At 45.5% G+C, this 72,089-nt stretch overlaps 2 protein-coding genes and 2 long non-coding RNA genes across 19 annotated transcripts; all 4 read left to right on the top strand.

The window, feature by feature from the left end:
* Positions 1 to 20,577: 20,577 nt before the first annotated feature.
* Positions 20,578 to 22,434, top strand: LOC119295725. Its single transcript, XM_037574189.1, has one exon. The coding sequence runs from the start codon at positions 21,174 to 21,176 to the stop codon at positions 21,903 to 21,905; it is 732 nt and encodes a 243-aa protein (XP_037430086.1). The 5' UTR covers positions 20,578 to 21,173; the 3' UTR covers positions 21,906 to 22,434.
* A 13,285-nt stretch (positions 22,435 to 35,719) lies between these two features.
* LOC119295723 (heat shock cognate 70 kDa protein 2) lies at positions 35,720 to 40,922 on the top strand. The gene is made up of 2 exons (XM_037574188.1): positions 35,720 to 36,041; positions 38,987 to 40,922. The coding sequence occupies exons 1-2, from the start codon at positions 35,828 to 35,830 to the stop codon at positions 40,717 to 40,719; spliced, it is 1,947 nt and encodes a 648-aa protein (XP_037430085.1). The 5' UTR covers positions 35,720 to 35,827; the 3' UTR covers positions 40,720 to 40,922.
* A 767-nt stretch (positions 40,923 to 41,689) lies between these two features.
* On the top strand, positions 41,690 to 47,288 carry LOC119295722. 14 transcript variants are annotated; one of them, XR_005144178.1, is made up of 10 exons: positions 41,690 to 42,113; positions 42,186 to 42,438; positions 42,568 to 42,740; positions 43,410 to 43,488; positions 43,613 to 43,776; positions 43,866 to 43,912; positions 44,339 to 44,373; positions 44,463 to 44,522; positions 44,619 to 44,777; positions 44,870 to 47,234. It is a non-coding gene; the product is annotated as an uncharacterized LOC119295722 (long non-coding RNA). The 14 variants fall into 14 exon arrangements; XR_005144171.1 differs by having other exon boundaries at positions 43,613 to 44,373; positions 44,463 to 44,539; positions 44,870 to 44,890; positions 46,240 to 47,288; XR_005144167.1 differs by having other exon boundaries at positions 41,690 to 41,897; positions 42,006 to 42,113; positions 43,613 to 44,373; positions 44,463 to 44,539; positions 44,870 to 47,235.
* A 4,152-nt stretch (positions 47,289 to 51,440) lies between these two features.
* Positions 51,441 to 56,513, top strand: LOC119295721. Of its 3 annotated transcripts, none has more exons than XR_005144164.1 (5): positions 51,441 to 52,254; positions 52,492 to 52,568; positions 52,654 to 52,740; positions 52,863 to 55,651; positions 56,309 to 56,513. It is a non-coding gene; the product is annotated as an uncharacterized LOC119295721 (long non-coding RNA). The 3 variants fall into 3 exon arrangements; XR_005144163.1 differs by having other exon boundaries at positions 55,747 to 56,513; XR_005144162.1 differs by having other exon boundaries at positions 51,442 to 52,254; positions 52,863 to 56,513.
* Positions 56,514 to 72,089: the final 15,576 nt, after the last annotated feature.

Genomic DNA, 72,089 nt, shown 5'->3' with positions numbered 1-72,089 from the left:
GCAAGCCTTATTGAGGTCTTTGAAGTTGATGCATAAGCGCCAGGATTTGTCCTTCTTTGGTACCATTGCCAGATTTGCCAGCCAATCCGGATGCTTGATATCTCTGATGAATCCGGCCTCAAGTAGCTTGGCTAGCTCTTCTCCCATGGCTTGCCGTTTGGGCTCTGAGAAGCGCCTAAGAGTCTGTTTGACAGGCTTGTATCCTTTCAGTATATTGAGGCTGTGTTCGGCCAGTCTGCGTGGGATGCCCGGCATGTCTGAAGGATGCCAGGCGAAAATGTCCCAATTCTCGCCTAGGAAGTCTCGTAGTGCGGCGTCCATTGTGGGGCTCAACTGTGTCCCGATGGAAGCTGTCTTCCTGGGGTCCGTTAGATGGACCTGGAATTTGACTATCTTGTCTGGGGGTTTAAATGAGGCGGACTTGGGTCGTTTGTCGAGTATCACGTCGTCCCTGTCCATGGTGGCGCGCAGCATTGTTAGTTCTTCGGCTGCTAGAGCTTCGGATAATGCTTCCAGGGCTAGTGATGCAGTTTTATTTTCGGCGTGAAGTGCGACGTCCGGATCACTGGCTAGAGTGATGATACCATTGGGTCCGGGCATTTTAAGCTTCATGTACCCATAATGGGGTATAGCTTGAAAGCTTGTGAATGCATCCCGCCCTAAAAGGGCGTCGTATCCGCTGCTGAAAGGAGCCACTTGGAATGTGATTTCTTCGGACCTGTAATTCTCTGGAGTGCCGAATACTACATCGAGTGTGATTTTTCCCGCACACCGTGCCTCCCGACTAGGGATGATTCCCCTGAAGGTTGTGCCGCTTTGCTCAATGCGACTTTTATCAATTTCCATCTTGTTGAGTGTTTCTTCATAGATCAAGTTTAATCAGCTTCCGCCGTCCATGAGTACTTTAGTGAGCCGAAAGCCGTCCACGATTGGGCTAAGGACCAAAGCGGCTGGTGCCCGGACTGTCTGGAATTGAGGTTCATCACTGGCACTGAAAGTTATAGCAGTGTCATTCCACGGATTTATTTTTGCCACGTGGTAGATTTCAGCGAAATTTTGATGAGCTCGCTTGCGCCTATTATTTGAGGCGAAAGTCTTGAAGACTGTCAATACCGCATTGTTGTCTTGGGCGGGATGTTGTTCTGCTTTGTGGGTTACAAGAAGATCGTTGCGGCTTTTTGCTACCTGCTGGAGTATCCAACATGCTCTAAGGCTATGCGTTGGTGTAGTGTCCGGTGTGCGGTGGAGTTTACATGGCACATTGAGCCATTCTTCCAATACGGTTCCACGCCCTGGGGTGGGCTTTGGTTTCTTGGGAATTGGATCGGTTAACTTACGAGAGTTCGCCCGTTTAGCTCGGACAAAGGTTTTAGTGAGAGCCGGACTATCCCAAAATTCTGTTTGGGTTTTCCAGGCGCTTTCCATCGCACAGTACTTATGTACTATGGTTGCTAAGTCAGCAAAGTTTACTATGTCACGGCGACTTATAGCATTAAGGATCCGTTTGTTCGTGCAGTTTTTGCAGAAAAGTGAGATTGCGTCTTCCTCACGACAGTCCTTGACCTTGTTTAGCACAAGGAGGAATCTGGCCCAGTAGCGATGTACTATCTCTTGGGGCTCTTGTCTGATATGGGAGAGACGGTTTAAGTCTGGGTGGGTGGGCGTAGCTGAATCTGGATTCTGATCCGATCTAATGCCCACGGGCAGAGGAGCTTCACGGCTTGACAGCTCGGGATCCGGGGTGCTGCCTGATTTTTCCGGCCCGATACTCGACTCTAAGTCCGGGGTCTGGGTCATGTCCTCCCGCGAGCAGGTATCTGGCTTAGAGAGCTCGGTAATCCGGACATAATTCGTCCTCAAAATAGAGGGATAATCCATGTGTGGCTCCTCCACTACCGCTATCTCGTGGGTGACCGGTGGGGATTTAATATCCCTTTTGTCGGGTTTAAGCCCAATCAGATCATAGTCTGTAGCGACTCCCAAAGCGGCGATGCGATCTAAGAGCTCATTAAGGGAGGAGAGCTCCATCGGATTCATCTGTTCGGTGAGTTCCGAGTTGATGTGGAGGCTGTTTTTGATGACCCGAGAAGTCATCGTCGGCGCAGAAGCCGATCGGGCGGCCGTGACGAAGCCGCCTAGTCGGAGAGTTTGGCCTACCGCCAGTGCTCCCCCAGAGGTGATGTTGTCCTTGACAACGAGACGGGCCATCGAGCCTTGCAGCGACGACACAGAGGAACTCTCAATGAAAGCACCAATGTCGGTGTCAAAACCGGCGGATCTCGGGTAGGGGGGTCCCGATCTGTGCGTCTAAGGCTAATGGTAATAGGAGGCAAGGGACACGATGTTTTACCCAGGTTCGGGCCCTCTCGATGGAGGTAAAACCCTACTTCCTGCTTGATTGATATTGATGATATGAGTATTACAAGAGTTGATCTACCATGAGATCGTAGAGGCTAAACCCTAGGAGCTAGCCTATGATGATTATGATTGTCCCTATACAGACCAAACCCTCCGGTTTATATAGACACCCGGAGGGGGCTAGGGTTTACACAGAGTCGGTTACAAAGGAGGAGATCTAATATCCAGATCGCCAGGCTTGTCTTCCACGCAAAGGAGAGTCCCCTCCGGACATGGGACGAAGTCTTGAGTCTTGTATCTTCACGGTCCATCAGTCCGGCCAAAGTATATAGTCTGGCTGTCCGGATACCCCCTAATCCAGGACTCCCTCAGCACCACCTCAGATGATGATGACAACCCTCCCTCCACTGATGCATACACGGAGGACATGCACTACCGTGCCGCCGACCACAAGGGCAAGGGCCCAGCCAAGCGGTGAACTCCGGCCGTCTCCGCATTTTAGCTACTTTTATTTTCTTTGTATTAATCCAATGAAAAATGTCTTTTGGGTCCAATTGGTACTGTCCAAACTATGTCTTAGATTAAACATTCGATGCTAATTTAGGTTCTTTTGTTTGTGGATTGCATGGATTTTGTGCGAGCAATTTGGGGACTATGGTTGGGGCCAACGAAATATGGGCTATGTTTGATCACTGCCAATGGGCGTGTCCAGACGCCTTTGTGGGCGTATAGAGGCTCAAATTAGGCAATTCCAACTGTAGATACTATTATGAGACATACATATTTTTGGCTACTCATCAAGAGGCCGTGGAGGAGCTCTGACCACTGCAAATATCTTGTGAATGGGTAGGAAATCACAACAATACTAGCAAAGTACCTTTAAAGCCAAATGAAATAATATAAATCTTGCATAACAAAAGGCACATATAATCAGATCAATTATTGCTCAAAGTGATATAGGGAAAAACTCTAGGTGTCCTGATGTTCACAAATTGGAGGGTGGTTCAAGGGGAAACATGAAGAACATGGGGAAAATGTGGATAATTCAAAGGGGAAAACACTCTATTGGACAAGATTCACTCCAAGTACTCCTCAAATCACAAGCAATACAAAAGGTGCATCAAGATCCAAGAACAACAAGGGAAATAAAGATACAAGGTAGTTCATCCAAATCTCATGAAGATATGGGTCTTGAATCCATGGGTGGATCTTCCCTAAAAAGGGGTCTTGAATCCCTAAGGATCTTCTCCAATTGAGGTATTGAACTTCAATGGAGTGTCCCTCTCTCAAGAGAAACCCCAAGGGGAGATACATGAGCTAAGCTCTAGTATTTAGATCTAATCTTAGTTATCCCTGAATGGAGGAGGAATAAGGGTATATATAGGTCCAACACATGAAGGGGTGAGCAGGGCGAGATGGTAATACATGGGCAAAGCTAAAGAGTTGCACGCAGGCAGCCCCATGTGCACGGGGTAAGGCTAAATCCAATGCACGACCCGAAACGGATGCCCGTTTTGTCCAGATTTTGTCCGTTTGGGTCCAGCAACGGGGCGGCGTCCGACCGTTTTACTGGATGCGCCAACAGTGCACCCGACGCACGGACACATTTAGGTCGCACATCGTCCTGCTGCATATGCAAATTTTTGCATATGTAATTTTGTCAGGCATAGCTCATGCCAGTGGCCCATAGTTCATGCCAGCAACAAAGCCAGCAGTCGGCAAACATATGCCAGCCTATAGAATGATCAAGCCCCAAGTTTCACGCCGACAACAAAGCAAGTGGCCGGCACACTAGCCAGCCATCAAAATGAACAAGTTTTCTCGCCAGCAACAAAGCCAGCGGCCGGCACACTTGCCAGCCTTAAAAAACAACGACCATAGTCCACGGCCAAGGCTCCTAGTTCAGGCCGTCTTGGTCGAACATCTCCTTTTGCTGCTTCGTGAACCAAGTCTTTCTTTCCGGGGAGATGTTGGTCAAGTCGACGCTCATGATTGCTAGCGCCACCTCTTTTGCTTTGGTGTCGCCATTGGTGGCCTCGATAGGAGCTTCTTCAATTGGGCAGCCTCCTCCATGTCAAGCTTCCTCTTCTTGGCGGCCTCCTCCTTGTCAAGCTTCTTTCTTTGGAGCTTCAAGTATTTCTTAATTTGCTCTTCCTTTCCTTTGCTCCCCTTCCCCTCCCTCATTTCCTTTTGAGTCATCATGTCATGCAAAGTTGCTTGCAAGGGATGGATGCCACATCACGCTTCTCGTCGAGCTTCGAGTTGGTCTTGCCCCTCGGCCTCTTGAGAAAATCTCCATTCTTATTACACCTGGACATCCCTCGGGCCGAGCCGGCTTTGGGCCGGGCTTGACCAAGCCCGAAGCAAAAAACCAGGCCCGAGCCCTGCCCGGCCCGGCCCAAGCATCGGGCCTAAAAAATAGGCCCATGCTCGGCCCATCACTACAAAAGCATGTCGGGCCTCGGGTCGGGCCTCTCCTAAACAGTAGATATGATGGGCCCAGGCCCGGCCCGGCCTTCGGGCTCAAAACCCAGTCCCAAGCCTGGCCCATGGACAAGGTCGGGTCAGCTTGGGTCGGGCCGGGCTACCCATGGCTAGGGCTAATTCTCAGCCATGACCGCTGGCCCTTCTTTCTTCTTTAGAGCGGCATATTGATCTTTAAACTTGGGGCAATCTTTGATGAGCTACAAACAATGGGTGAGAGTGAATGGCTTGTTCTCATGCCGGGCCTTGAAGGCTTGCAAAGATTGGAATGCCTACACAATCAAAGAGAAGGCCACAAATGTAATAGAGAAGGACACAGGATGCAAAAAACATGATCATGGCATAGCAATGAAAATAGGAGAGGTCATACATACCAAGTCGCCCATGCCTAGGCCACTCACGGGACGGGCTTCGACACTCTCAAGCGCAACACAATACTTGTTGCACTCTTGTAGAATGAACCCCCATCTCTTTTGGACTGAGTTGATGCCTTGGGTGCTCGTAAACTTCCTCTACTCATGACAGGTTGTATGAACTCTCATCCAAAAGACGGATCCTTTTTGCTTGGCACCAGTCTTGGGATCTTGGCCTATCTCCATCCAACTCTCGCAAATCAAATTGTCCTCTTCTTTGTTGTATGATCCCGTGTGAATACTTTGCTTCCTCCTTTGTGCCTCGGCTCTTTGGGTGAGCTCATCGATAAACAATGGCTCCTCTGCAATGTCGACCTCTTCTTCCTCATCTTTGCAATACATGTCATCATCTTCATGCCATGAGTTGCCATGGTCGTCGGCCTCTTCTTCTTCATGGGCACCGAAGTGGTCGGCACCATCTTGGTCATGACCATCGTGGCTTTGGGTCTTGTCAGGATCGTAGTCATGACCTTGGCCATTGAAGTGGAAGGCCTTGCCACGGCCCTCGTAGATGACGTTCTCATGAACATGGTGTAGTCAGGGTCATTTCGTCGGGGGCACCCATCTCTTTTGGGAATGTCGAGAGGGTGCTCGCAAACTGTTGTAGAATCAACCCCCATCTCTTTTGGATTGAGTTGATGCCTCGGGTGCTCGCAAACTTCCTCTGCTCATGAAATCCTCGGGCGTCGGGATTGTCATTTCGTCAAACAGCTTCCAGGCACCGGGAAGGTTGGCCGTAGGAATTGAATAGGGTTGCTTACTTTGCATCCCGTCAGATGACTGGGCAGCGCCACTGAACCCAGGCATGACATTAAGGTCGATGACGGCTGGGATGGCGGGGGTGACCGGCGCGATCACGTTGCCGTCTGGTGGCATGGAGAACCGGGTCTGGCCATGCAGCCATGGCAGATGAAACCCGGCGTCTCAGGTGTTATGCAGGAGCTCGGCAACCGGTACTATGGAGGAAGAATGGCCGGCGAGCTTGTGCTCACCACGGCCATGGTGGCGGCGGAGAGAATGGCCAGCTTTGGTCGGCACAACCCTAACATGACGAGGACCTGCGGTGTCGCTACCTGCGTGGCCTTGGCGAGGATGGACTCGTTCTAGTCGACAGCGGCCTTATGCTGCACGGCTTCCTACATGGCCACGACCTCAGCGGGGAATTTGGCAGCGGATTTCTTCTCCACCTCCCTTGTCCGCCGGCCCCTCCTCTTGGCCGATTCTTGGTTGAACCACACGAGCTCCGCCGGCGTGGGCTGCAACCGCGATTTCTTCGAACCGTTCTTCTTCCTTGCGGCGCTCTCGGAGGCGGCCGGGGCACCGGGTTTCTTTGGGGGTGCCGGCCATGGAGGAGGGAGGGGAGGGACGGGAGGGTTTTTGGGAATGTGAGGGCGCAAGTCTCGCTCGTCCACTTGTTATCCGTTTCGACGCAAATGCAACCCAAATTTGGGCCGGGAATGGGTAAAAAACAGACAAAAAACGAACATTTGTCCGTTTGCTCCCGCGCGTTAGGCCACGTTTTGTGTCTGTCTACCCCAAAACGAACGCGGGTGAACCATTCGGGGTCATGCGTTGGAGTTGCCCTAAGTGGGACCCGTGCGCATGGGGTATCCAGAGAGCCGGCGACTTAGGCCTTGCGCACGAGCTTGTACCATGTGTACGGGGTATCCATAGGCTTCGGAACTCATCGCCTTCTCGTGGACACCCGTCGGTCCTTGTGGAACTTGGCCTTCTTCTCAACGGTTCCTTCTCAGCTTCCAAGCTTCCCTTTTGGATGGTGTAGTCATTCTTTTCCACATGAACTCCTCTCCATGTGTGAAGCTCCGATAAAACCTATGCATGCAGACGAGAGGAGTGTCAAGTAGTATACCATCATCGAAAGAGTCAAGTGAACATATGTAAAGAAGATGATTCACTTTATGTATGTGAAATACATATGGTACGTGTCACTTGCCAAATGGACTCTTCACATGATGACATGTGGCTCCCCAGGGCGACTCGGGCGGCGGTGCTGAGGGAGTCCTGGATTAGGGGGTCCTCAGACAGCCAGACTATATACTTTGGCCAGACTATTGGACTATGAAGATACAAGATTGAAGACTTCATCCCGTGTCCGGGTGGGACTCTCCTTTGCGTGGAAGGCAAGCTTGGCAATTCGGATATGTAGATCTCCTTCTCTGTAACCGACTCTGTGTAACCCTAGCCCCCTCCGGTGTCTATATAAACCGGAGGGTTTAGTCCGTAGGACAACAACAATCATAATCATAGGCTAGCTTCTAGGGTTTAGCCTCTATGATATCGTGGTAGATCAACTCTTGTAATACTCATATCATCAAGATCAATCAAGCGGGAAGTAGGATATTACCTTCATCGAGAGGGCCCGAACCTGGGTAAACATCGTGTCCCCCGCCTCCTGTTACCATTAGCCTTAGACGCATAGTTCGGAACCCCCTACCCGAGATCCGCTGGTTTTGACACTGACATTGGTGCTTTCGTTGAGAGTTCCACTATGCCGTCATGGTAAGGCTTGATGGCTCCTTCAATCATCTTCAACGATGCGATCCAGGGTGAGGTTTTTCTCCCCGGACAGATCTTCGTATTCGGCGGCTTCGTACTGCGGGCCAACTCGTTTGGCCATCTGGAGCAGATCGATAGCTACGCCCCTGGCCATCAGGTCGGGTTTGGAAGCTTGAAAAATACCGCCGACATCCGCGGAGACTTGATCTTTGATGGATTCGAGCCCATGTCAGGTGCACCGAACAGTCACGACGAGCATGACTTAGATCAGCCATCGAACAGTGTTCGAGAGATCACACCTGCAGCTGCCCCGGCCTTAGATCCGGAGCAGATCGTGCCATCCGAGGACGAGTGGATAGACCCCGCCACGAAGGTCGCACACTCATCGGCGCTAGAGCCGAACATAGTCTTCACCTCCAAAGAGGTCTGTGTCATCGGACCCTCGGACTCGTCTCCGACCATAGGTTCCGAACCGCGTGCGTCCGTGCCTATCGAATCTGATTGGGCACCGATCATGGAGTTTACCTCCACGGATATCTTTCAGCACTCGCCCTTGGGCGACGTGCTAAATTCATTAAAGTCTCTCTCCCTTCCAGGAGACTCTTGGCCGAACTATGTCCGGCTCGAGTGGGAAGCGGACGACGAAGAAATTCGTCCCCCACCCACCACCCACTTAATAGCCACTGTCAATGACTTAACTGACATGCTTGATTTTGACTCCGAAGACATCGACGGTATGGACGACGATGCTTGAGAGGAACAGGAACCACCGCTCACAGGGCGCTAGGCAACCACCTCATCATATGATATATGTATATATATGGTGGACACCCCCAAAGAAAGCAATGGCGATGAGGCAATGGAGGATAATCCCCATGAGAGGCAATCTAAGCACTGGCGTCATCGGTGCCACTCTAAGCCCCGCCATAGCAAAAATAGAGATACCAGCACAAGAGATCATAGCAATCCGGATGGTGCCGAAGACGAAAACAATCCCGCCTAGCCAAGCTTCGAGCGGGCCAAATGGGAGGATGGGCAAGCTAGCCCTAAGGAACAGGCAACAGATGGAGAATCAGAGGATGACAATTACATGCCCCTCTCCAAAGACGAAGTGAGCCTTGGCGATGAAGAATTCATCGTGCCTGAGGATCCCGTCAGGCAGGAGTGCTTCAAACGCCGGCTTATAGCCACTGCAAAAAGGCTAAAGCAAAAGCAGCAGCAGCTTCAAGCTGATCAAGATCTGCTAACTGATAGATGGACTGAGGTCCTGGCAGCCGAGGAATACGGACTCGAGCGCCCAACCAAAACTTACCCAAAGCACAGGTTGCTACCTCAACTCGAGGAGGAGGGATTAAAGCCTACACTACCAGCGCACGATGTGGCTGACCGGCCACCTCGTGGTCGAGACAAAGTGGCATATCAGCCAGAAGTCTAGCCCGCCCCCCAGCGCCAAGCAAGCAAAAACACAAAGGCCCGGGGCTCCACGCATGACCTGCGAGACAAATTGAAAAACAAAGCAGGACAGTCAAGATCGATCTACGGATCACGGGAGTGCGCCATAACACGTGACGATGACCGTCATGCTGGATATACTAAAAACAAGTCCGACCGGGCCGAATACAACAGACCAGACTCATTTGAACTGTGTCGTGATGTAGCTCGGCATAGAGGCACCGCACACCCTCTCTGCTTCACTAACGAAGTAATGGATCATGAATTCCTAGAAGGGTTTAAGCTTGTAAATATCGAGCCTTACGACGGGACTACAGACCCCGCGGTATGGATAGAAGATTTCTTTCTCCACATTCACATGGCCCGCGGGGATGATCTACATGCCATCAAGTACCTCCCACTAAAACTTAAGGGACCGACTCAGCATTGGCTGAACAGCTTGCCGGCAAACTCCATCGAAAGTTGGGAGAACCTGGCAGACGCATTCCTGGATAACTTCCAGGGCATGTATGTGCGACCACCGTATGCTGACGATTTAAGTCACATAACCCAACAGCCTGGAGAGTCCGCCAGGAAATTCTGGACTCGGTTCCTAACTAAAAAGAACCAAATTGTCGACTATCCGAATGCCGAAGCCCTAGCGGCCTTTAAGCATAATATCCGTGACGAGTGGCTTGCCCGACATCTCGGCCAAGAAAATCCGAAGTCCATGGTAGCCCTCACGACACTCATGACCCGCTTTTGTGCGGGCGAGGATAGCTGGTTGGCTCGTAGCAACAACACAGCAAGCAATCCTGGCACATCAGAGGCCAGGGATAGCAATGGCAAGCCCCGACGCAACAAACACAAGCATCACAAAAATGGGGATAACGCCGAAGACACGGCAGTCAATGCCGGATTCAGTGGCTCCAAGTCCGGTCAGCAGAAAAAGCCATTCCAAAAGAACAATTCGGGCCCGTCCAGTCTGGACCACATACTCGATCGTCCATGCCAAATTCATGGCACCCCAGGAACACCGGCCAATCATACCAACAGAGAATGCTAGGTCTTCAAACAAGTTGGCAGTTCAGGTGCCGCAAACAAGGAGAAAGGGTCTCAAAGCGATGACGGCGATGAGGAGCCCCGATCACCAAATAAAGGAGGGCAAAGGAGATTTCCACCGCAAATCAAAACGGTGAATATGATAAACACCGTCCACATCCCCCAACGGGAATGGACGTACACTTTTAGGGATGTCGACTTAATGGAGCCAGTCGCCCCACAATATAAACTATGGCCGATCACTTTCGCTCATATGGATCGTCCGGCCAATACCAATCAGGGCAATTCAGCCGCACTAGTCCTCACCCAATAATTGGCGGGTTCCACCTCACATGAGTCCCCATGGACGGAGGCAGCTGTCTAAACCTGCTGTATCAGGACACCGTGCGCAAGATGGGTATCGATCTTTCGATAATCAAGCCCACTCAAACCACCTTTAAAGGTATTATACTAGGTGTGGAGGCCCGTTGCACAGGCTCCATCGCTCTCGAGGTAGTCTTCGGATCACCGGACAATTACTGTACCGAAAAGTTAATCTTCGACATCGTCCCCTTTCGCAGTGATTATCAGGCACTGCTCGGATGAACCGCGTTCGCTCGATTCAACGCGGTGCCACATTATGCCTACCGTAAGCTCAAGATGTCCGGTCCGCACGCCGTTATCACGGTTAATGGCAAGGCTAAACTCCCCCTCGGCGCCGAAGAGTATACCGCCGCTCTAACAACAGAAGCAATGAGTGGCACCTTTCAATCGAACCTCAAGTCGACGGCCAAGCTCCTGGACATCTTCAAAGGAGTCTGAACTACTTCGTGGCAGGATAGCCTGGCTCGTCCGGAGCTCAACTAAACAGTCCGGCTAGGATAGGCCACATACCGCGGCTCAACCGCTCTGTGGCACACAAACATTTCTTGCATTTTCTTTGCAGGTTCACCTTCACGCAGGCCAGGACTGGCGACATGGAAACAGCTCGAACGCGCAAGGGAATCCTTAGATATTCCCCTCGATGACCATCCGACTACACTCCGGATCCGCAAATAGCTTCTTCCCGCCTGGTCTCAGCAGGTTCCGCAGTCATATTTCTTTTTATCACATTACCTGTACCCATATGCGTCGACATATTACTCAAATACAACATGTGGATTTATATGACGCTTATCTGCTATTGTTTCTTACTAACACCCTTCGTCAAAACGGCATCCATACATCGTGATATGCCTTAATATGCCAGGGGCTTCTTCGTACCCATAATAATGGCAATAAAGTCCGAACACCTTCGCGGACGTTCGGCACCCCGAACTTATAGCATTATATGCATCAGCTCCGAATCATGTCATGGGTCAATAGTTGGGTTTGCCCGGCTCCCATGTTTTGGTACCTTACATTCCGCTATATCGGCTAAGGTAGCACAGGGAGAACTACTGCGATTGTGTCCCGGTTCTTTCGGACGAGCACCTCAGTAGAGAAAAGCCGAAAACTGACTGTCATGATACGGCGAGAGCTGGTCAGCTGTTCGAGAGGTTGTAAAATCTTTAAGGATTTCTTCCGCATAATGCCATAACTAATGCAGCATGCGATGGATCGGCTTTTCTTCCGATTAGGTGCTTATAGAGCCCCTCGTGCGGCCTTCCGAACACCAGGGGCTGCGCCTACCTTCCTTTTGTCAAACTCCTATGGCTAAGCGAGAGTGATAAATCCCTATAGTCTGATTACCTTGTTCGTTGTGCTGAACACCTCCTTCAAGGACCCAACACTGGGGTAAAGAGTGCTCAGGTTTATCCCGAACACCCCTGTAGTTACTACGTGGGGGCAGAAGCTGACGACTGGCCAACTCTCGGGATTGATATATAAAACGGCCGCACAGGAGGAAAAACTTTCAAATAACAGGCAATAAATAATAGAAATGACCTTGTTCAACATTACAAAGGACAACATGACTGTATTCATGGAAATATAATGTCCTTGGTGCATTGCTCCGCCGCAAGGAGGGCTCCTTTTAGGACACTATCATAATATAATTCGGGCTTGCGGTGCTCCTTCCCCTCCGGCGGTCCCTCGGTCATCAGCTTTTCTGCATCCATCTTCCCCCAGTGCACCTTTGCGTGAGCAAAGGCCATTCACGCACCCTCCATACAGACCGACCGCTTGATGACTTCGAGTCGAGGGCAGGCACTCACAAGCCGCTTCACGAGCCCGAAGTAACTGCTTGGAATCGGCTCGGCGGGCCATAGCCAGATAATTAAATCCTTCATGGCTAGTTCGGTTGCCTTATGCAGTTCGATCAGCTGCTTCAGCTGATCGGTAAATGGCATTCGGCGCCAAATACTGCAACCAGAAGAGCTTCTCCGCACTACTCTTTTCCTCGGCTCGGTAGAATTGGGCGGCATCAGATATGCTGCGTGGCAGCTCTGCAAACACCCCTGGAGAAATCAGAATTCAAATTATCAACTTGATTTTCTCCTTTCAAATACCTGCTTTGTATAGAAAAAGCCTTACCAGCCGCAATCTTCCTCGCCTCCTGGATTTCCTTCAGGGCACCTTGGGCTTCCCCCCAGGCATCACTTGCGGCTTGGCGAGCTTGGGACAGTTCGGATTCTTTCCCTGATAAACTCTGCTCCAAGGTCTCGCATTTCTTCACGGCCTCCTAAAGCTCTTGCTCAGCTTCAATAACCATGGCCTCGTGCTTTTCGCGAAGAGCCTGCTCTGCGGCTGCCTTCTTCTCGGCTTCGGCCACAGCCTTCTTTAAGAGCCTCAATTTCGGCCGTCGCCCCTAGAGCACATCATAAAAATATTTTCATCATGCACACTTATTCATTTGTGCTAGATGAACAAGGTTTCTGCATACCTTGGTTATCCTCCAACTGCTTCTTCACTCGGCCAAGTTCTCCTTCCACCCGCTCCAAACTCTGCCTCTGTCCGGATACTTCCGCAATATGAGAGGCGCTAGTCGCTAAAGACGCCTGCTTATAAAAAGAAGAGAGATAGATGTCATCAAGTGAGTCTCCTGCGAACATATATTTGATCCACTGTCCGGTTCTTTCTTTCACCGAACAGTGTATCAAGGGCTGCTATCTATACTATGACACTCTTCGAAACCTCATAAAACATACCTCAAAGCCTCTTATAAGGCCGATACAGGATTCATTCAGTCCACTCTCAGCGGACTGAATCTTCTCAACCACCGCACCCATAAGGGCATGGTGTTCATCGACGATGGTGGCGCTTTTTAGCGCCGCCGATAAAGTATCCGGCACCTCTGGTTGGACAGAGGTTGCCGGTGGAACAGGCACACCCCCTCTAGCCAAGGGAGGCCCCCTACCTGATTCTGGAGCCGTATTGGTCTCCGAGATTGCGTCCGGCTGGGGGCCAAATTCAAGATCGCCCCCGCCGCCGACATCCATGGGAGCCTTCTCTCCCATATGTATGGCCCCTGAAGTTTGACCTCCTGGTGCCACCTTTACGATCTTTTCCCCCACTCCTTGGCCTGGGTCCTCCTGGGATGAAACCTCGTTGTCATTCACATGTTTGGGGGAAGGAGCCTTCGGGGGTGTCCCGCTCTCCATAGCATCCGAACCTAGCAAATCCTCCGACGAGGATTGTTCGATGCGGGACCTCGCTGGACTGCAAAAAAGTATGGTTCAGATTAAAATATTATGCCATGACGAGCCTGAACGCATAAGCGTGTTTGGATTTTATATACTCACGAGTTCACCAGGGGCTGGGCCCTGGGATCCCACTCCGGGATGCTATAGGCGGTGGCGGTGGACTCCTCTGGAAGAGGAGTTTTTCCCCTCTTAGGCGACTCGGCCTCCAAGGATGTGGAGGCCGCGTCCTTTTCTTTCTTCCCCCGCTGGGGATTCATCTTCCTCCTCCTCCTCGTCCTCCTTGGAGGAAGAACGGGCATTGGAGTCTTTGGATTTTGTGTCCGAGGCGCCGCGGCGATGGAGGCCGCCCTGGTCTTCTTGGCCTCCTTCTCGGCCTTCTTCTTCGGCGCCTTGTAAGGCGCCAGGGCCAACATCTTCGTCAGAAGTGGGCCGGCCGGTTCTTCTAGCAGTGGGGCCGGACAGTAGATCCGCCCCGCCTTCTTCATCCATCCCCTAGGATAGGAGAGTTGTGGAAAACACATTAAGCATTTTCCTCAGGATATGCGAATAAAACATACGAATTGCCAACATAACAATGACTTACCGAACTTGCAGGGCGGGACAGTTGGTACCCGCGGTCCTCGGCGGAGTCCGGCCATGATTTGTCGGACTTAAAGAGCACCTTCCAGATGTCCTTATGCGAGGAGCCAAAGAGCTCCAGTAGGGTCTGGTGCTTGGCCGGGTCGAATTCCCATAAATTGCAAGCCCGGTGTTGACAAGGGAGAATCCGACGAACTAACATCACTTGGACTACATTGACAAGTTTGATATTCTTGTCTTCCATATCCTTGACACGCGTTTGGAGCACCGACAGTTCGTCGGACGAAGACCAGTTCAGGCCCTTCTTGGGCCAGGACGTAAGCCGCAAGGGGGCTCCAGATTGGAATTCGGGAGCAGCGGCCCATTCCGTGTCGCGCGGCTTAGTGACGTAAAACCACTGCTGCTGCCACTCCTTGACGGAATCATTGAAAGTACTTGTTGGCCATGTGACGTTGGGCATCTTGCTGACCATGGCACCTCCGCACTCGGCATGCTCGCCACTCACTACCTTGGGCTTCACATTAAAAACCTTCAGCCATAAGCCGAAGTGTGGCGAGATGCGGAGAAAGGCCTCGGACACGATGATGAATGTCAAGATGTTGAGGAAGGAACTGTGGGATAGATCATGAAAAATCAATCCCGTAATAATACATGATGACGTGAATGAATGGGTGGAGGGGAAACCCTCTCGTGGGGTTCCGGAGTAGGGACGATCTGTCCCGTCGTTGGAAGACGGTTTGCGATTTTCTTGGCCAAATACCCGACCTCCCGAAGCTTTTTGATATCCTTCTCCCGGACGGTAGAGGCCATCCACTTGCCTCCTGCTCCGGATCCGAACATTTTCGGAAGACCTTTTTGGGCGAAGAAGACGAACGCTTGGGCGCTAGGGCTCGAGCGAGGGGGAATGGATGAGCAGAGGAAGAACAAGGCGTGGGCAAAAAAGGGAGTCCTTATCTCCTTATAAAGGCAGCAGGGATCCTGCGCCTCCCCACTTGCCCAGTAAACTCGCTTATTCCCCAAGCGTTGCGTTGGTGGCGCGGTTGGGTTATCCACACACGTATTGATGAGAATCCCGTGATAAGGGGACACGATCTCTGCTTCGACAGGACGTGCCAATAAAACCGCCTCGCGATATGTGCGGTGGCAGGTTGAGAAAAACGGTTCGCATAATGACCGGGCCGCAGCGTGATGTCACGCTATGAAAAGTTGTCAGCAGATTAGATTTGTGAAATATTGTACTCTCTATGGTGGTATGTGGAATTTGTTTTGCAGAGCCGGACACGATCCTCATATTCAAGATCTTCTATGGAGTATTCGGAGAAGGAACCCGCCTTGCAATGCCGAAGACAATCTGCGCGCCGGACTCATCGTCATTGAAGCCTGGTTCAGGGGCTACTGAGGGAGTCCTGGATTAGGGGGTCCTCGGACAGCCGGACTATATACTTTGGCCGGACTGTTGGACTATGGAGTTACAAGATTGGAGATTTCGTCCCGTGTCCGGGTGGGACTCTCCTTTGCGTGGAAGGCAAGCTTGGCAATTCGGATATGTAGATCTCCTTCTCTGTAATCGACTCTGTGTAACCCTAGCCCCCTCCGGTGTCTATATAAACCGGGGGGTTTAGTCCGTAGGACAACAACAATCATAATCATAGGCTAGCTTCTAGGGTTTAGCCTCTACGATCTCGTGGTAGATCAACTCTTGTAATACTCATATCATCAAGATCAATCAAGCAGGAAGTAGGGTATTACCTCCATTGAGAGGGCCCGAACCTGGGTAAACATCGTGTCCCCCGCCTCCTGTTATCATTAGCCTTAGACGCACAGTTCGGGACCCCCTACCCGAGATCCGGTGGTTTTGACACCGACATGTGCATCTACCGATCGCAGCGGCCTCCCCCCCTCCTCCGCCTTCCCTCCCCCTCGCCGCTGCCCGTCATCCTCCGATGGGAAAAGCCCACGCGCGGATCCGGCGGTGGCGGGGCTATGGCGCGTCGGAGCGGCTCGTTTGCGGGCACGGGGCTCGTGTGGCGGCGGCGGTGCAGCGCTCCTCGGCATGCGTGTCTTTTGTGCTCTGGCGCGGTGGGGAGGGCGGCGGTCCTCGCGGCGGGTTGGTGATGTGCTCCCGTGCTTCGCTTCCTCCTCCCGCTCGGGATGGCGTGGCGCGGGCCGGCCGCTTCGGTGGGAGCTCGGGCGCGCTGGCGCTCGGGGCAACGCGCCGAGTCAGCATGGGGTGGCAGCGGGCGGGCGCTGCCAGGTGGTGCTGGCACGGTGAGGAGTGTGGCGGCGTGTGCGGCCTTGCTGCCCCTCGTCGGGATCTGGCAGGGACGGCATGGCAATTGGCGGCGCTCCGCGGCTACTGGCGCGTGGATCCGGCGAGTCGGGACTCGGACGGCGGCTATTGGCTGCTTGCCAGGCCTCTCTCAGCGGTGCTGCAGCTGCAGTTGGTTGCTCTGGCTTCGGCCCAGCAGCCTTGCTCGGCGGGTTGGGGCGGGGTGGCGGGCCCCCCTCCCGGTGTGGTGCTAACGGGCTCCTCTCCCCTCTCGGGGCCTGCTGCTGCGGTTGAAGGTGTGCCAGGTCCTTGGATTTTGAGGTGATGCGGCCGTTCCTGGCTCCAGGTGAAAACCTTGCAAAACTTCAGTTGATGCCAGTAACGGCAGCGCCATTTTGGTGTCGTTCTCCTCCCTGGGGCGTTGCTGAGGATTCCAGTTCACTCCAATCCCTCGAGTCCGGTATCTCCAGGCGTAAGCCCAAGGTCTAGTTTTGCTAGATCGGGCGACGACGGCGCCTGTAGCGTCGCTACCTCCTTGGAGATGTTGTCTTGGAGACCATGACTTTGGCGGTAACTGATGACCCATGGGGGCGGCGGTGGAGTGTGGCGGATGTTGGTCGTGCTGCGGCCAGATAAGGGGTCGACGGTGGTTTTGTGGTGGATGCATGGTGTGGTGGTGGATCGGCTTTGGTCACGTACAGCGGCGGGCTCCAGTACCCATTGCTCTGTGGTGGTGCAGGGAGCAGCGAATCGCAGTCTACCGGAGCTCTCGGAGGTGGTTTTGCTTACTTGGGCGAAAGCCACTGCTCCTGTCGGAGCCGGCGATGGTGACGCCCGCGGGTGCCGCTTACCTCCTTGGAGGCATCACTGTCATGGTGACTTCCCCTTCGAGGCTCCTGGGGAAACCCATGTTCCTGGTCCGTCCGGGACGGCCGATGGCGGTGCTCTTCGCGTCGCATTCCTTCTTGAAGGCATCAGCTTGGTGGATTGTGTGGTGGCTGCTCACTGCGGGTTGGACGGTGGTGGTGGTGTGGCCGGCTGGCGCTAGTGTGCACGGCGAAGCGATCCGGGTGTAGACTCGGCCCCTTGATGCCCTTCGACTTCGCCGACGGTGTCGCTGTTGTGATGTAAACTCGGCTGCGTGTGACTCTTCGTCTGGGTGTGGACTCGGTCGCTCGTTGCCCTTTGGCTGCGCCAATAGCCTTGAGGTACCATGGATGGTCTCGGTTGATTGGAGCTCTTCGTCTACGGGGGTGGTGTTCCCGTGCGGTCCAGGTTGGTAATGGTTGCTCAAGACCCTCTCATGGCTACTGTTGTGCTGCGGCGAGCTTCGTGCTCTTGGTGTTGTCTCGACTCATCTTTGCTCAAGGATGGCGCAAGATCTCAAACTGCTAATCGTTCCGCTTTTCTGTGGCGGAGCCCCAGTCAAGGTTCGTGTCTGGGATGACACTCGTTGATTGTGGTTGCTCCTGAGTTGTGCCATGGGGCCAGTTTGCCCGCCGATGCGCTCGGTTGTTTGCAATGTCCTGGTATTGTGATCTCTCGACGACACCCCTCATCTACTTCTGCCTCTCATGGCGATGGTCCTATGTCTGCCAGCCTGGTCGTGCCTTGCATGGTTTTCGGCCCGGTTTTCCTTACAAACGGGGTCAATTTGTTAAGGTTTTCGATCCGGTTTTCCTTATAAACTGAATCACTATTCTGGCATTTGGCCACTTTGGGTAATATATTCAGGTGGGGAAGCTCCCCCTCGGCGATTCTAAAAAAAAAAAAAACATGATGACCTGTGTAGGATGCTCCACAACATGAAGCCTCAGTTTGAGTGCCCAAAACACGTCTTGCGTAAGAGAGCGATGAGTGATGAAACAAGAGCTATGATGGGTGTAGTTCCTTTGTTGTATGTTGTGTAGAACCATGTGACACTGGTTCAGACTTTTGTGGTGTCTATATACTGCTTGTGCTGTCTGAGGGCCTTGAAACCTGGAAACTGTCTCCGGAAATCAAGGGAAGGCAATCATGAAACTAAGATGTGGATCAGCTCTAGCTAACTCTTCTCTTCATCCAGTCGGGTCCTGTCCCAAGTGTTGAGGTGGTCCTAACGAGTGACACTGTCAGCTAGAGAAAAAAAGGCTGCTGAGACTAGGAGGGCTAAAAACATTGATGGGCATAGGCACCATGCACTTGGGTGTTCATTGCTAATCATGGGTCTGTAAAAGCCAGCTTTTGAATTGTATATCCTTTCATCTAATAACCAGTGAAACATTCCTCCTGTGGCTCATCATAACTGAGCTTCTCAAGCTAATCATTGCCATCTTCAAGTGGGAGAAGACCAAAGATTATTTATTTATTTTATATCAAATGAATTTGTGATTACTCAGAAAAAAATGAATTTGTGAGGTGGGATCGATGCAGCCTGCAAAATATATATTCCCCTAATTCATCCATTTGATGGATTTCTTCTTCTAATTTTCTTTAGTGACTCAAAAGAGTTGTCTTCTTTTGTGGTGCAATGTTTATGATTGAGCTCGTAGCAAAGCATACACTTTCTCTATAATAATTTGTTTATGCCTTTTGGTACGCTCTTGACTGAATTGTGCTAATCTGCAAATAAAGGGTGTTAGTCCCCGTCTGCTGCCGACAAGTTTTTTCTTCTTCTTACATATATGTATGTAATATATATATATATATATGCATCTTCCTACCCTCCCGTCCGGACCATTGACGTCTTTCTCAAGAATTCATCAGCACTGCCAGCTTGAATGTGTCACTGAAAAGGAACATACAACTTTGAATGTGAAAAGATACATAGGACCATATGAGTAAATATTGCAGTCTCTGTTTGTATGTGTGGTTTGTACACATGTGCATCTGGATTTATACGGTTGGTGAGGAAATGGTCAAGAATGAGCTGAGAACCTTTGGTCTTTTTCCATTACAGTTGGTGTGTGCAACAAGGTGGTATGTTGTACAGGACTCTTAGGTCAGGACCAGGCAAGCATTCCTACTACCACCTAGGAGTACTAGCTACAGTACTCACCTCCAATTATTTTTGCTATGGTCTGAAATATACAACCATCTGTAATTAAAATATCTTTTATCTTTGATCTGAAATTATTTTGTGCAAAGACCAGGAGTGGCTAGTGTCGAGTGCAGTGGATTGAGATTTGAGCCTGCCTACCAGAGTGCTAGTACTAGTACTAGTAGTATCATGTGCAATGGAGGATTATGTCTAGCATGTGTTTAAGTATAGTTACACACATCATAGCCCTTGTCTCGAGGTGATTAAAGGCTTCAATCAAGCCCTTAAAGGTTTGTAGAGGAAAGCTGGAGCATGTGTTTATGCGCGTGCATTGAACAGAAACAATGAGAATGCTACTCGGTAATCTCTGAACGGCTGTAACGGCAAAAAAAAAAAAGGTAGCCACATCATCTGCTGCTGATGCACATCAGTGAGTAGAGTTTTAATAATCCTAATAAAAAATAAATGGTGTAAGTCAATTTTGGCGTCAGTTTTGTACTACTATATTGGTGAGAGAGAATCTTGGACCTCCCCCAACCCCAAGGATCGAAAACTTGAGGCTGGTCACAGTGGGAAGGAACTTAGGAAAAACAAGGCCGGCCATCAACAACAGCACGGTCTGGTCAGAAAACAATTCCAAGGCATCATTTTTGTAGAATAGACTGGATTCCTTAACCCTAATTAGGTCACCTAAGCTGATGAATGTGCTGCAATCCAATCCACAGGTCCCTCTTTATTTTAAGGTCCTTCTCACTCCCTCTCTCAGTAGAGGACAATCTTGCTTTGTTTTTGGTGAAGCAAACAGCCGAGTCTCTCCCTCACACACGCACATACACACAACACAGTGAGGAGAGGAGAGGAGAGGAGAGGTGAGACCGTGAGAGTCCCACGAGAACCACTCCCATTCCCCATTCCATGCCATGTGATGTGAAGGCGTGTGTCTCCTACCTCCTCCCTTGGACGCAGAGCCCCGTGCTTTCCTTTCCCCCCTGCCTCTCTCTGCCTTATCATCACCACACATGCGATTCAGTAAACAGATTCACTGCACTGCACCATTTGTTTTGCTGCCCCCTGCCTCTCCCTCCCCTTCAGTTCGAGTCTTCTTTCTCCTTCCCTCTTCTTTGATTGCTTCCGCTGTTGCTCATCCTCTCCTTCTTCTTCTTCTCCTCTCCGTATGTCCATGTGTCTCCTGCCCTGATTGACTCCTTGCCTCCGACTCCCCACTCACTCTTCTTGGTGGCAGAGCTTCTTCTTTCTGTTACGTGTCAGCTTCTTCCGTTCATCGGTCCGAGCTTTCTAGATTCAACATCGCTTCTGCTCGTCTGAGTGGGAGGAGTATCGATGCTTTGCTTGGCCTCCCACCAATGGTGAATCCGAGTTAGTTTGCCGACTTGCCGTGGAAGAAAGGAAGAGAAACCGCCGGCGAGGGGCAGAAAAAGATGCGGGGTTTGAGTAGGCTTGGCGTCGGGCTCACGGTGGTGTACGCGCTCCTCCTCCTCGCGCTCGCCGCCGAGCTCTACTACCTCCTCGTGCACAAGCGCCGCCAGCGACGACGCGCCGCCGCCGTCTCCGACGCGGCCTCCTCGCCCTCCTCCTCCTCCCGCGAGCTGCTCCAGCTCTTCTGCTTCAAGAAGCCGCCCGCACTCGCCTCCACCTACGCGCAGGAGCCGACCGAAGCCGTGGCCGAGGTCGTCGTCGACAACGACGACGACGAGACGGTGGAGGCGCAGCTGATGCGGCTCGGCAGCCTCGTCGGCCCGCCGCGGCTGCTCTTCACCATCAAGGAGGAGACCAAGGAGGACCTCGAGTCCGAGGACGGCCGGAGCAGGTGCGGGAGGAGCCGGAGCCTCGGCGACCTGCTGCATTGCTCCGAGACGCCGTACCTCACGCCCGCCTCCTCGCCCCTCCCGCCGGCCATGGAGAAATCGTACAACCCCCTGTTCGAGTCGCCGGCGGCGAGCCCAGCCGCGGTGGCGGCGTCGCCGCCGCCCAAGCTCCAGTTCCTCAAGGACGCGGAGGAGAAGCTGTACCGGCGGGCACTGGCCGAGGAGGCGAAGAGGGCGCGGGGGTCGCCGGCGGCCGGCGAGGAGGACTGCGGCGGGTACATCACCATCGTGGTGGGGAAGAACACCCGAGTCATCCCCTTGCCCTCGCCTCCCGGCAGCGCTTGAAAAAAAGGTGGCTTTTGTTAACTCGTCTGATGCTGATGCAGATGCAGAGTCAGTCAGTGTTCCGTTCTAGCGTAGCCTCTGTGCTGTCATCTTTTTTTGATCATTCCAATTGGATGATTGGATGTACATAACATGAAGAGTCTTGCTACACACACGATGAAATTGGACGATGCACAGACGATGGATTAAATCTGGCCGGACAAACGTTGATTGAGGGCGTCGGCCGCTGGATTTACGTGTCGTGCATAGATCGGCCACTTGTGTCGTGCATGGAGCAATTTCGTAACATGAACATGGCGAGGAACTGAGAACTTGGGATCAATATTTTCTTTTACTATCTGTATCTGTAGTCTCTAGTCTCTAGTCTGTGACTTGTGACTTTAAGGTGCAAGTTAATTACAGTACTGTAATTTTGTTGTTGTAGGAGGCAAAACATTGCACTCTTATGTTATGTATGATGAGCATAAATGGACCATCATCCCAGATCAGAATATCATTAATCCTAATATTAATAAACTGTGAGGACACATGCTCTCTTCCTCTTTTGATGGGTTGTATGTAGTAGAAAATACTAGTCTATATTATCTACTCATCCATGAGAACAAGAGGAATGGAGAGAACATTATCTGAAGGTAAGCTCCATGCCGACTTTGCCTGACAATGAAACTTTTAACTTTATACTGGTGTGTAATACAAATTCCTTGCAACTTCTGCCAAGCATATTGACCCCTTTCTACTCTCATGCCACCACCTTTAATTAGTTTTTTTTGGCAGAATCCTTTAATTAGATTGTTCACAATGCAAATTATTCCTTGGCAATTTTGTCAAGTCTTCTCTGGTCTTTTTGAGCTGTCCTCCGGTCACAGCTTTGTTCATACTGCTTTAGAACAATGAAGGAGCAGGAGGAACAATGCAATCACCCCCTTTTTCTGATGCCGGCAAAGATCTTTAGGCCTTTCTAAGCCCCAACTCAAAAGTCTCTAGTTTTTTTCCCATTCTCTCCGCAGCGAAAGGCGATTGATATATTCTCATTGCCTTCTTCATGTGGGGGGTGATAAAATTGTTCCACCAGAAAGAAATGGCAGCTCTTTTGAGATTTGAGACCATGATTTGTTTTATCACGTGTTCTACTCTGATTGTGTTGGTTTGTTTTGTAGAATTAAAGTTTAAGTGGAAGGCGCAGAAAAGATTCCTACACCAACACCACACATGCAGTATACTTTAATCAGAATCCACAGGCCATTCGTTGCGAATATGATTGCATTGTGGAGTCAGCTTGGAGTCGTGAGGTTACATTTTTTCCGAAAAGGGCAATACTCCAATTAGCAATCAAGTACTGTAGTAGAGAGTCAAAACATGAATTCACAGTCTATAGTTTGGCCAACTGCCATTTTCTGCTTGGGTTATTCAGAAGCCGGAAGTGCATAAAAGGACAGACAGAGAACCACCAGGACCATGTCATGTTATTCTGAAGCTATTAGTAATAAGCACTTTAATTGGCAGTGCCATGTCATGGTTGGTCATGGCACTCACCACGTGTATCATCAAAGTACTGTCATAGACCTCCAGTTGAATCTGCTGTTAGCATTGACTTGTACTCCACGGGCTAATTGACTCCGGAACTAACCATCATTCTTGTCTGAACCTATCATCATTGTGACTGAGCAGGTAAAATGACATGAGTCAGTACTAACTTGTGGAAACACATCAAGATCAAAACCAACACTGTGTCAGTGACAGGTATGTTGCTGCTAACTTGAGAGCACCTCTGGCAGACATGTGGTGCTGAGGGCAACAAAGGATGCGCTGGCGATGCGAGAACCAATGGCAATTGCGTCCTGACCTGCACCTCTATGCCAATATGCTCTAACATTTTTTTTTTGAAACGGAGGCAAAAGATTTGCCTCATATATTAAATGAGGAGGAGAAAGAGTTTGTTACAACACAGTGCCAAGAAACGGCATGGCAATTGCTCTCGCAATAAGAAAGACCCTAGATTTTTCGCCCCGGCTTTAACCCAAAGGTTGGACTCTTCGATCACATTGTTTAGCAAGACATGCGGAGGGGCACTCTTGTGTCTAAACACCCTTGCATTACGCTCATTCCAGATCACCCATGAAACCAACATGGTTATCGAAGCCTTCGCTTTTCGGTTGGCGGTGCCCTCGGTGCTCAAACTCGCCCACCATTCCTTGATGGAGTCGTATAAGTGCCATGTGGACGTGTCCACGTCGTGGATGCGGAGCTTCTGAATCACCATGTTCCAGAGCCTGAGGGTGAAGCGGCATCTGAAGAATAGATGGGGACCGCATTCCTGCACCCCTCTGCACAAGGGACAAGGGCCACAGTTTGGCCAGCCTCGCCTCTGCAATCTGTCTGCAGTCCAGATCCTATCTTGAAGCGCGAACCAAGCAAAGAACTTGACTTTCGAAGGGGCCCAAACCTTTCAAACCATTTGATCCATGGGGGAAAGGACCAAGCCCAAAAACTGCGCCCTGTACGCGGAGGCGGCGGAGTAGTTCCCGGAAGCCGTGTGCTTCCAAAGGATGTCATCGTCGGCAAGCTCATCAAGGTGGACCTCGGCAAGCTCATCAAGGTGGACCTCTTGGAGCAGCGTCCATAGGGTGAAGAATTGTGAAACATGCTCAATGGAGGCCGGTGTAGGTGGCCTGATTTTGAGAATCCACGCGCTCTCCTTGAGGGCCTCCCGCACCTTCCAGCGCTTCCGTGAGGAAGCCTCATAAATGAGCGGAGCGATGTCTCTGGGCTTGCGACCCAGAAGCCAAGGAGAGTCCCAAAAAGGTGTCCGCGCACCATTGCCGACCGTGATGGTGGTACATGCGTAGAAAAAATTCAGGTCATCCTCATCACACGGGTTTTCACCTCCAACCCACAGCTTTGTGGGCTCCTTCCACTCATACCAAGGCCACCGCAGACGCAAGGCCCGCGCGAACTTGAAGGTGTTTAGGACCCCAAGCCCACCATAGTCAAGCGGCCTACTGACAGTGTCCCAATTGACCTTGCACTTTGCCCCAGTTGTCTTATCCGATCCCGACTAAAGGAATGCCCGCTCGAGTTTGTCAATGTTTTGCAGGATGGTGGTTTGTATGACAAGCGGCGTGATGAAGTAGATGACTTGGAAAGCGAGAACCGACTTGACAAGCGTCGCGCGTCCAATGGTGGTGATGTTTTGGCCCTCATATGTTGTCAATCTACTCGCCACTTTATCCACTAAGAATTGAAGATCAGCAAGCTTCAGCCTCCAAATCGACAGCGGTAGCCCCAAATAACGGAGCGGAAAGGCAGCCCTAACAGCCGGCAGCCCATGGGTTATGCGGTCCAAGTCGAGGTTGCCACATCTAATGGGCACCATTGAGCTCTTATGGAAGTTAGTGCACAGACCGGTGACGTCCCCGAATCCCCTCAGAATGGCCGCCAGGTTGTCCACATCTCTTTTGATGGGCGCAACAAACACAGCCGCATCGTCCGCGTAAAGAGAGGTACGCACAATGACCCCTCTCCCACGGATCTTGTGCAGAAGGCCTTTCCTAGTTGCCGTGTCGAGGATTTGCTTCAAAGGGTCGATGGCAATGACAAAAAGGAGAGGAGAGATGGGGTCCCCCTGCCGAAGCCCTTGGCCATGCTTGATGGGAGAGCCGGCTACCCCATTCAAGAGAACCCTCGAAGATGAGGAGCAAAGGAGAGCCGCAATCCACTCCCGAAATTTGCTAGGGAAGCCACGCCTCCGCAGGAGGTCAAGCAAATACTCCCACTTGACGGAGTCAAAGGCCTTGCGAATATCCAGCTTGAACAGGAGAGAAGGGGTCTTGTTCTTGTGCAGGCGACGAGCAAGGTTCCTAACAGACATGAAGTTGTCATGGATACTCCGCGTTTTGATGAAGGCACTTTGGGCGTTGGAGACGAGGGCGGACATGTGCGGTCCAAGCCTACTAGAGAGCATTTTGGCGATGAGCTTGGCGACCGCATGAATGAGACTAATAGGCCTGAAGTCAACGATGCTCTTCGCCCCGTCCTTCTTGGGAAGCAACACAATATTCGCAGAGTTGAGTCAGTGAAGGTTAATATGCTCTAACATTGGCAACACGCCAAGTGCTCATAATCTCTCGTTAGGTGCTAATCCGATGGTATTATTGGGTAGTACTACGTGAGGTGCCCTACAACAGGTAGTAGAATGCAGTACCAGTACTGCTAGCTAGGTCTAGCTAGGCTGGTTTGGTTTGGTTGCCTTTGCCTAGGATTTAAGCATAAGATTCTTTTCTGGTAGTCGAACAAGGGCCGGGCCGGGGGTTGATTGGAGATGAAATGTTGTCATGTACCCTGAATTTGTAGAGCGATATGCAGAGCAGCTAGGTCATCATTGTGTTGGTCCAAAGTAACAGCAATCCAGAAAAAATTGCAAGACAAGCCATGTACTTGTGGTACCACCGTACCGGCATGTGCATTTTCATTGCACAAGTTAGCCAGCCTTACAGTAGACTTTATACAGGTTAGCGTTCACAGCACAGCACAGTAGTGAATATGTGTTATTTGATCACCTGGACAAAGTCAAAGTCAGGGAGAGGTCCTACTTTATATAATTTGTGGTGATGTCTCTCTAATTAACACTGACATATACCTACAACCTCATCTAAGGCCCATAGAAAATTAGTTTCTGCAAGCACCTCAAAAAACGTGGCGTTGCATGCCATGGTCATAGTGGGAGTAATTTAGGGAGTAACATAGATGCCACATAAGCAAAAATGATGATGTGGAAAATAGTTAATGAGAAGAGAGGCAAATAGAGTAACATAATATGTTACCATCACATAGCGTTTTCCAATGCAAAATGAGTCTACAAAGTGATAAATAAAGACATCTATGTTACTACACATATGACACTACTCACTACTCCCTCCTTTCCGGTTTATATGGCTCAATTCAAAAACCTCACCGACCAAGGTAGATGATGAGTGGTGGAATACTTTTTGTAATTTGCAAAAGCACCTAATTAATGCTTTTGTTTTCCTCAAAAAATTATGCTTACCAATATATTAATTGCAATGCATGCATGCATAAAGTACATGCATTGATCAATTTTCTTTCAATATTTGCATGTAATGATTTAATACACCTTAAAATCTGAACATGTAATAGGGAACAACCATATTGAGCCTTATAAAATGGAAAAACTGAAAATTTGAGATAAGCCCTATAAACCAAAAAGAAGGAAGTATGAAGGTAGTAACATAGACTAGTAACAAATGCATGTTACTACTCTAAGTTACTCCTCACTATGACCAGACTCAGTGCGAGTCTGAAGCTGAGTAGGTGCAGTATCAATCAGTGCTGCTCCATGAATGAAGGAGACGTGGCTCATGCCTTGTGGCACACATTTAATGGTCAGCACCACTTGGATGATTTGTATGCATGCTGATGGTATACTACATGGAGTTGGCATCGCATCCATACATCTTTTCTTAAAAACGAGGTGATCGATGCTGGCTGGATTAATGGCTGTGCATTCCCTGCAGGTTAGGTAGTTTTCAGTACCCATGGAAACTTTGGAGAGGGGGACGTATCTATCTATCTCTGGCCCAAACCCGTGACGAACCAACCATCTAGCATAATCCTGATTACTAAAACTGGATTAGCGAATGACACGTTACGTACTATATGGCCCCGGACCCAGCTGAGTCAGAATTTTGACCTCGTGTGGCGCCATGTGTCCTGCTCAAGTCCAGACAAGTGTCGCACTCGTAGAGGAGAAGAAAACACAGAGTGGGCAGTGAAGCTTTCGGTGTGGAACATATATACGGCACATGCATGGAAGAGAAAGGAGGTTTGAAGCTGTCGTGGGAAGTAAAGTTTGCTGGTGCTGCACAAGTCGCGGCTCTGTGTGAGCTCTTTCTGTTTCTGATGATGACAATACATGCAAATTGTGTAATGTGCTCGCTCCCTCGCATGGTGATGGTGTGATAGATCATGCATTGCACTATCTATATCTATTTTAGTGTCCGGAGATGAAGAGACAAGAGAAGCGGTGTTGCTCCTCATCTCCTTGTACGGCAGCATTGCATTTGCATGGAAGGGATGGGTGCAGCAACACATTCGAGCTTTCAGCAACGAGGAGATAGTTTTTTTTTTTTTGAGAAAATGATCGTATGGCTCCTCGATCGTCACGCTAGTCGGAAGCCCTGAGCTCACAGTCCTTCTCCCTAACAGGCCCATCTTTATATACTCCCTCAGTCTAGGTGAGTAAGTCATCTTAGGTTGTGCACCGTGACCAAGGAGGAGGGGAAAATGAGAGACATTAATGTTTATTTGCTAATTAATAGCATTGCATGCAATGAACTAACCATTGCATGTCGTGTTTGATAGTCTCAAGTCATTAAAAGCATGTACACCCCTCGCTTCTTATTAGTTGATATGTCAAGAAACAAGAAACGAGTTAGAAGTTAATGCACCGCGCCTAAGTGTTTTGGGATTATTTGGTTTTCGTAAGATGACTTACACACCTAGACAGAGGGAGTATACTGAACCAAATCATACACCCGTCTTGATCTCGATCTCAGCACACCACCGCACCTCCTTTCACATCCACATGCACATGCACATCCGTACATCCACATCCACATGTACATGCCGGCGGATCTGTTCCTCCTTTCACCACATCCACATGCACCGCACAAAACCTGACCCAAGGCCTCAATCTGGGCGGCGGCGCATCCCTCCGTGTGCAAGTGCAAGGCCGTGATCTAGGGTTTTGCGCTTGCTTCTGGTTACCATGGCCCGGACGACATTCTCGTCGCGGCCGCGGCCGCGATCGCAGTGGCTCGGCCGGTGGGTACTTGTCATGTCTCTCCTAACACACAACCCTACATCCACCGTCGACCAGGGAGTAGCCCTAGCCACCAAACAAAGCTTTGCGGTCCGACGTGAGGAGGCGACGGCAGGAGCACCGAAGCGGATGCCCAGCCGCCGTGTAGCCCTCGACCTGCCGGAGGAGATCATGGTGTGGGAGATATTTGTTCGCCTTCCAGCCAAGGTGATCCTCCGTTGCCGCGCGGTCTGCCGCTCCTGGCGCGGCCTCACCTCCGCCGCTGATTTCATCGTCGCCCACCACCGGCGCCAGCCGTCGCTACCCCTCGTCGTGCTCAACGGCACGCCACCCACCACAGAGGACGGCTTATCAATCTCCAAGCACAGCCGGCCTGTCCTCGGGTTCCATGACTACATTGGCTTCGAGCTGCACGCATCCTGTGACGGCCTCCTCCTCCTCACCCCATCAGATGGCCGCTTCAGCATCTGTAACCCGGCCACGCGTCAGTGCGCTCCACTCCCAGGCCTCCCCAACAATGGACGCATCAACATCGCCGCGATGTACCTGCACTGCCCATCCAGCGAGTACCGCATCTTGTACTGGGAACTGGGACACCAAGCTACCTACTATATCTTTATGGTGGGACGGAGGGGCTCGCCGAGGTGCATTGGAGTTCCTTCAGATACCCCCGCCATCGAGAAAGCTATGTTGGCCGCACACACAATAGATCCTACTAATTTAGCCCCACCTATCAAGTTTCGTAGCTGCCTTCATTGGGAGGATGCATGGGTTCACCATGATGCTGGCATAGTCGTTTTCAATACGGTGACTGAGTCATTCAGGTTCATGCGTCGTCCGGCTGGTGCTACCAGCTTCTGCACTCGTTTGAGCGACATGGAAGATTTGATTGGCTTCAGCTGCTTTGACGATGAGAGGACAGTTGCCAGAATCTGGGTGTTGCGGGACTACGAGAGAGAGGTGCGGTCATTCAAGTATCATGTTAAATTTCCGGTAGAGAGCTTATGTAACCTCGCAGATACAGAACATGTGGTTTTGTCCCATGAGGGAGATGTGTTAGTCTACAGTAAATCCACACGTCACATGTTTCAATGTGACAACAACGGTAAGTTGCTACAGGAATTCCGATGGAAACCATGAGCCGTGGACTTTATTGGACTTGGACATTGTTTCAAAGAAAGCCTCATCGAGCATGACTTTTTCCCGAGGCGAGTTGTTGGACAAGATTTTTTTTCCAAAGTCTCTAAGCCTCTAAGGTACCATGATAATATGATTATTGTCCCTATATATTTCCCATCTTTTATAACTTTTAGTTTTTTACTGTAGTAATTAGATATATATTTGAGTCGACACTTTCAGAATATTGGTTACACAGGAAGTATCCACTAATAACTTCTATCTCAGTTTTGATGCTAACACTACCACCATTTCCCTCTTCTCCCCCAAATACAAACCCTTTTCATTCACTTATTGCATGTCTAGCATCTAGTGCTCCTATTCTGAAGCTTATGATTATCATTTCCCAGTAAATTGTGTGTATGTTTCCCAACAGAACTTCCCATGGCTTATTGTTTGTTTGCATTATCCTTTTAGATGCAATTCAACGTCTCTAACCAACACCCCATGACCAAAATATTCTTAGGTATTGCAATTTCTAGGTGAAAATCAGTCAACTGTTTTATATGACATGAACTAATTACTGTGCGCCTCCGCCAGTGACATGGTTGACAAGTTCTAGTGTCCCATACTGGAGTTCGCAGAATCTAATGCGTACTCCCACTGTAAACTGGGAGTACTTTATTTTTCTATTTGCTAGGTTATGAATGGACATAACAGTAAAGTGATTTCCTAGAGAGTATCACTTGCCCAAGCTGTAATGGATAGTGATAGTAGAGGTGTAAACTAATTCACTAACTCTGATTCGACGATCGATTGATGTATTCATTCAGCTCTTAAGTGCAGAACATGTGACATCATAATTTGGAATATGCCGAGAAGTTGAGGCCTTTGGACAAAACTATTCATTCGCAGTATGCTCTTTCTTAACAGGTTTGTGAGTTGGATATGAGAAACGCAAGAAAGATAGCAGGACATCCGAGAGGATTATGGTGATCTATTTATTTATTTGTGCAAGTATTAAGTGACAATGTGATATGGCATCTTTTGTGTTTTCCCTTTGCTTTGCTCCACCATTTGCGCTTTGTAATTCCTCCGAAGTTTATCTTCAGCTTCACAAGAATTCTGTGTCAACATCGATGTTGAAATGTTTCACTATGGTCTTTGGTTTTTGTACATTGATTATTGTATGTGAACGATGCTGGACAAAATAATGTTGTTCTTAACAAAGGAACTGTTGTGTACTGCTTATTAGGTCCCTCAAAATGCATCCCTACGCTGCGCGTCTACCTGGCGCTTTTATTAGCCGACTTACATGCAAGCGAAACGCTATTGGCAGCTCGAGACCGAACAATGTCGATGGAGACTACCAAGATACTGACAGGGATGCCCCCGAAACGCGCGCGCACCCATACATCCACGTATATTCGAATTCGAGTTTTTTTAAGAGGTAATATCACCGGGAGTCATAGAACTTGCTCTGGACGTTCAGTTTGGTGCTAAAACTTTAAAAATACGGGTTTATGGTCACCTAACTTGCAATCTCGTGCAAATACGGTCACAAAGCATGTACGCCGGCATATCCGCTGTGTGCATGACGTGCCACGTGTGCATCTTCCCACTGTCAGCGCCGGTTAGTGGCGGAGGCGCTAGGTATGATGTTCTTTTTTTTGCAGAAACACCCTCAGCTTGTTCAAATGATTCACACAATTACATCTGTATAAATGATTCACGCGTAATAAGTACTGTAATTGCCTCTGTCCTCTTCAGTTCCCGCCGCGCGTGCTAACCACCACAATGAACGTCCTTTGATGTCTAATACAAAGATGCATACTCCCTTCATCCGGTGAAGAGTGTACATCTAGCTTTAAAATTTGTCCACAAAAGAATGTACTTCTATCTTCCCAATGCACTTTAAAGTAGGAAAAAATACTTCTATCTCATCACACGGTAATTAAGACCAATAGCAATCTACACATGGTTTTCTTAATTTCTACATGCACTTAGCTCATTGGGGGTTGGGTAATTAAAAAAGAGAGAGATGGTGGTTTGCACCTTTTCAATGCATTTTTTATTCAAATCCATAATTTGTCCTAAAATATCTAGAAGTACACTCTTCACCAGACGGAGGGAGTATGCTATTATATTGGTCAACTGACAAATAAATTCCTTATTTCGGCGGGGACAACCGTATACAAAGACGCCACCGATGTCAGCAATAAGCTTGCTCTAATATCGAGTTATATAAACGAAATCAGAGGGTGAGCGAATTTATTTCCATTCCCCTCAAAAGATTTCGGTTGGTTTGAATTCCTATTTCGAAGTGGACTTGGATCACTTAAAATTAAAGTCCAATTTTGTACTATAGCGGTAGGTCCGTTTTCTTCACACATCTAGGCCTAGAGTTCAAATCATGAGGCAATTAGCCAATTTTGTATATCGCAAAAAAGGCAATTTTATACTGCTGTGGTAGGTCATTTTGATTATTTTTGTATCGAATATGTGTTTTGGCAAAAATATAACCTACACAAGATTCGAACCTGGTCCAGTTACATTTTAATTTATTTGAATTTAAAATGTAAAAATCTAGATAAAAAAATATAGATAGCAAATGGCCCATATTTTTTATCTAGATTTTTACATTTTAAATTATTTGAATTCAAAGAAATAAGGCAATGACAACTACTCGAGGGTGAGCAGATTTTTTTTGCTCGAATTTATTCAAACGGATTTTGAAATTGCACTAAAAATCTGTATAATTGGTAGGTACTGCACTGTAAATATCAGCTAAAATTGCAAAAGTTTAGTGGTGGAGACCATCGGAATCGACATGAAGAACCCTGCTTTTTCTATAAAATAAAAGATGATGTATCTCTTCAAAATTACGATTGAAAAGAAATTTCCTAACCACCCTGCAGACATGATCTTCAAATGCCACCTAGAGCCTTCCGCGGTGTTTAGTCGTTTAGGTCATTGCTCTTGCTGGTCCGTGATGGTTATCATGTAGCGATGAACCTTGCTTTTGCTGTCCTGAGGGGTGTGTTGCTGAACCTGTTAGTGTGTAACCGTTAAACCTGGATGCCTTTCGGGCTTTATTAATTTAAAGCCGGACGCTTCTAGCGTCTTCGTTCTAAAATAAAAAAAGATGTATCTCTTCATAGACATGAAAATGTGCATGACGACGTGAAATTGGACGAATTAGACTACAAGGAAAAACACAACGCAGCGGCAGCGACAGTCCGTTGGCCTTTATTCATCTAACAGACTGTCAAGTGGGACCCACATGTGCTGCTGCACAACTAAATATAGAGCATAGGTGTTTCTAAGGGGCTGTATGGTTCCCAGCCTAAGGTTGCCATGCCTAACCTTAGTCATGCCACAACACCTTAGGCATGTGTTTGGTTTATTGCCACACTTGTGCCTTGCCACACTTTTCTAGTTATACGGCCCACATGTCATAGGCTCAATTTTTTGCCAAATCTTGCCACACTTGTGATGGCCATTTTGTTAGCCACACTTTTTGTGGCAGCCACACTTTGCCTAAGGTTAATTGTGGCAAAGTTAGTTATGAACCAAAGAGGCCCTAAAAAAACATGCGCACACTTGCTCTTGTCACTGACAGTGGGCCATAGTCATGTTGGCAAGCCAACATTTGGCAAAACCAAAAGTTGCTAAATGTTGGCAACTTTTCATGAGGTTGACAAGAAAAGTTGGTAGCCAACCAATCACTAGCCAACATTTGATACTTGCCAAATATTGGCATGCCAACTTTTGGCATGGAACCAATCATGCTCTAAGTGCCGGATACGGGCGAAGTGACCGTATTTGCACGAGAATGCAAGTTGGATGATCCCAAACCCGTATTTTGAAAGTTCTAGCACCAAACTGAACATCGAGAACAAGTTCTGTGACTTCTAGTGATATTACCTCTTTTTTTAAAGGGTCCACGTTCTATGGTCAATGGTCAGCGGCGCCTATACAAACCTCGACTAACACGAGTTGGAGCGACCTATCGCATTAGGGCGTCGCGAATGGGCCGGCCCAGGTAAGTTACATGTAAGTTCGTCTTTTTACCTGTTTTCTGCTTTGTTCATTTTTATATTTTTATCCTATTCTTATTTTCGAAAATATTGTAAATAGATATATTTCAAAACATTAAAACAAATAAAAATAATAAAATAGTTATTTTGAAAAATATATTAACACTAATTAAGAAAAATTATAGCCTATTAGAAAATGTTTGTGAATTTTGTAAATATTCATGTGTTTCAAAAAAATGTAATTGACATTACGAACAAATTTAATCATTTTTCCAAAGAATTAAAATGTATATAAATCAATGTTCAAATGTATGTGAAATTTTTTTATAGCATAATAAACTGTTTGTGACATTTTAAAATCGTTCATGTGTTTCAGAAAAAAGTATGAGATATTATAAGAATTTATCAATCATGTATTTAGAAAATATTAAAAGTGTATCAAATAAATGTTTCAGATGTATACTTAAAATGTACAATGTTTATAAAAAAGGTATTTATCAAATATTTATTCAAAAGAAATGTTAATCATTGTATTTAAAAATGCTACTCGTGTATTAAAATATATTAAGCATGTATGTTCTTGTTGTATAAGAAAAATCTAGAGATCGGAAGCATTTATTTTAAATAATAATAATTGTGTATTTTAATTATTTAACATGTATAGAAATAATGTTTCAGGCCTGCATGAAAAATATACATATAAAATAAAAAAATGATACAAACAACACATAGAAAACAAAAAATGTTGTAAAACCGAAGAAAAACCAATTGAAACCATAAAGAGTAATAGAAAAAGGAAAGAAAAGGCACAGAAAATAACAAGTGAAAAATAAAGAGAAATGAAGAAAACCAAATAAATCAATATAGATCAAAGAAAGAAAGAAAGAAAAAACAAAGAAAACAAAAGTTATAAGAAAACCTGTGAAAAACAAAAAGAACCGGAAGAAAACTTGGAGTAGGGTGAACCCTACGCTAATGGCCGGTCCACTCGCCCGGGAGAAGTTAACGTCTTGTTGTAAGTGATTTACTACACATTTCTAAAAAGAATATAGCTCTCGCGCATGTTACTCTTTTTTAAGATTCTCGCGCATGCTGCTAGGGTCGTCGGAGGGCGTGTGGAGATGTATCTTCGTGATCGGATCTCACGGGATCCGGTCGGTGTTGGTCTTCGGTGGATCCGTTCTTCGTTCGCTTTCGTTTAGATGTTTACAGGTTTGATCCTTTCGATCTTCGACTTTCTTCATCGGTGATGGTTGCTGCTCTGGTGCGCCGGTCCTACGAAGAGCATGACGACTTCTCGACTCTCTACTACAACAAGGTTTGTCCGGCTCCAGCAAGGGATGGGCGATGGTGGCGCGCCTTCGGCTCGCTTCAATGCTTATAGTCATCGCTAGGTGGTTCGCCGACCTGGTTGTAATTTTTATTATCTCTGGTATTCTTTATACTGCTATGATTGAAGATGAATAGATTGGAAGATTCTCACGCAAAAAAAAAAGGCATCGAGGACGAGCTCTCTTCAAAAACCAACCGAGAGAAATAAAAGAAAAAAAAAACCGAGAGCAACATGGTTGTGTTACAGGCCAGCCAGCCCAATGATTTGAATGATTGGCGTCAGGGAAATTGTCTGGGGTCAGCCCAACAAAACCCAATTAGTATTTCCTTACCAAAAACAGAAAAAGGAAAGAAACGCGACCAATATTCGCCTAGAGCTACGAAACCACGCCTCGCGCGCCCATCGCCGTCCGATCACAACCCAACGCCCGCGAACGCCACCGTCGGAACCTTCCCCGAGCCCCTCCCCGTCCGCTATAAACGCCCGCCGTCCGCCTCCGTTTCTCCCCCTCTCCCAATCCTCCTCCCACCACCAAAACCCTAGCGCCGCCACCGCCAGCACAACCGCTGTACTTGCAAACCGAGCGACAGCTGCAATGGCCGGCAAGGGCGAGGGTCCCGCCATCGGGATCGATCTCGGCACGACCTACTCCTGCGTCGGCGTGTGGCAGCACGACCGAGTTGAAATCATCGCCAACGACCAGGGCAACCGCACCACCCCCTCCTACGTCGCCTTCACCGACTCCGAGAGGCTCATCGGCGATGCGGCCAAGAACCAGGTCGCCATGAACCCGGTCAACACCGTTTTCGGTGAGCAATCCGCCACCTTTCGTCACTACTCTTGTTTCTGCGCTTTAGATCTGTCGATTGGGGCTCTGTCTAGTGTACGGATTGAGCTTAGTTCAGTCCGTTCAGATCGATTTTGTACGGTTTGTTACTGTTGATTGATTGCTTCAGTAGTTTAGCCTTTCGAATCTGTTCTGGTGTCAGCTCGTGCTTCGGTTGATTTGATTTGTTGACTAGTTGTACCTGCGCCAGGTTACAAGTGCCTGGTTGCTTAGTTTAATCTGTTCCTGCCGTAGCTCTATTAGTATATAATAGATCTGTGCGTGCGCATAGTTTTTTATGTGTAGATACTTCTGCATGCGGAATCATGGTGCCATTATCTGTTTAAACTGCATTGGCAGAGCCAGTAAGAAGGGAATCGCAAGTAGATATGGACTCCCACTGTTGATGTGGTTTTATACCTTGATTGATGAATTGCTACCTTACGACAAATAAAATATCTCAGTTGTGCCATCTAGCTTGAACAAAATGGATGATACATTATCTCTAGGTATAACTGAATCCAAAATGATGATCATGCACTACCATCTGATCTTACTTCATAAAGCTCTTAATTCATTTGGCTTATTTTTTAAACTGTTTTTGCTTTCCTATTTGTTTTTTTTAACATGGAGTTAACACATGCGATGTAAATTAACCAATTTGCTGAACATAGTGAGGTTGCTAACTTTTGCTGAACATAGTGAGGTTGCTAACTTGTTGAAACTCTGAAGATGTTGTTTTTTTACCCCTTGAATATTTATGTTGCTCTTCATTGCCGCCATTTGGTATCTGACACGTGGTCCTATTTTGTGTCTATGCGTCTTGAAATATCCCATATAATAAATCGGAATGGACCTTGTGATGCTAGCTGCTCCTTGTCAATTTATAGTTACAATATGAGTTAAATACACTACAGGTGCCCTAACTTATCCCGCGCGGTCAGTTTGGTGCCTAAACTTGAAAAATACACAAAAATGATGTCGTAACTTGTCTGGGTGTTCAAATACGGTGCCTCCGAATGTATGGCGCCGTATCGAGTGCCCGCGTGACATGCCAGCGTGTCGCTAGGCCACATGTCAGTGGTTGAAGCGTTGGACGCTCGTTATGAGCTATGCGTGTTTTTACAAGAATGCCCTAGGATTTTAATTAATTCTCACAAAAAGTAACCCTTGATTTTAAGTTTAATACTCGCGAAAAATACAAGGAAGCGAGCGTGTAGGGAATTCGAACCAGGCGGCAACGCTCTAGTTTGCGCTTAATTATCAGCAAGCAGTTTATATAGACGATTGCACGTGTCGCTCTGCATATGTTTTTACTGGAGTAATTTTCTTTTTATTTATTTCCAAGTTACTATGTTGTTTTTCTTCGAGTGAAGTTTCTGTTTAGTTTTCATGATACATAAATTTTTCCATATGAAAAAATAAAAAAATTGTAAATATGAAATTATTGTTTATTTTATACCTCTATTATATTTCCATTATTGTGTACTTTGAAGAGATAAATATTCTAAAATTGATGTGGATTTAAAAAGTTGAACGTATATTAAAATCACGGTGAGCATTTTTTGAAATACACGTTCAAGTTCATGTTCATTTTTCATTTTCATATTATTTTAGAAAATACTCACCATGTTTTTTGAAAATGTTGAATGCGTATTAAAAAATTATTGGGTAATATTATTCTTAAATTTCTACAAACACGCTTAACGTGTTAGTACATTTCTAGAATTTATTATTTTCACACAATAATATTTAATGCACGTTGAACAGTTTTTAAAATACAATATTGTCAATTTTAAATAATTGTGCATTTTAAAATAGAATGAAGATACACAATAATTGTGCGTGCTTATGGTCCTCAATGAAGATGCATAAATTTACATAATAACTTTTAATATATGTTCAACTATTCATGTCCACATAAATTTTAGAAAAAATAATCATGTTTATCTCTTAAAGGTACATAATAATGAAAAATAGAATAAAGATAAAAAATAAAAATAATTGCATATTGATAATTGTTTTATATTTTCATATTGGAAAATTTATGTATCATGAAAATTAAACAGAAACTTCACTCGAAAGAAAAGCAAAGCAGTACTTAAAAAAAACTGTAGAAAACATGTGCAAAGCGATATGTGGAATCGTCCATATAAGTAGTTCGAAATCCCGCCATGCCAACTTGTGGTTATATTTTTGTGAGAATTAATTAAAGTATATATGCGCGTTCCCCTAAAAAACAGTATTGCGCGTCCGCAACAATTTTTTTTGAGAATTAACTTAAGTCCAGGGGCATTTCTATAATGAAAACTACACGCACAGCTCAAAACGCACCTGCAGCCACTGACATGTGGCCCACTGACACATTGTCATGCCACATGGGCACTTGATACAGCGGCATACGTTCAAAGGCACCGTATTTGAACGGCTAGACAAGTTATGACACCATTTTTGTGTATTTTTCAAGTTTAGGCACTAAACTGACCGTGCTGGACAAGTTAGGGCACCTGTAGTGTATTTTTAACTCTTACAATATATAGTCGTCTACATGTTACTTTGCTAATTTCTCAAACTTGTAGGATTAGTAACCTATTCTATGCTTTGTTAGCTCTTCCATAATGCATTTGCACGTGTGGATAACATCTTGATTATTGACCTTCCATGTTATTATGCTATCAATGTTTTGTTATTCTGTTGAATGTTCCACCTTGTCCCTGTACCAGTACATCCTACGGTGCTTTGTTCTGTATGCGTTTTGCATGTTCTCTGATTACTGCCATGTGCTTTTGGCTTGCACTGATTCCAAACTTTGATTCTCTATACAAGCCTTGGTTGATATTCTGTTGCTTATTTTCTTACCTAGTTATCAATATATCATTGTAATAAATTGGTACTTCAAAGTTTCTGACATGAAATTTTGCTCTGCAGATGCAAAGCGTCTTATTGGCAGGAGAGTTAGCGATCCTTCTGTCCAGAGTGACATGAAGCTGTGGCCCTTCAAGGTCATTGCTGGACCTGGAGACAAGCCTATGATTGTTGTTCAGTACAAGGGTGAGGAGAAGGAGTTTGCTGCTGAAGAAATCTCCTCCATGGTCCTCATCAAGATGCGTGAGATAGCTGAAGCGTATCTTGGCAGCACCATCAAGAATGCTGTGGTCACTGTCCCCGCCTACTTCAATGACTCCCAGAGGCAGGCCACCAAGGATGCTGGAGTGATTGCAGGCCTAAATGTTATGCGCATCATCAACGAGCCAACCGCTGCTGCTATTGCTTATGGTCTTGACAAGAAGGCCACCAGTGTTGGTGAGAAGAATGTTCTCATCTTTGACCTTGGTGGTGGCACCTTTGATGTCTCTCTTCTCACCATTGAAGAGGGCATCTTTGAGGTCAAGTCCACTGCTGGTGACACTCACCTTGGTGGTGAGGACTTTGACAACAGGATGGTCAACCACTTTGTCCAAGAATTCAAGAGGAAGAACAAGAAGGATATCAGCGGCAATCCCAGGGCTCTCCGTAGGCTGAGGACAGCTTGTGAGCGGGCGAAGAGGACCCTCTCCTCCACTGCGCAGACCACCATTGAGATTGACTCGTTGTATGAGGGCATCGACTTCTACACGACCATCACCCGTGCCAGGTTTGAGGAGTTGAACATGGACCTCTTCAGGAAGTGCATGGAGCCTGTTGAGAAGTGCCTGAGGGATGCTAAGATGGACAAGAGCACTGTCCATGATGTTGTCCTTGTTGGTGGCTCCACCAGGATCCCAAGGGTGCAGCAGCTGCTTCAGGACTTCTTCAATGGCAAGGAGCTGTGCAAGAACATCAACCCGGATGAGGCTGTTGCCTATGGTGCTGCAGTCCAGGCAGCCATCTTGAGTGGAGAGGGCAACGAGAAGGTCCAGGACCTCCTGCTGCTTGATGTCACGCCTCTTTCTCTTGGTCTGGAGACTGCTGGAGGTGTCATGACCGTTTTGATTCCAAGGAACACCACCATCCCCACCAAGAAGGAGCAGGTCTTCTCCACCTACTCTGACAACCAGCCTGGTGTCCTTATCCAGGTTTATGAGGGCGAGAGGACCAGGACCCGCGACAACAACCTGCTGGGCAAGTTTGAGCTCTCCGGCATCCCTCCTGCCCCCAGGGGTGTGCCCCAGATCACGGTCTGCTTCGACATTGACGCAAATGGCATTCTGAACGTCTCTGCGGAGGACAAGACGACTGGGCAGAAGAACAAGATCACAATCACGAATGACAAGGGCAGGCTGAGCAAGGATGAGATCGAGAAGATGGTGCAGGAGGCAGAGAAGTACAAGTCAGAGGACGAGGAGCACAAGAAGAAGGTGGAGTCAAAGAATGCCCTGGAGAACTATGCCTACAACATGCGCAACACTATCAAGGACGACAAGATCGCCTCCAAGCTAGCTGCGGACGACAAGAAGAAAATCGAGGACGCCATTGACCAGGCCATCCAGTGGCTGGACGGCAACCAGCTTGCTGAGGCAGATGAGTTTGACGACAAGATGAAGGAGCTGGAGGGCCTCTGCAACCCCATAATCGCCAAGATGTACCAGGGTGCCGGAGCTGACATGGCGGGTGGCATGGACGAGGACAATGCGCCTCCGGCTGCCGGCGGCGATGGCCCCAAGATCGAGGAGGTCGACTAAGCGAGCACTTGTACCAGTCTTTTACCCTAAAGTTTATCCCGTTCGTTATGTTGGATGCTACTGCAGTACGTGGTGTTGGATGTGAGCTTTGTGTGTGTGAACTGCGTTTGCTGCTGCCTGCTTTTCTGTTAATGTTAGTTACATCTCGTGATATGCTGCTATTGCTCTTGTCCCCTGAAATATTTATTTCTCCGCTTGCCTTCGTATTTTGTTTTCATGACGGGTTTCTGACTTATGGCGAACTAAGGATTAAACTACTCCCGCTGTTCCGTATGTTTTGAAAATCTTACGGCGGAGGGAGTAGTAACTTTGTTAGAGCCAGTTGTTTGCGCTTGAGGGCTATATGTTAGCTGCTATTCAGATCTCATGTTCACCCTCCCAAGAAATTACAGAATTAAAGTTTAGTGACACGTGCTCTTTATTTTTTCATAAACTTGGTGTGTTATTGAAATTTGCCATCAAAAACATCGGGGCCGAAGTGTCACATTTGACGTGTGGCACTTATCATTTGAATAAAAAAACAAAATAGTCTTTGGTCCAACCTTTTTTTTTTAATAAAGCAATAACCAAAGTTCATACAAACATCAAACTCATTACGCGTCGCCTAAATGGCGATCCGTGGCGTTGGACACGTCATTGCTGGCGTAATGTTTTGAGAGGCTAATCACGGCTGAGCTTTGCACCGAGCAGTTCCTGTGGTGCGTGGCGTGGTTGCAGGTGGTCCCTTGTTTTTCATCGGGCCCATTGTCAATTCCTTTGCGTGTTCTCTTTGATGTGCTTGCGATATTTACCTCTGCCTCGTCCTGAGCGGTGTCAGCGTCGGTTACCGTGCTTGTGTGCATGTGCAGTAGTGCGGTTGGCTGACCTGTGGGGCTGATTTACGGTAGGGGCGGCGGGGTCTGTACCACGTACGGTAGGTCTTTGCCCAGATACTACCTTCCCTAGAACGCGCCCCCCTTTTCTCCTTGCTCCCACGCAACCTCCTCGTCTCGCTCACTCTCCCCTTTCTCCGTTGCCCCAAACCGCCACACCCCCCATCTCGTTAGCGATGGAGGCCCTGCAACCCATGGGGATGGCGACGGTGCCTCATGGGGGGTGCTGGCCTCGTCAACAACCTCGACTGGGTGGACGAACCAGCATTGGCCGATGTGTCCGGCGACGACTTCCCGTAATTGTTGGTCATGATCCGCCACCACTAACCTCGCGTGCAGGGAACTCCTTTCCTTTCTCATCCCTTGTATTTCTCTTCCTTTGTTTACTCCTCTGTTTCTGCCCTGGTGTAGCAGACCATGGAGGACTGCTGGAAGCGTAGTTCGTGCAGTCGGCGGCTTGCGCATGGACGAATAGGGCAGGATTAAGAGGTTGGAGGCCATGGATGTTGGAGCCCACAATAGGTGCTTGGTTATACCCTTCTTTTCTTCTCCTCCCTGCAAATGTGCTTATGTTATTTTGTTCTTCACAAGCAGAGTGTTCAGCTATAACAAGAATGAAGATAGTTCATCAGAAAATCAAGCGAGGGGATTGCATCGAGGTGCTGACGGAGGCTCGGCACCTTCTTGATGTGGCGGTGGCACTACCGACTTCCCAGCAGCTTCCTTTGGTGAGGGAGGTGGCTCGACCCAGCCATGGCGCTAGCGTTGCAGATTCCGGCGGCCATGAGATTGTACATCACCCACGGTAGCATCCAGCTTTGGTTTGTGTTGTGAATGACAGCTATGGGTATGCTCATCCACCGCACCCCTCTCCCCCTCTCCCCTTCTGTAATTTGTTTTGATTTTCGTGATTTGGTTGTTACAGGTTCCATCATATGTTCAACTAAAATGGATTTGTAATGAATGAATGTTGCAGCTTGTACTATGGATCCTTGGTATCTTTACATAAATTTGATGAACCTGTCGATTTGGATGGTTATTGGTCGCCTACATGTGTTTCCTGAAGATGTCTAAAGCTTCCTTAAGAAATGTGATTCTGATCTTAGTCAATAGCAGGATGACAAGACACATACTCATATCCGCTCGTTGGTAAGTCTCCAGTCCATTTAATCTCAAAAAAAATCTGTCTTTGGTTACCTAGAAGGTGTTTGATGAAAGGGAGATAATCTATGTAATTTGAGTCTTGGTAAACACGCTCCTTTTATTATAATAGGTAGCTGCATCCGGACTTTGTTGAATACAACGCCATGTTCCTAGACAGCGAAAGTTCTGAACCAGCAACCACTATACAAGTTTATTCAAGCCTACACATTCTGCTTCTTGTGTCCCTCCTCTGTACCCAAGAGCGTGACAATCTAGACATCCCCATCCTCAACAACATTGAGGCGTTCGTAGACTTTTCCCTCTAATTAATGAGCCATACTGCCATAGCACTTAAGGTTGTAATATACATAAGTAGGCTGAATCAAACATCGATGAAAACACAACGAGGATCAAGAAAATAGAACTGAACAAAAGAAACGTTGAATCAAATCTAGCATCATCATGTGAGTCATGGAGCATGGCAGAAAGTCGAGGCCAACGAATATTGAGCACCAATTAGGTTGCAATATGTTCTGGCAGGTCTTAATTGATTGCAACTTTCGTTATCGAAGAACGTCTTTGAATACTACATTTGGTAATGAGCTTGTTCCTTAGGTAATGAAGTTTGTTTAGTAGATTATGTTGATATTTTTTGGATGATCGTCATCGGGGCAGATCTTGTCGTCGCTTCGCCACCCTCGCCATCAGGATTGTATTAATGACACAAGATTCTGGCCCTGGTGTCTTCTGTTAGGTAAAAACAATTTTGGATTCTTATGTTACGTGCAATGAATATCCCTTTTGACACTCTTGTAAGTACAAATGGTTGCAGAATTTTGATTCAAGCTAATCGAATGTTTTATTTTGTGTCAATACAGTACAACAGAGAGTTATCCAATTGGCGGATCCATGACATGTGTGGGAGCAAGGGAACCAGAGGTGCTAGATGCAGGCACTAATTGTATTTAGAGTTTGGTTGCAACAATCAAATCTTTTAGGATGGTACTAATGTCTTGATTATTTTCGATGCCATCAACATCAGGTACAACCTTGGGCTAGGGGATACCATGAACAAATCTTAGTCAAATAATTTATGAGTGACTTCTACTGTTTACTTGATCTTTGGTTCAGAGAATAGGATCTAGCTTCAGTCAAGTTAAGCATCAATTTGTTTCAGGGTTAGTCTCTATTCTTATCCCATGTTAAGAGAAAATCTGTACTATGAATTAAGTGACATCATGAAATAATCTGGATCAAGAAAATAAAGAAGAATTTCATGTTTATTAAAGCATAGGGGATCAGAAGTACAAACTTAGTAAGTGAATGATGGCTTGCTCTTGTGGGTTATACTGTAATTGATTCTAATACTGTACCACTACTGATGATCACATGTTTCCCTTGATTTTTAGTTTATTTTGGTTAGTCGTGACATCTGTGCTTTCAGTTATATTGTTTCCTAAATGAAAAACAAAAGTTAGTAGGAGCCATGTTTGATCATATCAGTTTCATGTGTTTGTTGTTCACACTGGTGGAATTTTCAAATGTTGTTTGTCTCAGAATTGTTCGTCTCAGGTTGTGAATTTTCTAGTGTTGTTTGATAACAGATAAGTTCTCCCAGACTGGTGGAAAGCAGAGAAAGGTTGGGTTCAGACGAATACTTGTTTATTTTTCAGGGTTAATGTCACTCTTCTCGCTTATCTGAGCATGGTTGTTTCATAATTAACATAGGAAGTTAATGCTCAAGTGTCAACTCTCATGAGACAATGAGAACAACAACACTTACAAAAGGTAGAGTACCTCCCAAGGTAAAAGATTAACTGAAATGTTTTCTTGTAAGAGTTGGAGGCCTTACTTTTAACGTTTCCAACCACTTTTCTTCTCTAGGTGTGGGCCATCTATTGCTAGAGGCCACCATCATGTACTGCCGAGAGATTATATACCTCTTGATGATCCTTGTCTTGTCCGGTGACATCTTGGATGCGCAGATTGTCATTGACTCACTTGGTATCTCGTACTTACTGTCATACTTCTACTACTTAAGTGGTGAGAACATTATGAATTAACTGAAGATAGCTTGATTCCGTTTTATGGTAAATGCATACTAATTATAGCTGACAAAAAATCTGCTTTTTCAGCATGAAGGTAGAGGATGGAAGGTATGATGCTCATGGGCCTCAGTGCTACTATCATGTAGTGATAACTGCTGCAAAGTTCATATAATGTTCCCTATTTCTATTATTGGAATATTGACATTGTTTTCAAAGATTCAATTTAGTTGAATTGAGTTTGTGTTTTAACTTTCTAACATGTGCATGCAGATCAAATTGAACTAAGAATTAAAGGTAGTATTTATTGAAAGTTTCCTTTTCCATTGAAATGTGTAGTTTTACACATTTATATGCCCCTTTTTCTATTTGTGTGGATCAAACAGTAGAAATCAATGTTAATATTCTCTATCTATGTGCTAGCTGATATGCATGTCCTTTTTATGTCAAGCTGATAGTTTAATTGTCACAATGAAATCTAGGGAACTAAGCCAGGAAAATGGGGTTTCACAGGGTAATTTAATTATAGCATTTGCTTGTAGTTTCTTGTAGTTTCCTTCTCTACATTAGGAGTTTCAGTTCTGCAGTCGTTTCTCTCTGCTTTCATAAAGTTGTGTATTTTCTAAATATATGACTGCTGATTTCAGCAATATATCACCACAACCCAGCATGCAAAGGGCTTATCTATGTCTTTTATTTGTTGTATCATAAACATCATCTATGTTTAGTTTGCACATATTATGTTGGTATGTTCAATGGTGTAGTATATCTCCCACTCCATCAGCTCTTTCCTATAAGGATCCCAAAACATGAATTGGTGGTATGCAGCTGAAGGAGTTACTCTTAGATCAGCTGTTGAAGGAAAACCATATGTTATTGTTACGCATTTCACCTGTGTTCATGAATAGAAACTAAAATGTGGATGTACTGTAGTCTTATAGTTGTTTTCCTGCCATCTAGATTGTACCAAATATAGTAATAACCAAATATGCAATTTTGGGCAATGTCTAAAGGCTATTAAAAAAATACAAATGGTACAATGCTACTATTTAAACTTATAAATGAAGTAGCAGATCTGCTTCATTTTCATTTTCTTCTTCTCCAGCTTTGCACTTGTAGTCAGAAATTGATGATGTTACAGGAAATAGCCTTGAGATTTTTAGACTACCTACTTCAGTACAGAACTATGGGTAACTGCCTGTGTGTTTCGCTATGGACTTAATTTTGTTAGAACATTTTAGTTTTTTCTTGATATTAGAACATTTTAGTTTTCCCAATTTGAATGCTCAGATAGTTCTTTTATTTATGCAGGAAAATTACAATGCATGTCATTTTTTTGTTGCCAGGATTTTTTGTTTGTTTTATGATGTGGATTTCTGTGTATTTTATCTCATCCGATATCAAACTCATAATGGTGAACATCTTATTTAAACTCATCGTACTTCTCTTTCTTGCTTCAGGTTGGGAAACCGTCAATTGGTGATTATCGAACGTGTCGGAACTTCCAAGCAAATATCTCTCTGTGGCTAGAATAAATCTTTTTTCCCCTAAAATCACTAAACTGCAATGGTATTTGGTCGGTCGTTGTCAATTGAATGTGGGAATTGAAATGTCTTGCCATTTTACAATTCTTGTTTTGCTTCACAATCTTCTTTGTTAAATAGACCTGTTAGTATCTATGAAACTACTACGCATGCTCTCATTTATGAATGAACACTTGTCTCCTGCAGTTTTTGCCGTGTCTTATATTCGAACCACTACGCTCATCTAGACTGCCTCTTTTTTTTTGCTGAATTACACATGCTGTCATGCAAAGACATTAACAAATAGGAAAGCTTGATTAGTGCATACAATTTTGCCTCAAGAGGCGCCACGAGGTGGCGCCCCCGCCACTAGTGCCCATCAAGAGAGGTTGGCTGCCACTATGCACAAAAGTGAATCATTTAAACATTAGTTGGTAGTATGACACAAAGCACAAGTGAGCAGACTTAGAGGGGTTGGGCCACCACTATTGCACAAAAGTGAACCAGGTCAGCTAAAGGTCAAAACTGACATTTTTGCAAACTAGTTCACAATCCTCTTCTTTCGCACTTGAGCAAGATAGTTCTAATGTAACTCTTGCTGAGTACTCCCTCGTGAACTAACATAAGACCTTTTACATCATTTGTACCCATTTTAATACATTATAACTGTGCACCTTAGAAGCTCTCTCAGGCCATTAGCATTCACAGCCGCCAGATCTTCAGGTTTAAAGTTTTCGACCGTTCGATAAAACTCTCACGGCAGCACTTCCCGCAATCTGAGCTGGGCAGCTGCTCCCGTGGCAAAATTGGAGCCCCGTGGTTGATCGGGCTCGTATTGGGCTGTGTGACCCATTTTTCCTAGGTAGAAATCACATATTTGACCTGAGGCCCAAATCAAATCACAAACTGACCTGCTTCCGAAAAAATTTCGCTCTGCTGACCCTTTCGTGTGGCGCCCGACAGCTGGGCGTCACACACTACTATGCAGCGCCTTTGGCTTAGGCGTCGCACCTCCTGCCAGCGTGGCAGTCCTGGTCCAGTTGCGGCCCCATAGACAGCACTGCAGCGCCTAAGGCTTAGGCGCCACACCTGTAATGTGCGGCGCCTAGATCTTGGGCGCTGCACAGTCTGTGTTTCACTTGGGCTGGCCCCACCCTCTCTCCCCTCCCACCCCCACCCCACACACTCCCACCCCACCCAAACCCTTAGTCTTGTGGCCCTCCTCTCTTCCCCTCTCCCCCCCTCTCAAATCCTTCTCAAATCTTGCAAATCCGGAGTATTTGACCGTGGATTTCGAAGCCAACCCCTCCCTTAAGGTAATCTCCTCCGATCCCCTCGTTTTCATCCATAGGAATTGTCACATTTGCTCAAATCTTGCTAGTTTGAGGAAACCCTAGTTTTTGCTTGGATTTGCAAATTTGTGTTGAATGATGTCATGTTTCTTTGCTAACTTGGGTTGGTTAGACTTCCATAGTATGCTAGGGTTAGGGTTATGTGTGTTTGATGTTGGTGTTAGGGTTATGTGTGTTTGATGTTGGTGTTAGGGTTATGCTATGGTTAGGGTTGTGGTAATTGTTATGTGGGGGTTAGGGTTATTAATTCATATATATGTTAGGGCATATGTGTGCAAATATTTTTGTTAAGTACTTACTTGATATATGTGTGTTTTTGATTATTGTAGGGATGGGGAGAACATGTGTTTATGTTCATCATGTGGATAAAGAGGCCTTTTTGAAAGGCAATGTTGAGACGGACCCGGATGAGCTTGACATGGTGTTTGAGAGTAGTCCTAGCTATGCGGAGCTTTTGGAACAAGTGAGGAACGATTTGAATTGGATGGACCCAAGTGACGTTGTTGAGTTAGAGGGAAGGCATAATGTTGGTTTTGGAATGCACATCCGTTGGAAGACAATGCGTGTGAACTCCGAGCAACGTTGGGTTGCATACAAGGAGATGGTTGCCGAATCTCTAGACAAGGCTCTTGAGTTATTTGCCTCCAAGAAGGTTGAGTCTACTTTGAATTTAGACTTGAACCGGAACCCCTCCCCGTTGGTTGCTAGCACTCCCCCACCCATGAACCAAGATCAAATGAGTGAACCTCATTTCATGCAACAAGATTGGCCAACAATGAGCCCGACTCCAAACAACCAAAATGAAGGTTTTGAAGAGGAGAATGATGAGTACGAAGAGGATGACAATGGAGTTGATCTCCATGACAACAATGTGGGTGATCTCTACAAATATCATGTGCAAGAGACAATGGACCAATCCATCCCTTTTTCCCGTGCATATGCATCGGACTCGGATGATGATGGTCCCGATGAAGAAGTTGATGAGGAGGGGTTCATGCCCAAGGAGGCCCAAGCATTCAAGAAGGTATTCGGGCGGGATCACAAGACACCATTGTTCAAGGATCTTAGTCTCGCGGATGAAGCCGTTGTGGATGGTGGCAAATTCATATCTCTTGGAGCTAGGCCAAGTTCTCACCGTGATTTGGAAGACGGCAAGAACGGGATATATCCCGGTTGTGAGTTTCAATCCTTCTTGGAATTGAAGATGTGGCTCGATAACTACTCGGTTACACATTATCGTCCACATAAGTGTCCAACTCAGACGTGAATGTGCGTTACACGGTCAAATGTGAAGTGCCAACATGTCCATGGATTGTGCGTGCAAGGCCATGGAAAGGAGGCCCCACTTGGCGCATAGTGAGTTGTCTACCAACTCACATGTGCCGGCACAAGAATGCGGATGGCAAGCTTGTGTACCAACAACACAGACAACTCACGTCCGAGTTCATTGCTTACAGGCTGTCCAACCAAATATCCACACTTCCAATAATGAGCATCAAGAGTGTCATTGACCTTGTGAAAGCCATCTTTCATTACAAGGTGAAGTACGACAAGGCATGGAAGGCGAAGCAAGCCGCATTCAAGATGTTGTATGACAATTGGGAGGAAGCATACGCAGACATGCTCTCTTACCTATGAAGTGCTTTGTCCGTGTCCACCCACTCCGGCGGGTGAGGTGGAACAGACCAAACTGACGATACACGCGATGCGGCAAATGAAACTCAACCGCCCAGTTGCATATCAGTGGGCACCGCATAAGCCAGAGATCCTTATCCCGCAAGCACATCGGGTTGAAGCGGAACTCCTCGGTGTACCCCAAGCTCTCACCCACGCCATATGGCTGCCATTCCACCTATGAAACAGGGCAACAATGCAAATTTGATGACTATTTTTCAAGCAAGCATGAGAAAGGACTGAAGTAATGACATCCTTACCTGCTCAGGCGTAATCGTGTCCAACTCGGCAATGTACTTTTGGTACATGAGGTTGACATCGTTCGTCATTTCGGAAACGATATTCCACTTGTAAGCCCACGTGGGGCGCCGTAATTCGTCATGTTCATCTGCATACCAAGGATCAAACCTGACGCTCTTCAGGCGTCCAACAGGCAGACGCTCCCAGCTCCATACAGAAAGTAGAAGCAGATTACCACCAATGCCTGCACTATCTGTGATCCCGCAACACGCATCGTCCAACTACATATGAAAGAAAAACAATGTTAACTTGACAGCAAGCTTGCATTGCTAATGAAGAAATGAGTTGATCACAAAACAGACCAACTACCTGTCGGTACAAGTAGGCAAGAGTCGCTGAACCCCAGCCCCATTTGCTATCGAAGACGGTCAACGCCTTCAGCCACATCCATGGAGCGTTCTTGCCAGTGGAGTCAGGAAACAAAGTCCTCGACACAACGTACCACATATACACACGAGCATGTGTCTGGATCACATCATCAGTGGCATCCGGAGGGCACGTCGCAAAGTTATTTTGAATCCACGTGAAAGCAGCTCCGGCTGCTTTCCTTTCCCTCTTCTTCTTCTCTTCTCCCTCCTCTACATCAGCCTCAGCCTCGGTAGGAGCCATACCGATAAGAGTAATCATCTGCTCACGCCACCCATCAGAATCGGTGCTCATATAGAGAGGCCTCCCATCGATAGCAAGACCGGTGATCAACGAGACATCCTCGAGCGTCATGGTCATCTCCCCAGTCCGAAGATGGAAACTGTGCGTCTCCGGCCTCCACCGATCAACAAGAGCGGACACCAGTGGAGCGTTCAGATTCGACGTGGACCGGCTGACCAACAGAATCCACAGGAGTAGTCCTGCCTGCTTGATGTACGGTGTGTACCGCTCATCGTAAGGCATGGCAGGACCAGAGACCCCGTGATACCGAATCTTTAGAGGTTCAAGCTTCTGCAAAAAACAAGTAATGACAAATCTTAGGGCATGTAAATTTCAACTAAAGGCAAATTTGCAAAAGATTTAGATTACTCATTATTACCTTGTCCTTCTCGTGCATCATGTAGGCCCGGTGTTGCACGTCGTAGACATCGTCCAGAAGCCAAACCATCCTTACAATTTCAAACAGTAAACATATAAGAGTTCATCTTCATCTCAAATATCGGTATACACTAAACATATAACATGTGTTCAACTACAAGAATCTCAACATCTCCTTCTCACACAATGAATATGTCATATGTGTTCAAATAAACTAAACATCTAATATTTCAAATAAACTCAACATCTAATATTTGAAATAAACTCAACATCTAATATATATCTAAACAAACATCTCTACAAAAATCAACATCTCATAGTTATCTATAAAAATAGGCATCTCATATATATCTAAAAAAACTAACAATCTAGGGTTTCACTAACAAGAATCATATATTGTGAACTAATCAATAACACTACGGTACTACCAATATGACTACACATCCTAAATCGAGCAAATCAAGCAAATCAAAGGTTCCATCAAATCTCGGACAAATCTCTAAAATGGCAACAAATTTACAGAGGAAAAGAAAGAGAACGGAAGAGTTTACCTAGTAGAATGGATTGGAGATCGAATCCACGGATCAAATCTTCAGATCTGAGAGGGATGTGGGGGGATTAGATGGGGGCGCCGCCGCTGCTCTCTGTCCAGAGAGCGGAGAGATGAAGAACTACCTGGTCGGGCTGGGGCAGCCGCGCTTAAGTAACTGTGCAGCGCCTAAGGGCTAGGCACTGCACGTCACAGTGTGGCGCCTAGTACTTAGGCGTTGCACAGGTGTGTGTGGGGCCGCGCCTGGCCTCGGGCTGCCACGCTGACAGGAGGTGCGACGCCTAATGGAAGGACGCTGCACAGTAGGGTGCGGCGCCTAGCTGTCGGGAGCCACTCGAAAGGGTCAGCAGAGCGAATTTTTTTCGGAAGCAGGTCAGTTTATGATTTGATTTGGGCCTCAGGTCAAATATGTGATTTCTGCCTTTTTCCTATCCTCTTCCCCTTTGCTCTCTTAGCCCTCAAGAAACCTAACGAAGCTGGCGGCTGAGATGACTCGGCTGGTGCTCTGCTGGGCCGCTCCAATGGCGACGTCGACCCTGTCGGCCGCTATCTACCTTGCCGCCGCCGCTCCCACTGATTTTGCTGCCTCTGCGACGCCTCCGTCCCTCCAAGGCGATTGCATCATCTGAGGCGGGGTCGCGGCACCTTCCCAGATGCGGCGGAGGCACCACATCCCATGGCGACGGCGGCCTGGAGCTCCTCCCACTCTACTTCGTCCCCACGTTGATGCAAGCCATCTGCGGTGTGATCCTTCCAAGGTGCACGGTCTTCTTGGTGGATCCAGCTGAGGCGCGCGATGGGATCTCGTGCGAGGGGACGAGGCGATCTAGCGGCGCGTGTTCATCTCGGTGGATCCAGTCGAAGTGCACGAGGGAGTCATCCTAGGGGTTGGAATTGGTGACTGAGGAGGAGGCGGCGCCGGCGAGGGTGCACAAGCCGTGCACAAGGCCACGACGACTCCACAAAGACTGTTGCGCTCTCCCTGACCATCGACCGCGTGCTCTCCGACCTCTCCTCATCATTGACGGGTGAAGAAAATTTCTTCTAGAGGTGAGGCAGTGGGAAATAATCTTGATGCAACAGCGAAAGTGCTACAGATCCTAGCCTCCTCCCCTTGTGTATGTTCTAGCAGAGACAGATAGGAGATTCAGATAGGAGCGATTCACAAATTTCGTCTCCTCTGTTAAATTTCGTTGGTCTCTTCTCTCCTATACGCTATCCGTTTTTCTTGATTGTTGGCCATATATTTGTGTACTCAAAATGATGTTGCCCAATGTATATTTTCAGTATATGCTGCTGTCTAATGCTTATACAGCGGAGAGGAGGTGTCCGAGGAGCCGACCCCAATGGCTCTGTCTACGCAGGTGCCATACACTTTCCTGCCCAGTGCAGTAATCACCTCACTCTGCACAGGTACTCCATGCTAATTTCTCCTCTTTTCGCCAGCAGCCGTGGATTGGATGCACAATTGTTTCACTTCGCAAACAACAGCCATGTCAGGAAGCCATGATCTGGAGTGGTCATCGCTCAATAAAAGTGAGGCATCCTTCCTCATTCACCCCCGTGGTTTGTAAAGCCTTGACTGTTCAACCCGCGTCTATGTAGCTGCTCGCTAGACTGTTGATTACTACTAAAATTGTGATTTTATTAATCTCAAGATGGATGCAGCAAAACCCCCATTGAAGAAACGTGCTAGAAGCCAGCTCCACATTCGGCTAACCTGAACCTTCATCGCTACCTAGGTATGGCTGCCAAGTTTCCTTTAGTAATGTATATGCATCATGTTCAGACGTGCCTGCAAGGCTCCATCTAGGTAGATGTTACGTACTCTAGCTTCCCACCACTAATTTCATTTAGTTTCTTGATTGTAAGTTGAACAAACTGAATCTACGTACATATGCAAAAATATTTCACTATGCAAACTACAATATATGGTCTGCACTTGCAATAGTTTTACTGCACTTGGAATACAATGTCGTGAAGAAAATTATTGTGTTTGCCACAACCTTAGCCTGACATACACATTCTGAAATGGTCGGCGTTCAAACAAAACAAAGGTTAGCATGTTCATCCCCGTTTTAGAATGGTTTTGTACGATGCAGATTCATTGAATGGCCGAGTATTAATTTCATTGGATCTGTGGTGCGATGTCTAGCTAGCAATTGGAAAACCAATTAGTTGATGAATTGAAGCAGTCTTGTTTGCAAGTGTACCACTTGTTGTGTTCTTAAAGAAAAGGACTTGGCTTCTCTAGCTTCGCAAGTCTTTAATAAACATGCATAATACAAGGATTGGGCTCATCGCTTTATTGACATGCATGTCATCATTTGTGAGAAGTCATTTTCAGTACCATTGATATTGCTTACAAACATGTTGACCAGGCGCAAACTGAAGCAGATCCATCCAAGATGCTCAAAACTGTTTTATTTTTGTGCTCTTGTGTTCTATCTTCTTGAACAACCCAACCAACACATTTGTAGTCTAGGCCCAGAATAGGTGTTTACTTCATTATAACTCCATTTATTTTGACTTTCTCATCGACAATAAGTTGTAGTAAAATACTGAATCTGCCGACATGCATTCTAGAATGACCGTCTTCAAACAAAGTGAGACTCATTTACTACCCTGGTTTCGGTTGTGATTGTTCAATCCCTTTCCATTATCTGTAGCCTGGGTTCGCTGCTAGACTACTTTTTACTATTCCAATTGCAAAATATATGTCTCAACGGATTATACTAACCGAGAAGGTTGAAATCCCACGAGAAGACGACATGCTAGCGGCCAGCTCTACCTTTTGCCAACGTGTGAATCAAGGCTGCATCGATCGGCTAACTAATGAGATCAATGAGTTTCTTCATTAGGACCTCAGATTGATTCCCAAGTTTTCTCATAGCTAGCAAGTCCCTCCATCCGGGTTTATTAGGCCGACCAATAAATTTAAGTATGTCACAAAAATTATATCATCGGAAAGCTCTTTCAAATACAAATCCAACCATGTACTTTTTGTACAATATATTTTATATTTTACTGGGAATATGGATGGTCAAAGTTTGGCTCAAAATAGTGGGGGGCCTAATAAACCTGGACGGAGGTACTAGCTAGCAAGTCTAATTAGTGAGTAATATATTCAGACCTGCAGTCTCCATCTTTATTAGTTTATTACTCCCTCGGTCCGGAAAAGGTTGTCCCAAGCTTGTTCCTCAAATGGTTGTATCTAGCGCTAACTTGGTGCTAGATACATCCATATCAAGGACAAGTTTTTTCGGACAGAGGGAGTACTTAACAATGCCCTCAAGACCTGCACAGAAAACAAGGTCAGATCCGTGGAACACATGATACTAGCAAAAATGCTCTGTAGGTAATGTTGTTATTATTGTTTCTTTCATCAACATACACCATGTTATTTAGGGAGCAATTATAACTGTTGTGCGCTTCTCCTTGGCACACTACTTATGTAGTTATTTCCTCAATTCATTTTCCTAGCTAACAAGTATTTTGTTTGTACTTCAGTGTAAGCAACTGTAAGTTGGTTAAGATGTAACACAACTTGAACCATTCTTTCATAACAACCCACTGGCATTTGATATTGAGTTTCAGAATTTTTATTATTATTGTAGATCAGATGGAAATCTACAACCTCAAATCTGAGCAAGTACACATTCAGTCATCTATCCTGACGCAATGCAGAATATTTGTCCCTTAGACCATAATGTATACTTGTATTACTGGCCAGAACGCATTGAGATTTTTTAAGATAATAAATATCGCCCCAAAGTTCTGAAATATTTGTACTGCTTTTTTTCTCTCTCTCATGTCTTTCCTCGATACCTTTTTAGTTATCATGATGTGAGTCTTTGCGGGAGTCTTTTTAGGAGACAAAAAGAGGTCATGTTCCATATCAATCATAATTTATATCTCCGCGCTTAATACCACAACTCAAACATTAGACCTAAGGAGAAAACTCAAAATACTACTCCCTCCGTCCCAAAATAAATGTCTCAACTATGTACTAACTTTAGTACAAAGTTCTCAACTTTGTACTAACTTTAGTACAAAGTTGTACTAAAGTTGAGACACTTATTTTGAGACGGAGGGACTACTTTTTTGCAGATTAATCGGACTGGAGTTCTCTTGAGTTACATAGCATTATATTCTTGATTTCTCTCTTTAGTTACATCCCATCATATTCTATAAAATGGAGAGACAAGTACAGTATATAAAAGCACTGCAAACAAATGTATACAAGTTACTTCATATCTCTAACAACTCTTTTAAGTCAAAATAGACGGGCGCAACAACACGCGCCATCAACGATCTAGTCCTTGCTTAATACACTGTTGCATAAGAGAACACTAATCCCCTCACAGATTTCTACCTTGACATTGGCATCGACAAATAGCTTGAAGGTCCCATATGACAATCTGGTGCCTCAGGAGGGTACCATAAGGTAACTGTAATAACTCTGTTATGTTTTGCTCAAAAGAGCCTTTGAATATACATGCTTACATTCATAGAGTTTGTTGAGATACTTGTTGTTTTCAGCATATGGCGTGCATGATGCGTGTATGTTTATAAAGTGCACGTCATGTGTGGGGTTCGGTAACCTAGTTGTGTACTTGCTAGCGGATTTTCTTACAAAGAGGTGACTTATTATGTTCTGGGGGCTTGGGAGTTTATCATGCCACGCTAGATGCTGACGCTCTGACTCAGGCCACATTGAGCGACACATGCACTGGGAGCTCGGGAGGTTACCACACCACGCGAGGTGTTGGCCCTTCGGTCCATTTGCATTGCATCAACAGTTGCACGATCATGCCCAGTGGAGGCACATGACTTTGGTCTCAGACTGGAATCTTAGATGTGCGATTGCTAGCAGCCGATCAAATGTAAGATGAAGCGACTTGGCTATGCGTTGAGGTTTCATTCCCAGCCTTGCATAGTATTGATGTGCAAACACTAGATTCCCCTACATCAATTGATCTATTCTCGATGTAGGACTGCTGAACCATTGTTCCGGGCTCTCTAAGTGTATATGACGCCAAGCCAGTTCAGTCGATTGTTTTGTCCAGACGCTAATCTCGGCCTCCTGTATAATCCATTGCAGCTAGATTTGCATGCTTTAGATGTCGGGACTCAACTGCTACAATCTCTAGATGTTCGTTCAGGTGATCATTCGAAGGGCCAAATCAGAACTTCTCCTTCGTTCGCTAGTGGCGACTGGAGTCCATCTCTGGTCGGCGAAGAGGGTGTGTAACAGTCGCGTGTGCAACTGTCTTGGTTGCATGACATCCATGAAAAGCACTTCTCTACACGTGGCTCCTCCCTTAGGCGGACCCTTGATGAATTCTTTTTGAATGTCGACGTAATCCACCTCCATCCCTCTCATACTTTGCAAAACATATACATATACACACAGAAACACACCTTTTGTATTATCACGCATAACAAATATATAAGGAACATATTTTGTATGCATCTCTTCTGATTGTTAAAACTCGATGATTTTTTAGTCTTGTGCATCATAAAGCTATGCCAATCAACATTTTCAGAGCATCATTGGAAGCCATCGATTTTTATCTCTGATCTACAAAAGTGAACATATAGATAATATTAAAATAAAAATAAGCCCAGATACAATTCATATTCATTGGTCAGATGTCAAATGTGAGCAGGTGTCTATTTTTAGTTGGAGTGAGTGGCATTGTACTTTTTAGTAGAGTGAGTCACATTCCCATTTAATAAAGTGTAAGCTCACCTATAAATCACTTGTTGGTAATTATTCTCCAGAAATGATTTTTTGATATTTTTCTCCAGAAATTGGCTTTCCCTAAAGAAGGCGCCACTCCTTTTCTTTTTATTATAAACCAAAAGCAATTCACTCTCTCTTTCTCTCTCCGCATGGCACAACGCTCACACTCGCATCTCATTCTCCCGTCCTGCTCTTCTTGTTGTCGTCATTGGCATCAAACCATGCTATAGCATTCAACCCACCCTTCCTCTCAGCGCCGTCTCCCCTTCCCTCCACGGCATTGCCCCCTCCCCCTCTACGGCGTCCCAGGCCGATTCCCAGTGCCAAGGAATGCACACCGTCATAGCCGAGGTGACCACCACAACGTGTTTTACTGAAATAGGCTTACGCCCCGCTATATTGGTATAGCAACCACCCGATACAACAATCCGAACCACGCTGGGGCAAACAGCACAAGCACGCCCAAAAAAAATAACAAGAGAAAATAAGAGAAAAAATGCCAACAACGCCGGATCAACGAAAGCTACGGCACACCGCGATCGCTGCGCCCACCGAAGATAACCACCACGCTCCAAAGCCATCGAGTTGCCGGGTACCAAGCACCACCTTCAAGAAGGAATGCGACGATGACGATGCTGCTGCCCGGACGAATCCTAGGATTTCTTCCGGTACACGGAGGGTACAGGGGGGAGAGGGTCACCTGACGCCCTTCAAGAAGGATGGCGGCGCCCGCAGGCGTCACCGCGTTGGTGCCGGCAAGACCCGACATGGATTTCTCCCGACCTCTCGCGCCCACCACCCAGGACCAACCTTCAGCTCCACCACACCCGCCGCCCACCAACATGCGCCAACAGTCACGAGGACACCGCCGTCGTCTCACCACGACCAACGAAGCGAGGCCGGCCGGATCCAAACGAGACACCCGAAGACAAGGACCGGCAGCACCGCAGCCACGAGGGAGGGAACAACCTCCACCGGCTTAGGCGGTAGCAGACCGGGCATAGCAGCAGAGGCACACCGGACCCCCTGTCCGGCCGGGCCCAGCGTGGGCCCGTGAAGCTTCGCCGCCGTGCTGCAGCAGTCGCGACACAGCAGCCGCCGTCCCTGTCGCGAGAAGCTCGCCGGAAACCACCGGAGAACAGCCCACTGCGGCCACCCAGCAGGCCCGCCCCGACCCAGATCGGGCCCGTAGGGCCTAGATCTGGGCCAGCCGGGCGTTGCCGGCCGCCGCAGGCCATGGGCCGTCACCGCCGCCAAGGGGCAACGCCGCCGCACCGCCGCCGTCCAGATCCGCGTCGGAACGCCGCCGGCCGAAGGGCTCCGCCGCCAGGACCGCTCGCCCGAGCCGGGGTCCAGCGACGGGGGAAGAAGGAGGGCCGCCACCGCCGGACTACGGGGCGCCACGCGGGCAACGCCCGGCCGCGCCCGCCGGCGGCAGCGGCGAGGGGGAAGGGGGGCGGGGACTCGCGTGGAGGGGGAGGGGTGGGGAACCGCCCCGGTCGCCTCGCTCGGTAAGGGCGACGCACGGGGCACGTTTCCATCGCATAATGTGTACCACCACAACGTGTTTTTGCTCTCATGATATACGAAATTGTGTACAGCATGCATCCTTTCGCCTCTTCTTTTCTAAAATAAGTATTGTTGATTCAGCATCAAAAGAAATAGCAAAATCTGGGATGCTGCTTATACTTTCATTCTTATATCAAGATTGCAAGGTTGTTTTTGGTTTTTAGAGATATTGTTGTTAACTTTGGAAGCTTGCATTCCGGCATGAAGATAGCAAATATCTTTACTTAGAAGGATGCTTGCATTTCCAGCCTCAAGATAGCAAATATCTTTACTTAGAAGGATGCTTGCATTTCCAGCCTCAAGATAGCTAATATCTTCTTTAGAAGGATGCTTACGTTTCTTGCTTACTAATGGATAAAGCAACTAATTTGTTATTTGTCTGTTGAGTTCTTTCATATTCAAATTGCAACGTTTCTGTGTCCTTATGTTCACTTCCTTATGTTGAATTTCCCAGCATCATATGCAAACTTGATGACAAATATGTAAATAGCTTGAAAAAGGTGGATGAACAACCTATAAATTTGAATTTTCTAGTTGAATGTATGTGTGTTGCCCCAGAATTAAAAAAAACATAGTGATCGAATAATTGTCCTAATGCAAAAATGTGTGTTGGACAAGATGGCATGTCTTTCCACCCATATAATAATAAAAATGGTTTTCTCTCCTTTCTTTCCGCCTACTCATTTCTTCATAACCATCCTCTCCTCGCACGAAGACAAAACGATATCTAATCTTCTCCCCACCCCTCCTACCATTCCACCTTCATGCTCGACCTTGTGCTTGTACAAATTATATACATTTTATTGATTCAAAAAAAATCTGATCATATTTCTTATTTAAAAATAATTAAAGATATACGTGGTGGTTAATCTAACCTTATTTTTTTTACCATAACAAAGATAAAACTTCAAACTAATACATAGTCGTCATTAACTAAAATGTTCCTTGTCCCCATTTCTTAAATGCCTCACACGCTACTTCCCTCATTCTTCCTGTGGCCACTCAACCATGCATGTCCACCTCTGACCATGAAAATCAAGCAATCATTAAAATTCATAATTTGACTATACATTTTAGAAGATAAATAAAATCCATGTCAACCAAAATATAATGAGAAAAACACGTCGTTTGTGCACTGTAGCAGTGATAGTTTAGAGTACTTGTACCATGAATAAAGAAGGCACACACCGTCTGACATTATTGACATCAAATATTTTAGCACTATAGTAGAAGTTTAAATCCAATAAAATCATACTTGTACGCATTACCACCAGTTGCAAGATAAACGAGGTGGACATCAACATTTAAAGCATTATTAGGAATCAAGGCAAACTCAGGTTTGACTTGAAAAAATCTCTTGCTGAAGAGAAAATGGTTGCACTTTTTTTGTCAAAAGGAAATAGTTGCAATCACCAAGTCATGAACCTACAATATCAATACAAAGTTTCAAGCTTTCTGTATGAGATGGACTTATTATCCAAATTCATACCCTAATTTCTTCATAATACAGAATACAGAAATATTAGGACATGAACTTCTTGTTTAAACTTGCAGTACCACGGAATTCACAATCCAAAATATTTAATAGTTTTCAGTTTCCAGAAACTTGTATACATACATGCATATGAAGGGAAGATCACAATTAAACGTGAAGATTGGCGTGGTTTCTTGGCACTACTCCAAGTCTCCATGTTAAGTAGACCAAATCACTGAAACATTTCCACGTAGGAGAAGCTTACACGACAGGATACAAATCAATGAGAAGTTGGAAGAGGTGAATATTCTTCACTGTATGGATTAGTGAAAAGGCACAAATGCTTGACTGAAATTTAGAAATTGTAGCAACATGAGAAGCTATAAAAGCCTAGTAGTACATCAGAATGTGCTAGCATTCTTACCATAGTTTTTATAAATATTTATTAGTGTGGAAATATTAGCACTTTTCGATTAAACTAATCCACGAGTAAACGGTAAGCATGGCATATATGATATGCATCTCATAGCGATACCTAAGCATACTAGCACGTACATAACATAGAAGTGAACCATCTATGAGAAGCACATATACGACTAGCACACGTACGAGTAAACGAGGGATGAACATATCATACCCTACGGTTGGCCAGGCCAACGCGGTGGCGGAAGCAGCAGCCTCGACGTCATCCATGGCCTTCTTCTTAGCGGCGGCGATGTCGTCAACCATGGTGTCGATGCAGGGGAAGTAGTGGAAGCAGAGGCGGAAGGAGATGGTGACGGATCGGGAGCAGTCGCGTCGCGACGCTCCCCAAAAACCTTATTGCCGTTCTCCCGGGCAGGATCTCGAACGACAGGGTTTCGGAGGCACGTGCTCTCCCAACCAACCGTGCACGCGGTTGTTGGGATGGGATCGCGAGAGGCAGCTTAGAGTAAGGAATAGTAGATGACGGCTAGGGTTACACGAGAGGGAGTGAGTGAACTGAACTAGGTCACTCCACTGGCCAGAGCCTTCTTATATAAGCCGTCTGGTAGGAAGTCGTGGGCCTGGGAGGAGGCTGACGACCGAGTCGATGCACTCCCAAGAAGGGAGTCGTCGTTCCCGGAGAAGGGGCACACACCCGTGAACATAGTCGACGAATCCTGTGAACGCAAATAAGTTTCGGCTCAGCTCATTCCCACAACCCACGACGCGCACACGTCGTGACGAGGCGGGCGACGGAGGAGGAGGAGCGCGCGTGTACCACTCCTCTTCCCAAGCTCCCAGTGGCAGGTGGTAGAGCAACCCTTATAAAGGGGTCTCAACTCTCCTCAACTAGCAAGGCAGTACTAAACTTCCCAGCATCTGCCATATACCTACATGGGCCTCAAGATTAACCAGGAAGCATTGTTCATATGGGCCTAAAGCACATCTATGATTCAACAATCCTTCACCTGATCTCGAGGCACATAAGTTTGTCAACTGTTCCAAACAATGTTTGATATATCAGAAAATTTAGTGGAGGCTGTTAAGTTGAACTTCCACCTAGAGCAACATGATGAGACTTCTTCACAACTGAACAATGGACTAAGCCCTGAATTATCGGTTTGGCGTGCAGAAGTTTTGCCTATTGTCAGCTGATACATGGCTGCCAAAGGCTAAACCCCATGGGTGGAGCTTATAAGTCATACTCCGTACCTTCTCATGAGCTTCCTAGAGATTATCCAATCTCATAGACTATGACCAACAGTCGGGCTCACATAGGTGTGTTCCTCCAAATAATGCTCTGTAGGTTAGCATCTTGCTTATACAAGCTTTGGAACACATTAGACAAAAGTAAATCTGCCTTAAAGAATTGAGAGTATTATTGCATCTCCAACGGAGTGGGTTAATAAAGGATACTCTCCTTAGTTGACCGCTGGATTGTTTTCCCAGGTCCTAATTCACGGGATCTCTGATCACATAGGTTGGGTTAGCCCGATGGCAACTTACGTGGGTCTCATACCCATCTCCCTCGATGCACTTTCTATCACAATCCGTGATAGCCCTTTCGTAAAAGGGTTTGCCAGATTCTTAGCCGTATGTACATAATCCACCGCTATCACTCCGGCGTTTCTTGATTTTCTGACAGATTTTAATCTTTTCTTATGTGCTTTGTGGATTTCATGTTGTCCTTTGAACTCTTGGCCTTGGCAATCACCGTTTGATTATCATAGTTCTAAGGATACCGGCACTGGTTTATCAACCACCGGCAAATCCTTCAAAAGCTCTCGAAGCCATTTTGCTTCGACGCATGATGTGTCTAATTCTGTGAGTTCTGCTTCCATGGTCGATCTGGTTAAGATTGTCTGCTTGCAAGACTTCCAGGAAACAACACCACCACCAAGTGTGAAGACATATCCACTTGTGGCTTTCATCTCATCGGCATAAGATATCCAATTAAAATCACTATACGCCTCAAGTACCGTGGGGTACCAAGAATAGTGAATTCTGCAGTTCATAGTACTTCGCAAGTAATGCATCACTCGCTCAACAGCATGCCAATGCACATCTCCTGGATTGGAGACAAACCGGCTCAGTTTTCACATAGCAAATGAGATCTCAGGATGAGTAGCACAAGCTAGGTACATCAGTGATGTGGCTTGAACTACGTTGGTATTTCCCCAAAGAGGAAGGGATGATGCAATATAGCTACGGTAGGTATTTTCCTCAGTGATGAGACCAAGGTTATCGAACCAGTAGTAGAACCATGCAACACTACGTAAACAACTCCTGCACACAAAGAATAAATACTTGCAACCCGACATAAGAGAGGGGTTGTCAATCCCTCATGGGTAAAAAGATAGGTAAAGTTGTAGTAGATTGGATAAATATATCTCGCCGGAACACAAGATAAAATAAATAATAATAAATTGCAGCAAGTATTTTTGGATTTTTGGATTAATAGATCTGAAAATAAAAGCAAATAAAAATATACCGCAAAGGAAAATATAATAAAGAAGAGACCCGGCGGCCGTAGATTTTACTAGTGGTTTCTCTCGAGAAAAACAGCGTATGGTGGGTAAACAAATTACTGTTGGGCAATTGATAGAACTTCAAATAATCATGACGATATCCAGGCAATGATCATTATATAGGCATCCCGTCCAAGATTAGTAGACCGACTCCTGCCTGCATCTACTACAATTACTCCACACATCGACCGCTATCCAACATGCATCTAGTGTATTAAGTTCATGGAGAAACGGAGTAATGAAATAAGAACGATGACATGATGTAGATAAGATCTATTTATGTAGAAATAGACCCCATCTTGTTATCCTTAATAGCAACGATACATACGTGTCGGTTCCCCTTCTGTCACTGGGATCAAGCACCGTAAGATCGAACCCATCACAATGCACCTCTTCCCATGGCAAGAAAAATCGATCTAGTTGGCCTAACTAAACCAAAGATTCGAAGAATAAATATGAGGCTATAAGCAATCATGCATATAAGGGATCAAAAGACTCAAATAACTTTCATGGATAAAAACATAGATCTGATCATAAACTCAAAGTTCATGGAATGCCAATAAACACACCACAAAAAGAGTTACATCAAATAGATCTCCAAGAGGCCATTGTATTGAGAATCAAAGAGATAGAGGAAGCCATCTAGCTACTAACTACGGACCCGTAGGTCTAAAATGAACTACTCACACATCATCCGAGAGGCACCAATGAGGATGATGAACCCCTCCCTGATGGTGTCTAGATTGAATCTGGTGGTTCTGGAACTTGCGGTGGCTGTAATTGATTTTCGTCGACTCCCCTAGGTTTCTAGAATATCGGGGTATTTATAGAGCAAAGACGAGGTGCGGGAGGCCACCGAGGTGGGCACAACCCACCTGGCCGCGCCTGGCCCCCCAGGCGCGCCCTGATGGGTTGTGCTCCCGTCGGAGCCCCCCTCTAGTACTTCTTTGGCCCAAAAGGTGTCTTCTGGTCAAGAAAAAAATCTCCAAAAAGTTTTGTTGCATTTGGAATCCGTTTGGTATTGATTTTCTGCGAAGTAAAAAACAAGCAAAAAACAACAACTGGCACTAGGCACTATGTCAATAAGTTAGTCCCAAAAAATGTTATAAAGTTGCTATAAAATGATTGTAAAACATCCAAGAATGATAATATAACAACATGGAACAACAAAAAAATTATAGATACGCTGGAGACGTATCAGCATCCCCAAGCTTAATTCCTACTCGTCCTCGAGTAGGTAAATGATAAAAACAGAATTTTTGATGTGGAATGCTGCCTAACATGTTCATCACACATTTTTTTCTTTGTAGCATGGACATTTGGACTTTTATATGATTCAAAGCAATAGTCTAGTTTTAACATGAAAATTTCAATACTCAAGCATTGATCCATTCATGAAACACACTCGCATATTAGCTACACCCAATGCTCAAGTATGATCATAGTGCCCCTTAGTTGGTGCTTTATAAGAGAAGATGGAGACTCAAATAAAAATTGCATAAAGTAAATAGAAAGGCCCTTGGCGGAGGGAAGTGGGGATTTGTAGAGGTGCCAGAGCTCAAAGCGAAAAAGATAGAGATAAAAACATTTTGGGTGGCATGCTTTTCCTGTCAACGAAAATGATCGAGTAGTTCCCAATACTTACCATGCTAGATATATCATAGGCGGTTCCCAAACAGAAAATAAAGTTCATTCCTTTTTCCACCATACTTTCACTTTCCATGGCTAACCGTATCTACGGGTGCCTTCCATATTAACACTTTCCAATGAATTTATTATTTGATAACATAAAGTAAATTCATTTTTCATTTTGGTATTGGGTATCCCTAAGACCTTTGTCGTACTCTCGTGCAATGACAAGTGAATAAACACTCATCTTGAGAATAACGCATCTAGCATGGAAATATATCAGCCACCCCCTAACGTTTCATGAGCGGTACGAGCACACAAAAGAGAAGTTTATTTTGAAAATTAGAGACGGCACATACAAGTTTTCTTAGAACAGCAAAAGAATACCGCATATAGGTAGGTATAGTGGACTCTTATGGCAAAACTAGTTTAAAGGATTTTGGATGCACAAATAGTGATCATGCTTAGTGCAAATGAAGGCTAGCAAAAGATTGAGAAGCATCCAACCAAGAAACGAAAAAACTCATAAGCGAGCATTAAGCATAACTAACACCGAATAATGCACCACAAGTAGGATGTAATTTCATTGCATAACTATTGACTTTTGTGCTTGCATAGGGAATCACAAACCTTAACACCAATATTCTTACTAAAGCATAATTACTCATCAACATGACTCACATATTATATCATCATATCACAAAAAACTATTACAAGGACTCAAGTTTATTTTGTCCAATGATCTTCATGAAAGTTTTTATTATATCCCTCTTGAATATCTATCACTTTGGGACAAATTTCATATGTTGCTTTTGATAGCTCAAACAAAGTTAAGTGAAGAACATGAGCATAAAATTTGTCTTCTCTCAAAATAATATAAGTGAAGCAAGAGAGAATTTCTTAAAAAAATTACTAACTCTCAAATAAATCCAAGTGAAGCATGAGAGCATTTCTTCAAAAATAATAAAGCACACCGTGCTCAAAAAGATATAAGTGAAGCACTAGAGCAATTCCATAGCTCATAAAGACTTAAGTGAAGCATAGAGAGCAATTCTAACAAGTCATAGCATAATTTTGGATCTCTCAAATAGGTGTGTACAACAAGGATTCATGACTAAAAATAAAAATAAAAACAAGCAAAGACTCATATCATACAATACGCTCCAAGCAAAACTCATGATATGTGATGGATAAAAATATAGCTCCAAGTAAAATACCGATGGTCGTTAGAAGAAAGAGGGGATGCCACTCGGGCATCCCAAGCTTAGTTGCTTGCTTATCTTTAGATAATAGCTTGGATGCCATGTACATCCCCAAGCTTAGGTTCTTCTTACTCCTTATTCCTTCATCCATCGTAATATCACCCAAAACCTAAAAACTTCAATCACACAAAACTCAACAAAACCTTCGTGAGATCCGTTAGTATAAGAAAGCAAATCACTACTATAAGTACTATTGCAAACCCATTAATATTTTTTTTTGCATTATATCTACCGTATTCCAACTTTGCTATGGCTCAAATCCCCAAAAAGAGTCCATAGATCAATCAAAATAAGCACACAATGCAAAGAAAATAGAATCTGTCAAAAACAGAACAGTCTATGGCAATCTGAATATTTTGAATACTTTTGTAACTCCAAAAAATATGAAAAATTAGGACAATGTGGGATATTTGTATATTAATCTTCTGAAAAAAACAATCAGTATTTTATTGTGCTTCTGTTAAAAATTAGAATTATTTTCATGAGCGCAGAAGTTTCTGTTTTTCAGCAAGATCAAATCAACTATCACCCAACATGATCCCAAAGCCTTTGCTTGGCACAAACACTAATGGAAACACAAAAAACACAATCATAACAGTAGCTTAATTGTTCAAACACTCAAGAATAGAAAGAAAAATACAAAAAAAAATTATTCATTGGGTTGCCTCCCAATAACCGCTATAGTTTTATGCCCCTAGCTAGGCATAGTGCAAAGGATCTAAGTGTTGTCATCTTTGTTTCTAGATCCATAAGATGCCCTCATGATTGATTCATATGGTGGCTTAATTCTTGTCCTAGGGAAGTGTTCCATACCATTCCTTAATGGAAATTGAAATTTAATATAGCCTTCTTTCATATCAATCACGACACCAATATTGCGTAAAAACGGTCTACCAAGAATAATTGGACAAGACGGATTGCAATCAATACCAAGAACAATAAAATCTATAGGCACATAATTCCTATTTGAAAGAATAAGAACATCATTAATTATTCCCATAGGCTTTTTAATAGTAGAATCCACCAAGTGCAAATTTAAAGAACATTCTTCAATATCGGTAAGACCAAGCACATCACATAAAGATTTCGGAATTGTAGAAACACTGGCACCCAAGTAACATAAAGAAAAACACTCAAAATTTTTAATCTTAACTTTGATAGTAGGTTCCCATTCATCATGAATTTTCTAGGAATTGAAGTCTCCAATTCCAACTTTTCTTCCAAAGCTTTCATCATAGCATCAACAATATGTTTAGTAAAAGCTTTATTTTGTTCATAATCATGAGGCGAATTTATCATGGATTGCAACAAAGAAATACAATTAATCAAAGAGCAATTATCATAATTAAAGTCTTTGTAATCCAAAAGAGTGGGCACATCACTAGTTAAAGTTTTGACCTCTTTAAACCAACTTTTGTTAATTTTCTCAACAAGATTTTCACCCTCTGAATTATCGGGACGCCTTATAACTAAAGTTGACTCTTCTTCAGTCTCTTTTTTTATCAATATTAATTTGAAGAAACACCAATCATTTTAAGATCCTCATCATTTTTATGAAAGCAATCACTAGAAAACGCTCTTTCTAAAAATTCTCTTTTAGCTCTAAGCATAGCGGTTCTTTTCTTACTTTCATCCATGGAAACATATAAAGCTTTAATTGATTCTTCTACCTTAGGCATAAAAATTTTCATCTTGAGATTTTGTACATCATGAGAAGTTCTATCAATGCCTCTAGACATATCATCAATCTTATTCATTTTTTCTTCTATCATAGTATTAAAATTATTTTGAGCATTGATAAATTCTTTAATATTATTCTCAAGATCATGAGAAGTTCCTATTATTATTATAAGAAGGATTACCATAATTATTAGAGGAATTTCCCGGAAAAGGCCTAGGATTAAAATTACCTCTATAAGCATTGTTATTAAAATTGTTTCGCGAGACAAAATTCACATCTATGGCATCACTATTTTGCTCAACCAAAGTAGACAAAGGCACATCATTAAGATCAATAGGAGCATTTTTATTAGCAACCAACTTCATAAGAGCATCAAAATTTTCACTCAAAGAATTTGTTTCTTCTACCTAATTGACCTTTTTACTAGTAGGAGCTCTTTTGGCATGCCATTGTGAATAATTTGCCATCATATTGTCAAGCAATTTAGTAGCTTCACGCAAAGTAATTTCCATAAAAATACTCCCCGTGGTGGAATCTAAGAGATTTCTAGAAACAAAATTCAATCCCGTATAAAAGTTTTGTATGATCATCCAAAGATTTAAACCATGAGTAGGACAATTTCTTAGCATCAATTTCATTCTTTCCCAAGATTGCGCAACATGTTCATCCTCAAGTTGCTTAAAATTCATGATTTGCGTCCTAAGGGAAATAATTTTCGCGGGCAGAAAATACTTAGTAATAAAAGCATCCTTGCACTTATCCCAAAAATCAATACTATTGTGAGGCAAAGAAGAAAACCAAAACTTTGTAGGATCTCGCAAAGAAAACGGAAATGATTACAACTTCACAATATCGTTGTCCACATCTTTTTTCTTTTGCATATCACATAATTCCACGAATGTGTTAAGATGGGACGCGACATCCTCATTAGGAGTACCGGAAAATTGATCTTTCATAACAAGATTCAACAAAGCAACATTAATATCACAAGACTCCGCACTAGTGGCGGGTGGAGCAATCAGAGTGCTAATAATATCATTGTTGTTGGTGTTGGAGAAATCACACAACTTGGTGTTCTCTTGAGTCATTGTGACTATGCAACAAGATTGCACTCAAAAACAGATCTGACAAGAATAATGACGAACGAAAAAGAGGGCGAATAAAACGACAAATATTGTGAAGTGGGGGAGAGAAAAACGAGAGGCAAATGAAAAATATGGTAAATTGCAAGGAGATGGGATTTGTGATTAGGAACCTGGTAGATGTTGATGATGTCTCCCCGGCAACGGCGCCAGAAATCCCTTTTGATGCGGCTTGAACTACGTCGGTATTTCCCCAAAGAGGAAGGGATGATGCAGCACATCTACTATAGGTATTTCCCACAGTGATGTGACCAAGGTTATCAAACCAGTAGAAGAACCACGCAACACCACATAAACAAATCCTGCACACAAAGAACAAATACTTGCAACCCGACGTAAGAGAGGGGTTGTCAATCCCTCACGGGTAAAAAGATAGGTAAAATTATAGTAGATTGGATAAATAGATCTCGCGGGAATGCGAGATAAAATAAATAATAATAAATTGTAGCAAGGTATTTTTGTATTTTTGGATTAATAGATCTGAAAAAAAGCCAATAAAAATAGATCACGAAGGCAAATATAATAAAGAAGAGACCCGGGGGCCGTAGATTTCACTAGTGGCTTCTCTCGAGAAAAATAGGGTATGGTGGGTAAACAAGTTACTGTTGGGAAATTGATAGAACTTCAAATAATCATGAAGATATCGAGGCAATGATCATTATATAGGCATCACGTCCAAGATTAGTAGACCAACTCCTGCCTGCATCTACTACTATTACTCCACACATCGACCGTTATCCAGCATGCATCTAGTGTATTAAGTTCATGGAGAAACGGAGTAATGCAATAAGAACAATGACATAATGTAGACAAGATCTATTTATGTAGAAATAGACCCCATCTTGTTATCCTTAATAGCAATGATACATATGTATCGGTTAATCTTTTGTCACTGGGATCAAGCATCGTAAGATCGAACCCATCACAGAGCACCTCTTCCCATGGCAAGAAAAATCGATCTAGTTGGCCTAACTAAACCAAAGATTCGAAGAAGAAATACGAGGCTATAAGTAATCATGAATATAAGAGATCAAAAGACTCAAATAACTTTCATGGATAAAAACATAGATCTGGTCATAAACTCAAAGTTCATCGGATCCCAACAAACACACCGCACATAGAGTTACATCAAATAGATCTCCAAGAAACCATTGTATTGAGAATCAAAAGAGAGAGAGAGAGAGGAAGCCATCTAGCTACTAAGTACAGACCCGTAGGTCTACAATGAACTACTCACGCATCATCGAAGAGGCACCAATGAGGAAGATGAAACCCTCCATGATGGTGTCTAGATTGGATCTGGTGGTTCTGGAACTTGCGGTGACTGGAATTGATTTTCGTCGACTCCCCTAGGGTTTCTGGAATATTGGGCTATTTATTGAGCAAAGAGGCGGTTCGGGAGGCCACTGAGGTGGGCATAACCCACCTGCCCAGGCGCGCCCTGGCGGTTTGTACTCCCTTAGAGCACCCCTCTTGTACTTCTTTGGCCCAATAGGTGTCTTCTGGTCTAGAAAAAATCTCCAAAAATTTTCGCTGCATTTGGACTCCGTTTGGTATTGATTTTCTGCGAAGTAAAAAACAAGCAAAGAACAACAGCCGACATTGGGCACTATGTCAATAAGTTAGTCCCCAAAAATGATATAAAGTTGCTATAAAATGATTGTAAAATATCCAAGAATGATAATATAACAACATCGAATAATAAAAAATTATTGATACGTTGGAGACGTATCAATCAGTGAACCAACCACTTGAGAATATCACAATTGATCCATAGCCATGCCTTCGAACTTTCGAATCCACACGCTAGGATCGTATGGTGTTGTAGAAGGTTTGCAGTTTAAATATCCAAAATGGCTCAAAATCTTCTCAACACTGTGGGATTGCAAAAGTGTTGTGCCACCCTCAGTATTTCTCAGTAGCTTGATGTTCACGATAACATCAGCCACACCCAGGTATTTCATCTCAAAGTTATGAGATAGAAAATCCTTGACCTCCTCAGTGACTTTGAGGTGAGTCCCATATATCAATATGTCATTGACATACAGACACAGTATAACTCCTTCGTCCCCACCATAGCGATAGTATACAATTTTTCAGCTTCGTTAACAACAAAAGCCAACAGATGTCAGAGTAGTGTTGAACTTCTCATGCCATTGCTTAGGCGCTTGTTTCAGGCCATACAAAGATTTCACTAGCTTGCACACCTATCTTTCCTGACCATTCACTACAAAGCCATCTGGACATTGCATGTAAATTTCCTTGTCTAGCTCTCCGTTAAGGAAAGCCGTCTGAACGTCCATCTGATGAACGAGAAGACCATGCGAGGCAACCAAAGCGAGTAACACTTGAATGGTCGTCAGTCTAGCCACATGTGAGTAAGTATCGAAGAAATCCTCTTCTTCTTTCTGAGTATAACCCTTGGCCACAAACCTAGCCTTGTACTTCTCAACAGTACCATCAGGCCTAAGCTTCTTTTTGAACACCCACTTACATCCCAATGGTTGGCAACCATAAGGACGATCAGTGATCTCCCAAGTCCCGTTAGCCAAGATGGAATCCATATCACTACGGATTGCATTCTTCCAGTAGTTAGCATCCGGAGATGCATAAGCTTCTGAACTGGAACTGGGAGTGTCATCATCCATGAGGTACACAAGGAAATAATCACCAAAATACTTTGCAGTCCTCTGTCTCTTGCTCCTAACAGGAGCTTCCTCGTCATCCTCCGTGGAACTTTCATCACTTTTATGTTCAATAATATTCTATCGGAATGGCAGGTTCAGGAGTCTCATCAGATTCCAGTCTAGAAATGCTTTGCATATCTCCCGTGGGGAAAATATCCTCAAATAATGTAGCATCCCTAGACTCCATGATCGTGCTGACTTTCACATCGTGTACATCAGATTTCACCACTAGAAATCTATAGCCGCTTGGCATAGCCAAGAAAACCGCAGTCCACCATCTTTGGTCCCAACTTGCGCTTTTTGGTTATCAGCACGTTGACTTTCGCCAAACAGCCCCAAGTGCGCAAGTAATAGAGTGTAGTTCTTTTCTCTTCCCATTTCTCATAGGAAGTAGTCTCATTATCCTTCGTGGGAACTTTATTCAGGACATGACATGATGTCAATATAGCCTCCCCCACCATGCCTTGGATAAACCTGATGTATCTAACATGGCATTAGCCAAATCTATTAGAGTACAATTTCCGTTCGGCAACCCCATTTGACTAGGGTGAATAGGGAGGCATCCTCTCATTAATAATGCTTTATTCCGAACAGAATAAATCAAACTCACTGGAAAAGTACTCTCCACCACGATCAGACCGGACTCATTTTATTTTCTTCTCAAGTTGGTTCTCAACTATAGCCTTATAGATGTTAAAG

The sequence above is a fragment of the Triticum dicoccoides genome, chromosome 4B (genome assembly GCF_002162155.2).
Source record: "Triticum dicoccoides isolate Atlit2015 ecotype Zavitan chromosome 4B, WEW_v2.0, whole genome shotgun sequence".
Classification (NCBI taxonomy): domain Eukaryota; kingdom Viridiplantae; phylum Streptophyta; class Magnoliopsida; order Poales; family Poaceae; genus Triticum; species Triticum dicoccoides.
This window is presented reverse-complemented; position numbering and strand designations above follow the sequence as displayed.

Bases quoted from the DNA above. Each gene is read 5' to 3' on its own strand.
- LOC119295725 (XM_037574189.1), top strand. From the start codon at position 21,174: ATGCGGGGTTTGAGTAGGCTTGGCGTCGGGCTCACGGTGGTGTACGCG.
- LOC119295723 (XM_037574188.1), top strand. From the start codon at position 35,828: ATGGCCGGCAAGGGCGAGGGTCCCGCCATCGGGATCGATCTCGGCACG. The intron at 36,042-38,986 runs GTGAGCAATCCG...TTTGCTCTGCAG, and splicing joins CCCGGTCAACACCGTTTTCG to ATGCAAAGCGTCTTATTGGC.